The sequence below is a fragment of the Thunnus thynnus genome, chromosome 8 (genome assembly GCF_963924715.1).
Source record: "Thunnus thynnus chromosome 8, fThuThy2.1, whole genome shotgun sequence".
NCBI classification, from domain to species: domain Eukaryota; kingdom Metazoa; phylum Chordata; class Actinopteri; order Scombriformes; family Scombridae; genus Thunnus; species Thunnus thynnus.
Window position 1 is genome coordinate 15289242 of NC_089524.1, and position 72089 is coordinate 15361330.

General features: G+C 38.8%; 3 protein-coding genes and 1 long non-coding RNA gene across 7 annotated transcripts in view; 3 read left to right on the forward strand and 1 right to left on the reverse strand.

Annotated features, from left to right (window-relative positions):
• Nucleotides 1–491: 491 nt before the first annotated feature.
• On the reverse strand, nt 492–31420 carry LOC137187664 (lisH domain-containing protein ARMC9). 4 transcript variants are annotated; one of them, XM_067596729.1, is made up of 26 exons: nt 31184–31407; nt 30561–30730; nt 30153–30278; nt 29448–29618; nt 28801–28956; nt 28576–28668; nt 26293–26317; nt 25498–25655; nt 24982–25080; nt 24242–24277; nt 21754–21788; nt 21481–21592; nt 20777–20869; nt 19038–19128; nt 18196–18319; nt 16762–16901; nt 16277–16353; nt 14782–14856; nt 14171–14261; nt 13799–13851; nt 12797–12895; nt 12027–12142; nt 10979–11148; nt 9122–9227; nt 4036–4226; nt 492–1691 (listed from the first exon to the last, which is right to left on the reverse strand). In XM_067596729.1, exons 2-26 carry the CDS (start codon nt 30633–30635, stop codon nt 1669–1671), a joined length of 2535 nt encoding a protein of 844 aa, XP_067452830.1. In that variant the 5' UTR covers nt 30636–30730; nt 31184–31407; the 3' UTR covers nt 492–1668. The 4 variants fall into 4 exon arrangements, with proteins under 4 accessions (XP_067452830.1, XP_067452831.1, XP_067452832.1 ...); XM_067596730.1 differs by lacking the exon at nt 24242–24277 and having other exon boundaries at nt 31184–31401; XM_067596731.1 differs by lacking the exons at nt 492–1691; nt 4036–4226; nt 9122–9227; nt 10979–11148 and adding an exon at nt 11155–11575 and having other exon boundaries at nt 31184–31420.
• A 284-nt stretch (nt 31421–31704) lies between these two features.
• polr2h (RNA polymerase II, I and III subunit H) lies at nt 31705–35267 on the forward strand. Its single transcript, XM_067596733.1, has 6 exons — nt 31705–31897; nt 32572–32655; nt 33100–33183; nt 33605–33698; nt 33893–33976; nt 34850–35267. The coding sequence occupies exons 2-6, from the start codon at nt 32583–32585 to the stop codon at nt 34965–34967; spliced, it is 453 nt and encodes a 150-aa protein (XP_067452834.1). The 5' UTR covers nt 31705–31897; nt 32572–32582; the 3' UTR covers nt 34968–35267.
• Nucleotides 35268–37452: 2185 nt separating this feature from the next.
• mfsd8l1 (major facilitator superfamily domain containing 8-like 1) lies at nt 37453–46331 on the forward strand. The gene is made up of 12 exons (XM_067596734.1): nt 37453–37866; nt 39827–40012; nt 40217–40279; nt 40710–40829; nt 41042–41121; nt 41202–41559; nt 42067–42140; nt 42644–42857; nt 42998–43120; nt 43222–43352; nt 44500–44606; nt 44857–46331. Exons 1-11 carry the CDS (start codon nt 37791–37793, stop codon nt 44578–44580), a joined length of 1506 nt encoding a protein of 501 aa, XP_067452835.1. The 5' UTR covers nt 37453–37790; the 3' UTR covers nt 44581–44606; nt 44857–46331.
• A 16095-nt stretch (nt 46332–62426) lies between these two features.
• LOC137188435 (uncharacterized) overlaps nt 62427–72089 on the forward strand; it is a 21021-nt gene continuing 11358 nt past the window's right edge. Inside the window, exons 1-2 of the long non-coding RNA XR_010929406.1 lie at nt 62427–62572; nt 64997–65076. This is a non-coding gene — a long non-coding RNA (uncharacterized lncRNA). The remainder of the gene's footprint in view (nt 62573–64996; nt 65077–72089) is intronic.

Sequence of the window (72089 nt, forward strand, 5' to 3'; positions counted from 1 at the left end):
CTGAATAGATCAAATTCATCCAGTTCACCTGCTAGGGAATGGCAAATTAAACCTGCTGTGAATGTCCACTTGCTGTCAAAGCAGCCATTCAATTGAGTAATATAGTACAGGAGTAAATAGACTGTGATTATCACGTAGAAATGAGGAACAAGTAAAAATATAGGATATCTTAAATGTCTCAAGAGGACTTTGATAAAGACTTAAACCTGACTTTTTTAAGGGCGCAGCTGTCAGATGAGTTGGCCAGGGTGAATCTCAGTTCACAAGTTTTTTCTTTGCACATTGTAGCACATGGGTGAGGACACGGCATGATAACTACTCAGAGGCAGTAATTACTGCATGTAAGAGGAGGTGATTTATGATTCAGCACTGAGCTGCAGATCTTGGCAGCAGCCTACTGGGATGTAGCGAAGAAGCCTTCATCAAAATTTGTAAAAATAAATATTTTTACTTCAAAGGGAAAAGATATATTCTTAAAACCAGAACACAGGTGAAATTTCACACATTTATTTAAAATCACTTGAAAAATATCGAAATCAGTTACTATCAAAATACATTACAACAAAAATGTAGCAGCTAACAATTATACATCACAGCAACTGGACACTGTGCAAATGTACAATAGAAACAATGATGGATTTAAGACATTCATGCAAATTCAAGTTTTTTTTCTCAGATGTTGTATATATGGTGGTGTACATCAATAGAAATAAGCAGTTCTTAAAGTATTTAAAACCATGCACTAGCCTGACGAGTCATGTCAGGACCTGTGTCATTCTTGTAAACATCTCTGAAGTTAAACAAGAGCAGCTACTCTGATACGAGCTAATGTTTTTATATTTGATGTAAAGCTGGTACAATCATTTATTCATGTGGACGGATATTTCCCACTGTGGTCAAAAATCGATATATACAGTACATAGTGAAATTCAGAGGATTATTGATTTATGAATCAAGATGAGAACTTTGCAAAGGAGCTTGTTACTTCTTTTCAAATCATATGTACAAAAAACATCCTCGGTGCGACTCATATTAAATTAATTAAAGTTTGTGATAATCATGAAAATAATTAAATATCTTACCTCATCATATCAGGTTTCCTAAACTCTAAAACGGGTAAAACCGTACTGTGCTTAAGTCTAAATAGGGTTCATTCCCTGAAGAAGTTTTCTATGGGACTGCTGATGTAATGAAAGGAATGTGCTTAAGTCAGAAAACTGATAAGTCAGTAGGCAGATGGAGAAAAAGGTGATCACCAACTCAGAGTTACACTTTCGAGTCAGAACACCAGCATCTTGTTACACAACAATTCTGTCATAGCTGCAGGATGTTGCCCATATTTAGTTGTACCCACTATAACCTTGATGAGAGAGTGGAGAAATTCAGGGCCAAATGAGGCTACAAGGTGCACAGGGCTGGCTGGCTGGGGGCTGTGATTATTGTCTGACCTCATATTATGTTACAGAAGTCTGTGCTGAAGCCAAAGAGGGAAAAAAAATGCAGGGCCACAATCCTTCACATTGTACCAGCCCCTCTTCCTCCTCCTCCTGCTGCTGATCCTCAACCATCTTTGTTGCCCTGACCCTGATCACAACCTGGGGGGATGATGTTACAGGAAGCCCGATGCTCCGGGGGAGATAGAGCTATTCCATGGTGACAGCTCCCTCTTCACCTCCGCTTTGACTGGCTGCCTGAAGGAGGAGAGAGGAGGTGGGGGGAGGAGGGGAGGGAGGCATGTGGCGTGGGTGGGTGGGGCGATAATGGGGGTTAGTGGAGAAGAGACGGTAGAGGACAGCCAGATTTCAATTTATATATAAAATGAAAAAAGAAAAATGATACTAGCCACTGTTACAAACCACATGTTGGGACAGTTGAACATATTGGAAAAGTGTGGATCTAACACCAGGGTGCTTCTTCAGTTTTACTCAACACAAATAAAGCTTAAATTTTATTATATCCTTTGTTCAGCTTGGTATAACTTCAAAGTACCTACTTCTAAAATAGTAAGGACTCTGGTTCTGTTTATTTTCCCCTTCCTATCTGAGAAAGAAAACAGATTTCCTCATCACATTTATCATTGAGTGATTGTCCTAAGAGACACTGCTGCACTTCCACCACCTTCTCCCGTTGCATGGCAACATAAGGGGGATCTGTCATCATGTCAAGTCAGTGTTGTCGACATGACTTGGGTAGAATAATGCAGTTTTTCCATCCTCTCAACATGGCGGAGCAGCAGCAGCGGCAGCTCCCCTACTTGTTTTCGCCAGCTGAGTGGGTGGCCCAGTCAGCTACACAAACGCCTCCTCTATCTTTACTCAGCCAAAGGAGCGTCTCTGTCAGTCACAGCGGATGTGTTTACCAAAAGTAGGCCTAAAGCGGATCTTGCCTCAGCGTGTGGCTGGTGTTCTCTCCTCTGTAGCAGGACTCCACCAAGCAGCAAATGTTAGGGATAATTACACTTGACAGTTAGCAGAAGCTGCACTCAAGTGAAAATAAATTGGAAAGATAGTTAAAAAAAAAAGACAAAACTACAAGAAAAAGCTAGCAGGGACATACCAATAAAAGCTAGAAGCTCACAGTAAAACTGTGCTAATTTTGTTTGCTATGACGTTTGTGTCTGCCTATTTCCCTTTAAGCTGAGCTACGATTAACTAAAGTCCTTATGAGTACATAGATGCCTGACATATGCCAGACCTCAAGAATACAACACACACACACAGGAGGATGCAGTGGCTTTGACTTACTATTAGGCCCTATTACAGGCTTTATGGTATGGGCACCCGGCATAAAAGCCGGAGGTAATCGCTCATCAAATGCAATTAAGATGCATGAGAGCACGGAGTGATGTTATCACCCAGCTAAGAGCACCAGAGCAACTGATCAAGCCATCAACCCTGCAGTGACTCAAGTTCTATGTTTAAGATCTTAAATTGACAGCAGATAAATATGGGACCATGGTAGGGTTGGACTGATTGACTATGTCATTGCTGATCAACAAAAACAATTTGTTTTTTCCATTTTTTATATAAATATAAATGTGTCAGTGATAAGTAATGGCCATTTTGTATCAAATGCAGTAAATGCCATATGTCTCTTGAGCTGACTAAAAAATGAATATCCCTCTTTTACTTGTTTTAACAGCCATATAGGAACTGTCTATCTGTGTGCTTGTGAGAAACAGTAAACAAGCAGAAACAGTATGTCCCTGGTCTAACTTTATGGCTCTTTCGCTCTCAATAAAAATAAACCCAATCCAGTTATACTCCGCTGATTCATGGTGATCCTTTTTTGTAAGATTGCTAGAGGGAAAGTCAAAAAGACAAGGAGTGCTGTACAGATTGAAAAGGCAATGTTCAAGTCCAGCAGAAAAGTCTAAAATTTCAGCTTCAAATGCTTTAAAGGGTAACTATAAAGGACACCTGTAAGTGAATGAAAAAATAAAAGTGTGAATGAATATCGGAGTATGTCCCGGTTCATTAGGAGTTCTAACATTGGCGGGACACCGACAACACACAGTTATGGAAAAGCTTTGAATTAAAATGGCAGATTTTATTACAGACTTCCAGTTAAAACTGAAAACCTTGTGTGTAACTTTAGATATGAGCCAAAGGGAAATAGGAGAACGATTTGTCATCTTACAGTAAATTCCGCTTTTGTCTTGCTGCTATGTTATGGTAAGTCATCTTTTGTTTTCAGGACTAAACAGGTCAAATCTGGTGAAACCTGTTTGGTTAGTCAAGCCCAGTCTTACCAACACCTACTGACGGTGGACGAGTTAAAAATGCATGCTAGGAAACGAGATAAAGACTTACAGAAAGATACAAAAATGTTAAATTTATCTACTAGGCTGCTACTGCTACTATTGAATGTTTTTAAGCCAACTTGATTTTTTTCAAAAGTGGTGGACCTCCAAATCATGACTGAATATCTGCCAAAATGGCAATAAGAATAGACCAGGTAATCAGCTGGAGCCAAAATTTGCCAACACTGTCTGGCGGCTGGTGTTGATTTTGCACCCGTATAACATATGCTTACTTCCACTTTGTCGTGCCCCTCCTTCTGCGGAGCTGGCAGAGCCTGGCCGGCTGCTCTGCTGTGGCTCCGACTGGGAAAACTGGGGCGCCAGAGCCAGGCCTCGACCTCGTTGAGTGCTGCTCTGGCTGGCTGCTGCGTCAGGTGTCCGGGGAATCTTGGGCTGGCTTTCAAATGCAGGGATATAATCACCGCTGATGGCAGTCAATAGAAGGGGAGGAAGAAAAAGAAATAACCAATGAGCTTTGCTCTGTAACTGAAATTATTTGGTACATTAAAACACTAATATATACTATATACACAATACACAAAAGACACTGGCTTGAAAATCAACAGGACAAGAAAACACTTCAATTAAGAAAAGTAGACCTACATCTACATAATCTATATTAGGGCTACATATGCCCAGTCATCCTTTTGAGATACAAAAAATGCCGTTTATCGATTACTTGTTTCAAGGAAAGTTTTTAATAGAGCTACTCTTCATTTCTCACTTGGTTATGGTTAGAAGGATCCTTCAGAGAAAGCTCATCTTTGTATCTGATGAGCTGCTCAGTAGCCTTGAGACACTACAGCCATGAACAGATCTCATTTCACACGTTTCACACACAGAAGAAATCATGGATGTCCCGTGTACAACTTCAACCTTGCACAAGACTCTTGCCCTTGACACTTGATAGCAACCATTTAACTTGTGTTAACTGATTCGCCTCCATTTCTGGTGATAGTGTGGCAAGCTATTTCATTGATACTTCCGAGATACCCAGTAGGGACAGCTATCAGCAGGGTAGCAGGATCATCCATATCATATAGATTTTAAAAGACTACTTCATATGTATTGCATTTGTATAATGTTGCCATTTTATGTTTTTTGTGATTTCTAGTTATTTTTGTAGCTTGCTGATAGTATGAAACACAATAAATATCATGAATAAGATGTTTAAAAGGAGCATCAGTGTGTCTTCACAATTTTAAGGTTTGGGCTACATATTTCTGAATAATCAAAACAGGTATTAGAGACATGCTTGTACAGTGTGCTGGCAAGTAAAGAAAAATATGTTCTTCAGCCTTTAACTACCTAATTATATTGAATGAGATGCACCTGAATGCTGTTTGTACTTCATTTTACTGTAACATTGTTTAAACCAAGCTTAAGTTTTTCCTTCAAACTTCAAAATTCAGAGAGTACCTGAACTTAGATTTGGCCTGAGCAGGAGTTTGTTGCCACTATCTTTTCCACCCATACAATGTTCAGTGCAGTTTTACCTGTCTGTCATACTGTATAATATTACATAACATTAATAGGATAAAGACATTGAGGTAAAACTTTACACTGGGTCTATTCAAGTAGAGTCAAGTGCTTTTGTATTATGCACACTAATGTAATACTAGTATGTATTTCTACTTCATAGTGGGAAGACTTTCACTGGGTGATTACACAGTAATTTGTGACTAATTTACATGACCAAATCAAATAGCATTGGAAAAAAGACATCGTATTATGTTACTGAAATCACAAAGAGGGCAATCTGTAGTCATGTCTCTGTGAGTCAGAGAAACCGAATGTGACTTTGTTAATGGCCTTATCAGGCAGGAGCCTAATGACCTACACCCTGTGAAGCAATCCTATATCATAATAGATGGCAGATTTCAGTCAAACTCATTCTTCTCACAGTAGTCACACTGGCTCCAACATCCCTCATATCATCAGGTATAATTTAATGTGTAAATGAGTTATAACACTAGTTCTTTAAACACAGTTAGAGGAATATAACAGGTTCTACAGGCTTTTATACTCACAAACCTGTGGAACAGCACATTGAAATTTACCTACACAGGTTTTGCCCCCTGTTTTCACTGATTTGACTGGAGGCAGACATTTGCCATATCATGACACCAACACAACACAGGGCCATGACTTTGGGTCACATAACAATGTACGTGCTCCAGCACTGTTATCAGTAGTAAGCGAGGCCACATTGACAGAACCTGGTTAACCTCAAACAGTACTACAAACTCTAATGTCCTCCATTTGATGGTGGGAATGGAGCCTAGTAATCATCCAGCTCACACCATGCGCCATGTTAACAGCGTCCAGAAGAGACATAATCCTGGGAATGACAGGAATTGCCAATTAATCATTTGGTCATGTAGAGGCATATAACTGCTTTCTTGGCCATGGTATGTGTGAGCACATGTGAGTAGGGTATCCAATACCCAAGTTTCACATGGTAACTTTCAATGGCCGGGCAGAACGGACTGCTCTCTGCTTATTGATGCAGGTTACCAATGTCCTGTTGTTCGACATCACAAACACATCATTGTTTCTCAGTTGTAACCTGAAGGACAGGCAGCAATAAATCCATCACCATGCAAAGTGATATGGCAGCAATGATCCGGCAGTGGGGTCAGGGCACCAGGGTTTCTCTAATTGTTCAGTAGTCAGGTGGTGGTGTTTGTGACAATACCCAAGCCCAACCAATGAACAACCAATGAAGCTTCCTCATGTGCAAGGGCCCCAGTGGATCACTGGGAGAATGACAGCATACTGACCTGATAGGCGCATGATTGACAATCTTAATACCAGAAGTATGCTTAGAAAAAAGAGCTGTTATCTTAGAGATGGGCAAAACAGGATGAAAGTTATAAATGGAAATAATGGAACACACTTTTGGAGAGTATCTTCCTAAAGGTATGTGCAAATGAAAACCTGACCTGATTGAGAACGTCGACCTAATTTTGTGGTAAACAAGTGGTAAACAAGTTATATTAAACAGCTGTTTAAAAGTACATACTTGTTCCCTATTTAATGTCCAGATTTTGTATCTAGGTGATTAATTCACATGTTTCATTTCTCCACTCTGGTTTTTAACTTTGATGTCTGAATAGAGAACAGCCTGTCTGATCCCCCAGGTATTACCTGGTGTAACTGAATGAGTTTGAAGCAGGGCCTTGTAAAAACAAGACTAGGTCAAAACCTAGTATATGGCTGGACCGTGAATGAAATGTTTGAAGATATAGGCTAGATCTGTTTGTTTAAATGTAATAGAAGATGGTAATGTCTTCAAGAATTTCATTTTATGAATGAAAAATTTGGCTAAAATAATGAGCGAATAAATGACATATTGTTCATTGCTGGAGAAATTAGGATTGTTGAATATTAATAACAAATCATGTTCTTTAAATAAAATTTCCTTACCAAAATATATTTTAAGGTCCAACTGAAAAACATTGTCACATGATGAACACACTGAATAAACTCATGTTCTAGCATTTCTACCATATAATTACAAAAAGAGCATTTATCTTCTCTATTAAGAATGCACGCAATAAGCAGCATGATAAGCATATAATGCGGTTGCATTAATTAAAGTACTATGCTCACTTTGGGAGACAGGAACACTATGTTTCTCTATAGACTGCATTTATATTGCACCTTTAGTCTTTCGACCCCTAAAAGCGCTTTACCCTTAAGATCCGACCCTCAAGATCCGCAGATTTTTCTGAATAAAGTTAAAAAGCACCCCAGGCTGACGACGGCCGGTCATCCCAGGAGTAGGGCTGATGGCTGTTAGCAGCTGAGATGAGCTGCTGGCATCTGGCCAGCAGCTCCTAACATCTCCAACAACACAGGAGCAAATTTCCAAATTTGGATAAACTGACCACATATTGGGAATCTAAATGAAAAAATTACTTAATAAATAACTCCACTTAATAACTTAATAAAATGACATATTAACAGTCCTATGGCGAAATTTACAACAGTTTTTGGCCTGGCTCACAATCTCCACCATCGCCGCCATTTGGTGCAAAATGCATTCTGGGATACTTGGCTGTCCCAAGCTTTTATGGCTGTCAGCTGACCAAGCCAACCAATGGTGTGACTTCATCAGTTAGTCAGTGATTGACTCAGTGATAGACAGACAATCGGGTTTGTAGCGCTGGCCCTGCTCTTGCAGTCCAGCCAAAAAGTGTGTTCATTAACCTAAAAAAATACTGTATGAATTGCTCATCTGATTTTTGCCAAATTGCTGTGTTGCTAGGATTCTATTCACCTGAATATCAATGACTGTGTCCTGAAATCTCTTCTCACTATAAAAGTCTTGCCTCCCAAACTGGGGTGAAATGAGGTTACTGAAGTCAGACGCAGCCAGGCTGTATTGTAGAGGTGTTTTACGTTCCTGGGGGATGGGGTGGGGGGATAAATGAAGCGGTTTCCTGGGGCTCATTACTCTTGGCGGGATTCAGGAGTCAAGTTCCTCTGGGATTTCAAGGAGAGGAGAAGCAAGGGAGGTCTGACTGAATGGGTCTCTTTGTGGGCACTGCTCGTTTAAACGCATGTCACAGTCTCACAGACCAGCTTGGCAGTGCTGAGTCACCAATCGGTGTTGGAGAACACTCTTGCCAAGTCTCTCCAAATACACTGACACACATCTCAGTTTTAGAGGAACCGCTGCCGACTTATAGCTGTATTATTGTATTTACATCATTCCCAAACAGCCTAACTCTGGTTCAGTCCCTTTTATAGTAGTTGCCACCAAACAACTGACTAAATCCTCTCCTCGGTTTCATTTGAACTGTTCATTTTCATAACTTATTGCTCATCTATCACAGAATTCAGTGTTTCTCAGAGAATGACAGCCAGCACTGTATAAGGATGGCTCAGTTTGATTTCATACAGGGTTCACTCACCAACCATCTATATACAGCACTTGCCCACTCAGTTAGAACAGATGCCTTCAGGATTTGTTGTATATATGGCCATTGTACTGTAACTTTTCATCCACCATCTTTAAGCAACTGAAACAGTGACTTGACTACAATTGCTTGCAGTCAAGACAGAGTTAGTCTCCTCCTCTGAAGTGACATGATGACCATCTTTCCACAGGTTATTCATGGGAGCTTACAAGTCCATGATGGCAGCTAAGACAACATTTGTTTCTCCCTTCATGGACAGTCCAAATTAAATCAATTAAATCAAATATAGTACCTAGATAAGTCCATCAAGAGACACTTGTTTCAACCATAAAATTGCAACAACATTCATGGAAATACACAGGTGTGTGTGTGTGTGTGTGTGTGAATTTACCTGGCAGAGTGTCCATTGTGTTCCTCCTGGGAACGTCCTTTTCTGGCTCGGCTCTCATACTGTCTGTCCAACTCTGACTCCTGAGACAACCGGCCACATTCTGAGTCTGAGTGTGTGTATGTTTGTGTGTGACAGAGAGGAAATAAAAAATAAAAAGTTAAAAACAGTAATTTTACACATTTTACGTCACTAACACACATGAGCACTTGATGCCATGCCACTAGTTTAATGGAAACGTCAGAATGGACAAGGATGTCACAGTGGATCTTGTGCAGTGTTGTGTGATTTTTGCAAAAAAAAGTTGACACAAGGTAGGCGTTAGACATTTGGTGCCCATTTTACTTTACTGTTTATGCTTTCTGCATAAACTTCCAGGAGCTTCCTTGCCTCGTGGACACTGGGCATCACATCAAATAAATCAAAAATCAACCAAATAAAGAACAACAGGTGGAAGGGAAATTAAATTGTACCACAAATATGCAGCTGATTTTCACTACACACAGTATGTATTAAGACTGAGTGCAGAAATGTGATGGAAAGCCACAGCCTTTATTGTTTTAAAATTCTGATGCAATCAAACATTAAAAGTATTTGACGATTGTCAAATGTCATTTGGAAGACTAGTGCAGTGCCTGTTCAAAACGTGCCTGTTCAAAACAGGCCAATTATTTCTTGAGAACCGCATATATATGTATCAATTGACAAACATATCAATTAAAACTTAAAGGATTTAATAAATTAAATAGTTTTAATCCAGGCAGAAACTTCACCAGTGAGACTTAACAGAGGCTGAACTGTAGAAGCAGTTTACAGACTTCCATTTGTTGGTTCTACTGCCAATCAAACGAGTCTGCGCTCCTATTGGCTAGTATTATTTCCTACGCCTCTATTTTCTTCCTCCTGTGTTTGCTTGTTCTTTACTCTCGGGCAGTTTAATTGAGCAAGGCGCGTGCCTTTGTCCCGTTCAGCAAGTCAGAGCCCAGAAGTCCCATCCTGCTATGATGTGAAGGTCAGACTCGGACATGGGGCTGAGCGGCTCGCTGTTTGCTTGTTTATTCAGTTTCATTAATATTATATGTATCACATGTCTAAACAACTTCACACTTGACATTGCGCTTCACCCGCCAAGTGTGAAGTTGAGTCAGAGCCCAGAGACCCACCGTGATGTGAAGGTGTTTATATCAAACAGCCCCCACTGCACTCAGACACGGAGCTGAGCGGCTCGCTGTTTGCTTGTTTATTCAAAGTTTATTAATATGTAATGTCTTGCATGTCCAAATTGCACCCAAAGAGCGTCTGTCTCCACAGTAAATCACTTGTTGACTGTTTGATGGTTGTTTATTTGTGCTTAGAATGTAAATGCCATGAAACAATTAGTATTTCACAGGCTTTCTCTCTCTCAGAGAAAGGTTTCAAGCCTGTCTCTCTGTTGCTCACTCATGCTCTCAGCCTTCGCCCTCTCTCACCCTTTCTATCTCTTTTTCTCTCTCCCAGAACAAAGCCTAACTTTTAAAATTATCAAAAGAAGAGAGATGTCCTCTCCTCCTCTCTCTCATGGCAGGGTTGTACAGCTCTGACCATGACATGCAGTCACAGAGCCCAGAAGCCCCGCCTCACTGCTGCAGAGCGAAGCCGCTCGCTGATGACTTGTTTATCGCAAGTTTATTCATATAAAACATGTCGCATGTCCAAATTTGATTCAACACTGCACTCCTTTGTGTCCCCAGCAATACACCCGCCAAGTGTGAAGAAGATCGGATGAATGGTTCTTGAGATATGCGAAGGACAAACATACATACAGACAGACAGAGATTTGTTGCTTTATACAGAGAGCTGTAAACACACAGATCTACCCACCGATGCCGTGACGTAATGAGTCAGCAGTGCTGGGGCGACTGCCAGAGCGTGTTGGAGGTCGGGAGTTGTATCGGGAAGTAGGCAGACTTCCTTCTTCACTCTTCTGTCTGCTCAGAGGGTATTCCCTGTCCCTGCTACCATCACCTCCCTGACTGCCAGGTCTGTAATCCCTAGACATGATACATGACACATCGACAAACACACACAATACTGCTAAATGTTTCTAAGAACTCGCCTGAGGCCTACCTGTCTACCTGGCTGGTAGTAAGTATCATTTTTTAACAAATAATGAAACAGCCTTCTTCTTATTTAGACATAAAGATTTTTATTGTCATTTGTTCTAGGAAGCAAGTTATAAAACTAGTGTATCACTTACTTGATAAGAGTTCCCCTCCCTTGTCTCAGAGGCCAGGTCATGTGTAGGACACCAATCACTCATAGTTGTCATATCCATTACTCTAAAATAATACTCTTTCTTTTGTCCCTACTGTCTAGCTCGCAACCTCTATAGACAATGATCTGCCTTTCAGCACTGAGTGGTTCCAGTTCCAGTGGCGTCCTGCTGACTCACTCCTTCACATGAACAATCCCGTCAGGCTTTGGGATGATAAATGGCAAAATATATATTGGAACCCATTCTTTGTTTGACCTACTGCACCAGTTTTGGTGGCTGTAGGATGAACTTCATTATCCAAGTGTTTGAACAAACGGGGCAACACATTCATTGTCAAAATGACCTATTTGGTCTTTTTCTTATTTTTTCTTTGTCCAATCTAAAATCGCTCTATGAGCCATCTGAGTCTCTTTTTGTGCTGTTGTAAACTGATAAGCCTTGAGAGAATAGAGGCCAGACGCCAGATGTCAATATAGTATTCTCTGGTATATTACACAGCATTTGGAAGTGACTGACTAGTGTACAGTTTACAACTTACTGTAATTGCCCTTGAGCAAGAAACTGAACCTTATCCTGCGCGCTTACTGTCACTTTAACACTCATTCAGCTTAAGAGTGTACTGTCTGACATTTTCTGTGTGTGTATTTAACTTACACTGCGTTGACATTACGATGAGAACCTGGGGTCACAGGCCGTTGTAGGGGCTCATCAACACTTGGTTGTGGCAGAGGGGTCGACTTCCTTTTCACTTTTGCCATGTTGGTCATAATCTATACAACCACACACACACACACAAGATCAGTAGCATGCTGACAGTTAAAAAAATGAATATAAATGTTATAATATTGTACAAATCTGTGTTTATTTGTGAACTTGTAGCCATCTCTGAACAGCAGAGAGACAAACTGTAGTGATGATGTCATGTAGAGATAAATCCCGGGAATGTGTCAGTAGACAGCGAATAAAAGAAAAGGCTCTAGGACAGCAGTACCTATTTTCACTCTAAGCTCTCTACATGTGTCCAATGCGTGTTGTTTGCCAATGTAACAGGACTGAAACCCACCTCAAGATCATGAATTCAAATGGGGATATGCATGTGATAAGTAATTACATTAAGTAACACAGAGTCACCAATTCCCCAAGTGTAAATGCAGCATGATGGTCTGGATCAGTCTTAAAGCTCTTCCAGATTAGGGGTGTTTTCTATCTGTGTTTCCGGATTAACCTTTTAGATACCAATTGGAATTTGATTGGAACTAATTTTGTTGTACGGAATTTAAAATGTTGATCCCATTAACTGACTTTAATGTCAGGCCCTGTTTAAGTCCTTCTTTAACGTGTAGCCATCGAAAATGTATTAGCACAATGACATGAAATCCTGCAATTCACTAGGGGCTAGAGTACTGTGTGTGTTTTGTGCTTACTCCCAGATACTCAGTGGTGAGTAGACTCTCTCCAGACAGTTCCCTAGGCTGTGGCTGGAGGACTTCCTCTTTATCTAGGTCTGTCTCCATTAAATCCTCCTGTAACAAGACAAATGATTGTAAATTAGTTTAAAACATGTATATTTGGTGGTGGATATACAATGTGTTGTGTCTGCATTTTGTTATAGTATACAATCAAATAGTGAAATAACATAACATTATGACCCCTGCCATGTTTCTGTAACATTTATAAGAACTCCTCCAGTACTAACACTATTATCTAAAAGCCATTGGTGCCTGATTTGCTTGCCTGATTTACAGCAAATGAACTTGTTTCCATTAACATTGATGTGAGTCTACAAACTAGGTTAAACACTGATACAGTGCTTGGCACCAATCCACAGGTTACTAACAAGAGACCAGTGTAGTCTACACTTTTGAGACTCACTTTCAAAAGTGGGGAACATACAGTATATCTGTTCACTGTTATAGCCATGGTAAATGGATAGCAGGTACAAAAAACACCAAATCTGAGATCACAGGTGATGGAATAAGACCACATACACTCAAGTAATTCTTATGCGACCACAAGACGAATAGGGGTGCATGCTTACATATATACACACACACCTGCTTTGACTTACTACCATATACATTATCTTGATAACCCACTTTCCCACAGAACCCAATCTACCAGGCCCATCACACAAACGTGCATGCATGAAAACTCAGGTGGGAGACACCCAATATCTGTGTCACTCTGAGATTGCAATCTATAGGTTTGGGAAAGGTGTCAAATACTAAGTGTTCTTTTTTTGGTTGTGCTTTCTCTCACCCTCATTTTTCATCCATTTCTCATTTTTGTTCTTTTGATCTGTTTTCTGATAATACAAATGATTTTTTATCAATATATTCACGTGTGTGTTGAGTAACGTGTAAATGGGCATATAATATCTTGGTGGAAAGGTTATCACTGTCTAACATGCTGAGAGGAAGCCTTACATCATTGTCGTCCTCTTCCTCTTCATCATCTGACTCTGGCCCCTCTTCCTCAGCTAGGTGGAACACAGCACAAATATTAAAACAAGTAATTAATAAATGAATTCCAAAGGCACATGTAGTGTAAATGATAAAATATTTAAACTATTGTTTTTAGTTTTGATTGAGGAAATTCATCAATAAATATTACTATTATTTAACACAAACACTTTCAAAAGCCACCAAGCTTCATATTTACATGTAGCCCTATTTCACTTTAAGACTTTAGACAGTATTTTATTCTTAAATATACATGTAAAGTAGGTGTATACTGTATGCATACACATTCAGAAAGTACAATACATCCATTGTTAAAGTGAATGTGAATTTACTGACCTGAGTTCAGCTGTTTAATGATGAATTCAATCTGTCTGTTGAGATCCGGGTTCTCCTCTTTGCTGTAGCAGCGAAGAATTTCCTCGACACTCTGCACACATGTGAGGGAAATGCATATTACATTGGGGTATGGACCTAAGTTTACAGCCAACTAATTTTCTATTTCAAAATCAGTGATTAAATATTAAAAAAGGAAACATACTCTGTAATTAAGTGTACACATTTTAAGAATGCAAGAATCAGGATTGTAATGGCTGTGTTGTGACTGAGTTGAATGGTCTTTGAATAAAATTGGCATTGCTGGAGATATCAGGTGAAATATGACATTTGTTGGACAGATCCAGCTCCATCTGTATTCTCCCTCAGCTCCACAGTTTATGGGTTGAGGGATAATTATATACCCATTTCCAACCTGTATTAAACACCGACTTAGATACGACCCACTGGTTTACCAGTATCTGAGTACAGTTACTGTGTCTTATGACTGTGAACAACTGTTGTTTCCCCTCCAGACACTGGCTACGTGGTGACATAAAGGAAGACAAATGCAGAACAAAACACAAACTGCGTCTGTTTCCTCCAAGCAGGTGAAGACATTCCTGCTATCTCACCATCTCTTTGGCTTCCTGTCTCACAGAGGGAATACACAGGATACTGTACAGGGCTCCATTCACATATGGTCGAATCTGAAAAAGCAAGTGTGACACAGACACGCACGCAGGCACACACAACCTCTATCTTTATGATCTCAGGCCAAATGGTAACAGATTGTATGAACATGTGGCAGCAAGGAAACATGGATACAAAAGACGAACGAATATTTATACAATGGATTTGAATACTGGCATATTACTTCCATGACCTGCTTGCTAACATTACAATACTTACAGTATATTATAGTAAGTAAAAGAATAAAAGCAACAATGACGTGGCAAACAGCTTGACAAAAGAGCTTGTTGGCAACTTTCCATAAAAATCAATGAGGTCAGTGTTGTAATCTCTAATAGATTTCCTTGATAGTCATAGGTCATTTCTTTGAAGTTGGACAAACATTCTGGAAGACATCATAAATGTAACTTTATGGCAAACTTGGATAGGTTGTAGAGGTACTGAGAAATGCAATCAACAGATCAAAAAGGTAAAGCTAATGGTAATTAGCTAATAGATAAATGTAATTAGTGTTATCTATGTTTACCACTTTTGTGATAGATAGTTTTACATGGAACCCGGGAGGGGCCGAGGGGAAAAAGAAACTCATTTGTTTCCTTGATTTATTAACTTGTGCTCTTGATTTTACTATTTTGCCTGTTCCCCAATTCAGGTAGAGGTAGAGGACACCAATTCAGTCAGTCGGAAGTTTGAAGAAAGCACCCGAGAAGACATTTCCTCTGTAACGTCAGTTACTGATCCAAGCTGGATCCAGAGCAGCCAGGATTAGCCATACATCCTCCTTTCTCACAAGAAGGCCATGTTCTTTGTACTTATTGTGCATCCGCCTATATCCATGAAGCGCTCCAGAACACTGAAGCTGAGTTTTTATGGACTGGATGACATATGGTGCATCATGACAGTGTTTATGGCAAAAAAGTCTTATTATAAAATGATTATAAAGGATCTCAGAGATAACACAGTGTTGTGCTTACAAATTAAAACCTGAAGTATATCCATCATATCTTCGTCCAAGATCAAAATAAAACCTTATTAAATCCAAGCGATCCATAGTGAGGGTGTATGCAGGATGAGAGAATGGCATGAGGGTGAATTCTGTTAAACCGTGAGTACAAATGACTAAATCGTGAGCACAAATTATTAAATTGAGAGCATGGATTACTAAATCCAGAGCAGGGATTATTAAATTAAGAGCACAAATTACTAAATTGAGAACATCAATTACTAAATAGAGATCACAAATTATTAAACTGAGAGCATGAATTGGTTATTTTTTTCTCCATGGTCCCTCCCAGGCTCCGCAATTTTATACTGAATACAGAAGCGTCTATTTATGTGTTATGTGTGTTGTATCCATGCTTTGCATCTTCTAAGAGTGTGTCTATTATGTATAATGTGCATGTAACATCCGTGCGCAAATATAGATGTGTGCATCACCTCATGGTTCTCATGTCCGAGGAGGTCTGTTAGAACCTTTAGCACATGCTTGGCGTTCTCTGCACACTTCCTTTTTCCTGTAGACAGTCAACCATCCAACACACACACACACACACACACACACACACACACACACACACACACACACACACACACACACACACAAACAAACAATACACACAAAAGTCTTTTATGCTTATTCTTACAATCTAACTTTTTTTTTTGCTAGAGGAAATGAGTAAAAAAGCAGAGTGCACTGATAAGAATTGTGTTCAGAAAAGCTGTGAAAGCAAAAAGTTTGTATTGAATGCAGCTCCAAACAATAATCGCCTTTACTGTGTGGCTTTAATAAACTTATTTAACAAGAACAAAGTTAGAAAGAAAGCCTAAGCATATCTAAAAGAGATCAAACTGATTTACAGCAACATCATGGACTATTGATAAGTTCAGATTTTTCCTCTATATTTTTCTTGCCTTGCTTATACCTTTTGTTCGCAGACACAGGTTCATAAGCAGAGCTGCAGAATACTCCAGGGTGTAGTCACTCAGACAGTCCGAGTTGTGCAGCTCATCAACCAGCCAGCCAATAAGATCATCCGCTATCATGGCTGTCTGCTGGCTCCTCCTACCAAGACACGACAATGAATGAAGGATTCAAAGCAGCTTGAACACAGATATTTGTTTTGGTCTAAGCTGTAATATGTCTCATCATATTTTAAGAGAGACCTAATGTCTCTATGGATTTAGGTGTTCAAATTACTATCAAAGAGAACATTAGAGATTTTTAAATGCAAATTTCCATTCTCTGCACTTCAAAGTGAAAGCACCAAAGTATGATTTTAATAATCTGTTGCTTCTTCTAAGTAACACTATTACATTCCCTCTCTCTGTTACTGTAGGATGAGCCTGTATAAGAATGATTCTAGGCCACCTGCAAGTCGAAATAATGTCAACTGCCAACTTGAGATTATCACTTTTTCAATCAAAGATACCGCCATATTATGGGGAAACGGGAAAACCTGTTTTTTGATTGATTGCTCCAAATACGTATCGATTGAAAATATATTTAAAACCAGCTGAGTCAGACTTTAAAATACTTGTTGCATAAAACTCCCTCCCCAGGGGGTGATAATGAGGTGATGAATGGTTGTTCACTAACAACAGCAATAACAAAAGATCTCTCATGATCCCTTAACGCTTCCTACCTGGTGAAGGAAGCTCAACAGAGGCTTATTTTTTTTAAAAATTCAGGCCAAACTTCCCTCTCAGCTCCTTATAAACATTAACAGAAGCACCATAGAAAGTATCCTTGCCGAGAACCGGAAGGACTTGGTCCGGGTGGTAAAAACAAAACAGAAGATTGTGGGAACTATGCTCCCAAACTTGGACACAGTGTATGCTGGCTGTCTACATAAGAAGGCTAGCAACAGCAGTAAGGACCCAACCCTCCAGTCTGTTTGTCCCGTTGCCATCCGGGAAGAGATAGAAAGCCATCAATGTTTGAACAAACAGTACGAAGAACAGTTTTTTCCCCAGAACTGTAGCCTCCATCACCTCCCCACCTTCCCATAGCTGTTGTGGACTGAGGACTGTAATTATTACTGCCCACGCCCCACTCTCCAGTACTGTTAATGCATTCCAACACTTTATCACTTATGTCTACTCTAATTTGTTGCGCAATACCTTTATTATCTTGCACCATCTTTTTTTTTTTATCTCATTCCTTATTGCTATAGGTCAATGAGTTATCAAATACACTGACCTTGTATGATTACAATGACAATGAAGTGTCTCGTGTCTTCACTACTCAAACTGGGTTATAAAAAAGTTTAAAGTTCACCTGAGGCCGAGGGTGATTATGCTCTCAAGAAACTAGGAAAGGAAGGGTTTATAAATTCACTGGTCATCACAAAATTTACCTGAGGCTGAGTTTCTGCAGAGCTACTAGCACATTCTCTCTAGTCAGGGAGTCTTTTTCCTCCTTCCTGAGTGCCTCTGTCAGAAGTTTCAGGAGAATGGGGATTTGAGAGAGGTAAACCCGACCTGTAAGCATTAACACAACAACATGGAGACAAGATCAAAAGGCACTTACTGCACTTCCTGACAATTTTAAAGCCTTGCTGGGCAACATCATACTAAGTAGTGACTTCACCAATGAAAATCAATTGATTTGTAAATTAATTTGAGGTACATCTGAACACAGATAAGGACAGTACAGATTCAAAAGTGAAAAACAGAATTGTCTCCTAAACAAAAGTGAATGCTCTGATTCTCCAAATTCCTTAAGTTCCTCCACAATTTAAGGCTGCCAAAGAGTCATTCTGACAAGTTTCTATAATGTCTTTTAAATTATAAGGCTATCACAGGACGGCAGTGTTAACAGAACATGCAGCCCATAAAAATGTCTCTTGTTGCTGAGAGCAAATAATTAATTACATTCTTAGAAAAACATTTTTACCACTTGTTACATCTTAGTAAGTCCTTTGTGTCAGCAGCACAAATTACGGTAAATTTCTCTTATCAAAATCATTCAAAAAGTAAATGCCTTCCATAGTTTCTGGCATGCTGTATGTACTGAAAATATGAAAATATGTAATGAGGATCATTAACAGTCTTTATTCTCCTGAATGGAAAGTTATGATAAAAGCCACTGAGGTCTTCCATGAATCTATACATCTCCAAATGCATCCAGTCAGACTATGACTCATCTTACAATGAAATAATGATGCTTAACCGAATTTAATGGCAGCTGAGCACTTACCCTCTGCGAGGGAAGCAAATGCATTGATGAGACGAGCCATGTATTGTCGGACAATCTCGTTCTTTGACCTCATTAAATGAAGCACAGTTTTCTATGGAGACACAACAAGTAGTGCAGTTTAAAACAATGTCTTAAAGTGCTTTAAAGTACAATCAGTAACATTTGTATAAATCTAAACGCATTCATGTTTTTATATTACCTGATAAAAATGCAAATGTGAAATGATGGCCTACATGTTTGAAAAGACGAACATAAGCACAGAAACTTATCTAACAAATAAGCAAGAACATGCAATGGGCAAACATATCCTTCATGCTGTATTTTCATTATAGCCTGTGTCAGGGACTGTTTGTGTCATAACACTTCAGATCCAGGAACTGACTGGCCAGTCAACTCCCTAAAGGAAGGTTAATCTATGCCTGCTATCCATCCCATCTATCTAGCTATGCTGGACATTTTCAATCACACAACATTTCTGTCTGTGATTTGACTGAAAGAAATGGACACCCTGCCACTATATTGTGGCTCTACCTAAACCTAAACCTAACCTAGTGTCATTTAGAGGTGGCTTGGAGCACCATGGTAAGTACACAGACAAAGAATTCAGCTGTGAGGTGAGCATCATTTACTCCTCTGTAAAAGGATTTTCTCTAACATGACGCCCATGGCTAAAGACTAGGTGAATGGGAAGTGATAATGACTGGAATTACATACTTAAATACATAATACTGAAGGAACACAGCAAACAACACTACATATGACTTCATTATAGCAAACATGTCCTATAAATTTGTGCCCATCCTGAGTTCATCATGATTTTAGAAGGTGCTGATGGCAAAGACATTGCTAGCAACCAAAATATTTTAAAATGCTGAGAAACTGATGCCAAAGCAATTTGATGTCTGATTTGTTCAGTGCTCACTTCACCACAAAAAAATAATTTTGAGGGTTTATATCTCTAGTTGATAAGACATACGTCCTGGCAAATGCGTCTTTTACAGATTTTTTTATAAACCATTGGAAACAGCTTGCCCTTGCATCCAGAGGCAGCCAGCTCCAAAGTGTTCATTCCAAGCAAAAATAATAACAACCACTACATGTGGGTGTATTAATAAGGAAAAGTTTAAATCAGTCTTCTTTCTTAAGTAATTCATATCAAAAGGGATTCATATCATATTAAAAGGGATAGCGTATAATTTTTTTTAAAAATCCCAGAAGAATATGAGTGACATCTGAGATGCTATGTCCAGTTTGTCTACAGTCTATGCTCATCACCACCTTTACAGCATTAAGTCAATGGCAGGTGAGAAACACACCTGTGTGCACCCGGCAAAGGTGCCAGTTCACCAGCTCCAGCCTGCCTCAAATTAGAGCCTGGGGATTAATTAGGTGGTGTGGTCAATGGACAAGAAGTTATCTTCTAACTTTGGCTCAGGTGGCTAAATGAAATATTGGGCTTGGAGGTATGGAGTTAAAATCTAAATAACAAGAAGATCTTTCACTGGTACTGATGAATACAAAATCACTTTTCAAGTTAACAAGTTGACATTCATCGTGTTGGGTTGAATGGTAATGGAAAAACAAAATCACTATCATTTCAGTTCACATCAGGAGACATTTTGGAGGGAATGCCTTAAGCTTTGTAGTATTAATTTAGACAAAAATGTGTACTAAAATTCACAATATTAAAAACATATCACAATACAATTACATTAAACGCTGTAGTGCTAAGGCCCCACCTGTTTTGTGCAGTAGCGTTCCAGGAGATCATTGCTGATGTAGGCCTGAAGCACCGTGTCTCTCTGCTCACCAGGGAGTGAGCGAGTCAGTCTCTAAAGAACGCGAGAAACAGACCGACCAATTAGACCAACATGCAAAAATATAAATGGTACTCTTCTCTCCTACATGCTCACAAACTACTGTACTTATCAGGCACCCCAAAGTAAAACCTAAATGTTTTCATTCTTCTCCCCGCAATGTTCCAATGAAACTTCTACACAGAGGACTAAAGATATACTGCGTTACTATGAAAGGCATGACTTTGTTAGCCATCTTAAAAATATCATAAAAACCCCTTGACACTAGTCTGTCTGTAATATGCTAATGACTGCTAGTATTACTACCAAGGTTATAGTCAAAATATTCTATCATGCTAATTTAGGAAGACTAAATTTTTAGCAGCCATGAAGGGAAACTGGATCATTACAGCAGCAAACGATAACAAACAGCAAAGTCAAATAAAGTCAACATATAAGGATCAAAGTATGAAAAAAGTACAGATCACAGCCTTAGGAGATTGAGCAAAAAGAAGCAGAAGTAGATAAAAATGAATATGAATAAGTGTAGAAGTTATTATCATGAAAATATCAATTTATGAAAAATATGACACATGGTATAAGAGGAATAGAAGATTATGAATTTAAACAGTAATATGAATATTAACCCAGCGCAGCGCCTGAAGCAACAGGGACCGGTGTCGGTCTAAACCTTCAACCAAGTCTTTCTTCAGCTTCTCATAGTCCAGTGAGGGCAGCATTGGCACTTCCTTAGATCTCCTAGAGATCAGTAGAAAAGACATGTCAGTGATCTTTGACTATGGCACTACACAGCCCAAAGCTGCCACTGATTGACAACGACTATACATGACATATTAGAGGGGGTTGTAGATAAGCAGTACATTTTTGGAGCAGATAACCTGTTCAAATGTGAGACTTACTGTGGTGCAATGGAGGCTCGTAGCATTGAGGAGGCCTAAGAGAGAGAGAGAGAGCGAAATCGAGAATAGAAGACAAGGAGGAGCAGAGTCTATATCAGATTTTGATTATTTCAGACCACATTTATCACACACTTACTGTATTAGGAAACATAACACATGCCTTTGTTACAACCTTTTATCACCCCCCTACTTACCCAATAGTGTTCTTCATCTAATACAGTTAAGTTAGGTGCTGTCTACATCAGTCATTAACAGTGTATGGACATGCATACATCGTGTTTGGGGTACATGCTGAATACCCAAACATACAGTATAGTTCTGTTCGGGAACATCACCCATGCAGTCAGTCACAAGTAGGCTAAGATAATTCAATAAGTAGAAAGTACCAGAGAGGGAGGGTTAGTGTGAAACAGCCATGCCTTCATTTCTTTCACCTCAGCTCGCTTTTACTGTTGCTCGTTATGTAGTCATTTCAAAAGGAGGCTTCTGAACAGTGTAGTATAGCATTGTGGTGTTGATGTGTGTGGAGGGTAGTGTTTTTCTTTTTTACAACTGAAAGGGGATTTTGAGCTCTGAAATCCAATCTGAACCCCGGTGGTTAGGCCTATAGCCGGAGCAGTGTAAGGTCGGGGGAGTGATCCGTGTCGTCTGAGGTATCATGTGGTCTGGCCACATTTTGCTTTGGTGCGCAGCAGGTAACACGGAAGTGGAGAAGAAAATCGATACCAGAATTCCTTCCCGAATTCCTTTCTCTCTAAACATTTCAGTTCCCCTGAAGCATGCTGAAGGGCAAGGGGGACACGTTTCACTGAGAGATTTGACACTGGGGGAAACATGGACCCTGGAGGCTTTCCAGAGAGTGATACCCAACTAAGGATTAGTGCACATATATATGTCACAGGCAACAATTATTCTCCATTGCTGTGTATCAAGAGAAAAAGCCAAAAACGCTGAATGTGTAAATAGCTTGGTTCAATAACAATAGAAAGAGGATATAAGTACTACACCAAATCATTTCAAATTTTTTAATAAAATTTTGAGTTTAGTTTAAGTTTGCAAATAGTATATTATAGTTATGGTCATATCTCTAGTCTCTATTCTATTTTTAGCTATTCTTTTTATTTATTTTATATTTGAGTTAGTCTATTTAGTTTATGTATATAATTTAGCCTTTAACTGCATTTATTTCTTTACCTACCTCATTGTTTTTGTATTTTGATTTATGTCAAGTAGCTGCAGTAACACTTCAATTTCCCTTCGGGACTAATATAGTACTCTGTTTATCTATCTATCTTAATCTCAGATTTCAGCTGGCCACATACACAATGCATAGGCTTGACCTGAATTCCCTGAATACACAGTTTACATAAGTGATGCTTGTACTCTCCTCACATCTTTAATCTGTCCTCTCACCTGTTGCTCTCTTATGACTATGAGGATAACCCAAGGTCAACTTTTGTTCTCTCTCTGGTCTCTGAACCAGGTTTAATTTCTCCCTAGGGCGCTAAACCCTAGCAGAGTAGCAAAAAATAAATAAATAAATAAAATGACTCACGATGATTATGATTATCTCAATTTTAGAGCCTGATAACTATGGTCAACTATGGTGTTATCTTGCAATGTGAAGGAGAGCAGTTGCTTGTCTGTGTGAGGACAAATATGTTCATGCCTCTGTGCTGAGCTACAGCCAAGACAAATATTATATCCAGCCTAGCAGGATAGGTGACTATTGTTACGCCGCTCTTGGCAATCAAAACAGGAAATAAACATCAAAGTTGTTAAAAGCTGAATCTGCTATTGTATATTAGCAATTTCATTTTACGTGTTATATGTTTAACCTGAGTACCTGCTATTGATGGTGTTATGAACATTACAATTATATAAAACTTTCTTGTTGCCTCTTTTCAAATGACTGTAATTCAACCCACCGTGTTTGACAACCCGAGCGTGAGAAGTGCTTTTACATTAAAGTGCCTTGTGTTTGGCCATTCTTGTCCTGTCACAGTGTCTGTCTAACTCTTTCAAAAACTGCACAAGAGGGGAAAAATGAGATTGACAGCGTTTACCTTAAAAAATAGAAGACAGATAGCCAATAAAGAGTGCTGAGGGGAGGAACAATGACTCAGTCTTAGGGAACAAGTGAATTTAATGATGAGGTCTGCCCTGAAAGAGACGCTCTTGTTTGGCTTAACAAGTAGCCTGACAAAAGGGGTCATTCTTACCTCAAATGAGGTCAAACATCATTTTAAACTAGGACAATCTAATAGGAACTGGAGGAAAATGGCAGGGAACATATACTGAACACAAAGGCAGGCCAAGAAAGTTAGGCTATCTGTTGTTAAGGAAGGGGAGGCACATATAAAGAAAAGGAGAGGAGGAGGAGGAGGAGGAGGAGACATGGCGAGACACAAGCAAGATGAGGAGTGGAGAGCGACTCGGGGACCTGTGAGATGACAAGGAAGTAAAGATGAAAACATATGAAACTTACATAGCCATCATCATAGGGACTCATAGAGCAATATCCCTTTGTGGACAAAAGCATCACACACGCAACAACACAAACACACAGAAAGAAGTTGATCAGTTCAAAACAGAAAGAAACAAGATTTCACAAGCCAGAGTTCAACACCAAAATGAAGGCCACTGACAGTAAGCATGTCTGTCATGGAATCAATGTGGAAAGTTTTGTTTCAGTTTAGAGCATTTCTGTTGTATCCAGGCTTGAATTACAGCTATATGGGGGGGGGGGGGGGGGGGTATCTTTTCACAGCCACGTCACAAATATCAAACAATGGAAACAAGGATATGAACGTTTTTATCAGCCTATAGCTGCTTAAATGGAATATTTCTACTCTACAAGCTCCTTTAGCATACAATCAACCATATGGATCATTTGCATTTTGTGGTCATGTTGTGTATATTTACTTTTCTAACAAGCCTTCCACACTGATGTGTATTAATGCAATGCCGGGATCCCATCATCTGTTGTCAGAAAACTGTGGGATTACTACATTAATAAGACCAATTGACCAATATCTGTGACATTAGGCCCTGAGGGCAGTTTTCTCTGCAAGTATTTATAGGACTGGCTCCCATCAGCAGTCCCCCGCTTGACATTTTTCATGCTTGTATCATCTTAATCATCTTGCCTCGAGGCCTTGTGTTGTGTTATTCTATCAGTGAGATGTAAAGGAGAGAGAGGGAGAAAAGAGAGGCACTCTCACTCACAGTGCCAGGCCTGGTGAAGTCAGTGCTCTGCACCACGCTCTGCCTCATCTGGCTGCTGAACAGGCGAACACACACAGACTGCAGGTACTCAGGGGAAATCTGCAAAAAAAAAACACAGCAGGCTTCTTGAGCTTTGTATTGTGTGTGAGTAAGGGGAGGGAGGGCTGTGTTGCCATAATAACTATGTCACTAGTGGCATAGTGCACATGAAAGTGTGTGCATATTAAAAATAAGCAAAATATGGTATTTTATGTTACATTTTTGCATATACAAATGTGACAAACAGTCAAATTAAAGCCTTTATGTCTGTCTACTGTTTGTGTGTGTGCACCACTCATTAGCGTCAGTGTGTGTGTGTGTGTGTGTGTGTGTGTGTGTGTGTGTGTGTGTGTGTGTGTGTGTGTGTGTGTGTGTGTGTGTCTCTCTCTCTGTGTGTCTGCCTTGTTCTTGTCTCTGTGTAGCCTGTAGCTGTAGTGTTAAAATGTGTTTGTTTGCTCTACAGTCAACCTGGCATACCATTTTTCCGCTGACAGTGGCCTCCAATGAGTCAACCAGCTCAGCGGTGATTCCAATAAGGTTGTGGTAGTCGGCTTGCATCTTGTTGAACTTCCGCATGTAGCTGGTGATGCGGCGGTCCGACTCAACCAGTTGGAGCTGTAACTGCTGCATTGCCTCTGTGTCCGTCATGCAAACATGCACAGAAAAAGGTTGCACAAAACAAACACGAACGAATAAACTGCATTCATATCACCAGTAACGCTTATGTGGCTGTAACAGTCATAACATATCAAATGTTTCTTTTTGAGAATTGAAATAAAAAAATGAAAAGATGGATGTTTTTTTATTAACCTTTTACAAAGATTTTACACACTACGTCTGCAAGTCACTATGCAAGATATGAATTCTATCCTTAAATAAATATTAACCTTTATCAACCTCTATCTGAAACCAACTGCAGCACTAACAGAGCTCCAGCACAAATATTTGGCAAAGCTTCTCACTATCCCTTCTGTCCTTTCAAATCATTGTGGGCTGTCAATTACACACAAAAAAATCAAACTTTTTCACCAGAAAAATAAGTAATGAATTAACATATGAATATGACATTACTGTATGCTATTTTGTGCTGTGGAGTAGTTCAACAACAATCTGAATTTGTTGTATAATTTAAACAGCACTATTTGATTTTCTGTCTTCTTTAATGCAATTAGATAGTCTGTAGTTGGTGTCTGTATCTTCCATATGACAGATATCATATGCCAGATGGACAGACACACTCCCAAAAGTAGATTACTTGACAGGGACATTTACCTTTAGTACTTCTTCCACCCTCCTTCTGCATGATGTCTGTTAAAGAATACACACTTGCACTCAATTGAGCACCATCAAACATTTCTATTGTATTTGTTTCCTTATCCTATGCTCCCACCCAGAGTAACATTCAAATCAAAGGGTATATAAAGATGTAATGTCTTGCTTGAGTTTGACAGAGCACAAGACAAACACATGGTATATTTTACATCCTGTTTCAAGCAGGCATAATCGTCACAGACATTTGTTTAGGATTGACTTAATCTACCTCATCTATTTCCTTGTATGACCAGATACCAGTGTTGATATAGAATCAATACCAGTTTGTTTTAAAGGGAGGGACATATTAGTTTCCAAAATTCCTGTGGACCAACCCCTTTGCATGGGCAAACACAGCTGTCATTCAGTGTGTTTACATACACTTGAGTAACTGTTACAATCATCTTTCACCAACAAGATAATTTTTTAAGCGTAAACATTTGTTTTCATGTGTGAGTATGTCTCGTCAGCTGCCAAACATTCTGCCTGTCAAACTGTTTGCACAGTGAAAAATTATAGAAGCTCGATAACCTCTCTCCTTTATGTTTTACCAATGTACACACAAGACAGATTTTCTTTGGTCAGCCCTAACCCTAACCCGCTGGATTTCCAGTAAAGGCAACAATTCTTGTTATCCTTCACTTGCCCTTCTGCTCTGAAGGGGTAAGGGTGAGTTAGTGTTACTTTAGGTCATGCCATGCTCAAACCTAGCCATTTATAAATGCAAATCAGACAAGAGTTGTTTGCAGGATATGAAACAACCAGATCTGGGCAATAGTGTGACTGTTAATGAATTCTTAGGTCACCAAAAGAAAGGCTTCTTATTTAAGATTTAAATGTTGTTAGGACTCACTAGGGGACCACATGTTTCAAGACTCCAAGAAAGCTGAGCCCTGGGGGTTCACACCCAAAGTATGAAGCTCCACCTATGGATCCAGGTTATCAAAACTAGAGATTCCCCTCTTATCTTTCTCTTTTTCTCCTCCAGCTGTGGCTGGAGCAACTCCTTGCTCTTGTTCACCTCCAGCTGCTGAAGGAGCAGCTCTCAGCTCCTCTTTCTCCTCACAGCTCTCTGCTCTCTTGTGTGGCCTGCTCACAGCAGACAAACACAGAACTCTTTCTTTACGGCAGAAAACGCCAGAGCCTGCCTAAGACTCAGAAAAGTTTTCTAGTGCCAGCAGCTACCACACAAGTCTGCTGGCTGGTTTAACAAGTACAGGAGCCACAAAACAGAGTTAGCTTGCCACTAACTCTACACAAAGGACTGGACCTGGGCCCTCTGACCTGCACGACTGGCACACCAGACTTACACAGCAAATCCTGCATCCTTTCAGCTTTGGAGCCAAACTCTTCTCAGCCTGTCTCTTCCATGGATTCACCAGCTAAGAAGCAGAACACCACAAAGCATCTCTTTCTTCAGGGACTGGTACCAACTGGGCATAGCCTAGCAACATGGTGAAGCATAGCACGGCTAAGCAAGGATGTTTAACTTACTGTACATGTATTGATTTGGCTAAGGTTATTCACTGAACTATCGTTGTGATGTCCGTGTTGTTCATAGTCAGGTTATTGCATAGCTACACCGCTAGGTTAGCTAGGTTAATGTTAGCATGCGTAACACATGTTACACCCAGTGACTAGGCCTTGCAACTAACCTCTTCCTAACCTGGCACCTTGATCCTACATGAATTGGTCTTGAACAGAGAACCACACAGTTAAGAGGTTTAAAACCTAGTTTTGCAAACTTTGGTTCAAGCAGCACATGTGGTTCAAGACACCACATGGTCCGGCCTTTTATCTCAATAGTAAATTGTCGGCATGCCACCCAGTTCAATGGCAATGTAAGAAACTTAACTGAGCACTTGGTAGATATTATATAGACTTGTTTTTTTCCAACTGTACAATTATATAGCTACGGTGACTGGCAGTTGGGTCTAATTTGAAATTCAGAACATTTTAGATTTGCATAACTGATATTCATATACGCCATAGAACAACAAAGGCAGACAGCAAAAAAATATTAAGTCACCCATCTGTATACTGAAGGTTTATACAAAAAATACACAGACCTTTTAGACATATTTCATTTGTCATTGCTTGATTAAACACCTTTGTTAACTGAAAGTCCCAATTTGTCCTGTTCAAAAGCAGGCCAGTGTCAGCAGCTGAGACAGAAATATGAACTAGTTAACCTTTCACAAAGTTCTCTGCAATGACATGTGAGTCTGCCACAATAAAGGATACATATAAATTCAGCAGCCTTGGGCTGTTGGACGGCTTCAGTGTCACAGACAGAAACTGCTCAAGCTTATCCTTCAACTGTGGAATCCAGGAATCCTTAATAAACATAACGTAGGTTAGAAGAAAATATGGTTATGTTCATTCAGGAGGTGGCACTGGGTCATAATGTTGCATATGTAATAACTAGTTGGCAATTACCAACTAGGTAATGTTCTATTAGCTGAGCACCTGGAAAAGATTTTTGAAGGAGGGGTGGACAGTGGGGTTGGGAACAAAAGGCAAGGCATAGTAAGGCAGAAACTCTGTGGTCTGGCTCAGTGCTGCTCCCTGAGTCTCCAGGTACTGTTTGAAGTGGGAAATCCTCTCCTCAAACTCTGCCTGGTCCTGGAAACAGATTAAGGGATCTACTGTTAATTGGTTTATTTAAAGTCCTTTGGCAAAATTTCAAAAGACTCATTACATCATTTAAAGCACTTCTTCTGTTGCATACACACATTCTCTTCAATATATTTTCTCTTGAGCCGCTACCACCACAGAAAACAGGAAGAAGAAACCATTTTATATAACATCTCTATAAATGCATGAATTTAAACTTTAATGACCTGCTCAGTGAAAATTGCACCACGGAGGTTATAAATTATATAATTAGTGTTTGAGTAGTACAACAATAATATCATAGATTGTCCACTGTGTTAAGAGAGCATGCTTGACCTGTAGCACAGCCTACTGGACAGTTTGAAAAACAACACATAGTTATAATCAACTACAGGGTTGCACAGCATAATGGGATTTTGTTTGAATGCTATTGTTAAATGAATATTTAAACAAAACAAACAAACAAACAAACAAACAAACAAAAACATGGATCCACATACGTGTCTACCAGGATGCCCTTTCAGTGGGTAGATGGTGAAGTGGATGTGAAGGTGGAACTCCAGGCTCTGGGCCTCAGCGTCAGTGTCTTTTATTTCAGAGGGAATATTCTCTGTCCACAGTTCAAAGAACACCTTGTTGTCTCCATCATCAAAAGCGCTAAGGAGGTCTTTCTGTGTGGATAGACAGAATAAAAGAGAAGTGAGTAATTAGGAAAAAACAAGAATTATGCAAAGATGTCATTTACCACCACCAACAAGAACAATTTGCTAGTTTTTTGACCATTTTACTTACATATGACACAATTATAACTGATAAACGACAGCATGAGCAAGACTTTTAAAAAGACCAGCCAATGCTTACAGATAGGATCGATAAAAAAGAAACTACAAGAATGGCTTTAGAAAAATATGTTTTAAAACACATGAGTTTGCAAAGTCTTAACTCTATCTTCTTCAAAATCTGAGCTGCTTAGGGACTATACCATATAGAAAACTGTTGTGTTACATAATATAAAGATTCATCAAAAACACAGGTTAATATTTCTAAGGCTGCAATAACTGCATGTTAATAATAAGCCATGTCTCGGAGTAAGTCCTTCCCACTTTTCTCCAACCTTGTCAAATCCTGCTCTTCACAACTGGCATCCTACAAAAATAATCAGCCAACCTGGTGGAACAACTGCTTATAAGAATGTTATCACTTACCTGAATGGCACAAGTCTTTGAGTCTCTGAGAGTACTTCCTTGAGGCTTTGAGACGAGCTTGCCTTTGCTTTTGCACTCCTTGTCGAAACTGCGAACAGTCTCTTCAAATTCCTCAAACTTAAGGTACTACCAAAGACACAAAACAAACACAAATGCTGTCAGTTCCAGCTTAATCAGTGCAGAACAAAGCTGCATTTCAAGTATCATTTTGTTGATGTCCTTTATCATTATAAAACCATTGAAATTAAACAAGCTGGACAAACCCTTCTTTTATGTGAATCCAATATCATGGTTTTATATATGGTTTGGCATATTGGAGAGGACATGGGCAGCTTGTTTAATATGATGGACTTGTTATGATGCTCACACTGGTCTGGATACTGAACAATGCATTCTCAAAATGTTTACCTCCTTGATCATTCCAAGAAGATTGGCTTCAGTAGCCAAGATGTCCCCCATCTTGGCTGACTCCCTGGAACTCATGTGAGTGCCCAAGACTTTCTAAAACACCTAAAAACAGCAAAGACTCCTGCTCCCATTAAATAACTTTAGTAATCCCGGCATGTATTCTGCAGAGCCTGCAAAGACATGACACACAGTAATTTACATGTTAATTCTACAAGTGAACATTAACAGGAGAAACCCAAAGAATATTACAGAGCGCCTTTGTTTTTCTCAGGTGCAGCATTTTTTTGAGTACTTGTGTTTTAGAGACCAAAATTCAGGTAATACTGCGATACAAATGTTTTGATATAACGTAATAGTAATGTTCTTAACTAAAAAACACAGACATCTCACTTTTTACTGGCATTTAAAGCTGTACTAGTGCCCACAGAATTGTGGACACACGTTAATTTTTGAGACATGTTTAGTCAGTTTTTTCTGCTTTTTTAATTTTAAAATACATAACTTTAGTCTTCAACAGTAAAGTTTAACATCGACGTTACCGAAAATGTGGCAAACTAGTAGCTAGGCAAGCTAGTTAGTTAGCATTATCTGACGTTTAGAGAGGACATCAACATCATTCTCACCTTATTCGCACATCGTGCAGTTGGTGAATATACGATTATAACGCTTTAAATGTTTTTATCCGCAACTGAAACGTATACAATCCATATTCAGCAGGGCTTGTGGGATTCACCTACAATGATATTAGCCACCTAGCCATTAGCTAGCAACGGTACACAGATGGGACGCTAAAACACCTAGCAACCAATGCCTGGGGAATGCAGGCTGGAAAGTAGAAACAAATGTCGTAAATAACGATACGCTTTGTGAAAGCATCCCGTTTGTTAACTATTTATTTCTTAGAGAAATTAGTAAGAGACTGTTTAAGATATATATATATATATATAAAATGTGGAAAATGTGCTTTATTTACTTTAGTTTTGAACACTACAGTGACGACAGCTAGATAGTTATACGATAAGGTTAATTTTTTTCACAATTTTGTTTGTATTCGTGTTTTTCAGTCATATTTAATAATAATATTTCGCCCACCTATTTCAAAATCAACAAACGAAGCAGCAACGAGGATTTTTACCCAACCGGAAGTAGTTTACGTGTCAAAGGTCGAGCACATTGTTCCTGCGCGGTTCAGTCTGTTTCATATAGTAATGAATGAAGTTTTTACTTAAATAGGAACTGTTGTTACACACGTTGGCACAGAGAGAAACAGAGTGACTGCGACGTTAGTTTCTGCGCAATATAATATAATATAACGTAACCACTTCATCTTATTTGAGGTAAGCATCGGGAATTTGGTGCACAACATGCTAAAGCTAACAGCTAGCCTCAATAGGAGACACTTGAAGTTTATTTATGACAAGAACTGTTTGGCGAGTTCAGACTTCTGCCTGTCGTTGCAGTAACGTTGATGAAAAGTTTTCTCGTAACACATGGATGTTAGATTTGAAATACGTTTGCTATAGTTGCTCTCTATGTTGCAAATGGGCTCGATTGAATGAGATTTAGCTGCTCATCAGTGGGAGATAGTGTTTTGAAGTAGCATTTTAATTCATCATAGGAAGCATAATAAACTTATCTACACACTGGCAATATTTTAACATTCAAATAAGGATCGTAACAGATGTGTCACATATAGTTTAATTATTATCTGACATTTCTTAGACCAATAGATGAATTGATTAATCGACAAAATGAACGGCAGACTAATCAATAATGAAGATAGGAGTTAGTTTCAGTCCTTGTCTTTTCTCATTCTACCTGGCATCAGAAATGCATCATAACATTGCTTGTAACATCATATTTTTCCCATCAAAAGATTAAATATGAGCACCTGGTGATAAAATCAGAGCTTCCCAAGCATGTCAGTTGTCTTTATTTAAACTTTTTTTTATTTTTTAAAAAGACTGCCTAATTGATGCCCTTTTTCTCTTGTCATTTCCATGTTCCTAAGCTGAGTGAAAGATGGCTGGAATTCTGTTTGAAGATATCTTTGATGTAAAAGACATCGATCCAGATGGCAAGAAGTTTGACAGAGGTGTGTGAAATGTCTTTATCAAGCAAGGTTAAACTAGGTGGGGAATCAAAACCAGCCTCCAGCCAAATGCTTGTATATTGTCATAGTGATTTTGTCTACTACTGTAGTGGCCAGCTCTGCAGGTAATCAGCCATCAGGCTCCTTACTATTCTATAAACCATCTAAGTGTTGGAGTTATGAAAATTATCATGTGACTTTGGAGTCCATTAGCTAATTCATTAATGGAATTAGTCAATAAATTAGACAATAAATTCAAATGATCTACATATTTGTTTGTTACTAATTTTAATTATTTTGTTTTGAATTATGTGCAAGGGATTTTACTGTATCAGCTTAAAATGGTAGCATTTATCAGTTTATTTCTGTTATAATCATGTATCATCTTCCATTTAATAGTGCAAATAACTTAATCCAAACTCTGCTTTTACTGCTTATTCACCACAGTGTCTCGTCTACATTGTGAAAGTGAGTCTTTCAAGATGGACCTCATCTTAGATGTGAACATTCAGATCTATCCTGTGGATCTCGGTAAGGAAGCAACCTTTTTGTCCTTGTGTTTATTTATTTCAAGATAAAGGTTGGAAGTCATTTAATGATTGTTTTTGGCTAACAGTCATGATTTCCAGCTTGCACACAGTATGGCCAGAACAAAACAGTTATTTTTCTATATGTAATCGGAGTAAATTTGCATTACTTGACAAGTGTTCACAAAACTGTTTGGGTACACTCACTTGCACCCTCACTGTTTGACTTCTGTTTAAAAATTGGTTCATGTAAGTGAGCAGCGTGAAGCTAAATGTAATACAAAAAATATTCCTCTGACTTCTATATGTGCAACTTTTACATAAAGGCACAAAGCAACACACCTCAACAAATCATCACTAACTCAAAATGTGTCTTCAAGGCACAATATAAACCCAGTGTGTACTCATGTACCCATCTTATTTAGGCGACAAGTTCAGACTGGTCATTGCCAGCACGTTATATGAAGATGGAACACCAGATGACGGGGAGTACAATCCTCAGGATGACAGGCCGTCCAGGTACAACGTTTGCTCTTCTGCTTATTAAGTCATGTACTTTTACTATCAAATGTTTCTAGACGACATTTTTATTAACAGAATATCCCAGTGCCATTATTCTATACACTCTTAGAGGGACTTTCCCCTGTGGTATAGAGTATTTTATTGTTGGTTTGGATTTGTGCTCTCATTACACTTTGTTCCATTTTTTTCAGAGCGGACCAATTTGACTATGTGATGTACGGGAAGGTTTACAAGATTGAGGGTGATGAGACTTCAACAGAAGCAGCCACACGCCTGTAAGTGATGTTACTTTTTTTATTTAGGCCGTATTCAGACCAAATCAAGCGGTGCGGCATTCAGCCGCAGGGTCTAGCGGAGGTGTGGGGGGGTTGTGGGCGTGTTTATTTGTGCTCTAGAACATAACCGCTGTGAAACAATCAGAAAATAACATTTTATTGATCTGATTCACCGGCTTTCTCGCTACCAGTGCTCCCTCTCTTCATTCACTCTCTAGCTCGCTCGACCACAGCTGCGCTCTCTCTCTCGCTCTCTTTTTCTCTCGTCTTTTTTAAAATGAGTCGAGAAGCTGACAGCAAAGTCTAACTTTACTGTCAACGTTATCATGTGAAGAGAAATGTCCTCCCCTCATCCTAGTAATGTCTTTGTGCTCCCTCATGGCAGAGTTTACAACGCACTCTGTCACTTTTAGTCACTCAGCCTCAGCTTATATATATGTATGTTAAAATGCGTTAATAAATTTGCCAAATAAACCATTTGCATAATAACAAGTAGCATTGCAATAGTTATTAATACATTATTAGTGCAGTAGTTGTCACAGTAATATACTGAAATTGCCAAAGAAACATAAATTCATTTAAAGTTTGTACAATGTTTTTACATTTTCAGCATTTTAATAGTATCAATGTAAAAATGTTCACATTTGCAGCCTTCATTTTCATATAATAAATCCAATAATGTAATTTTTATTATGTTACCCGAATAAAACACTATAGGTAGTTTGTAAGTGAATTATTGTTAGTGCTCTATTGTTATATGTTGTATATTACAATAACAGAAAGTCATTAATTTTTCCAACAAAAGTCTCTGTGTGAAGTTTCTCTCTTTTTAGCTTTAATCCAGTAGTATGAATGTTTTCTCCCTTCTTTCAGCTCTGCCTATGTGTCTTATGGTGGCCTCCTCATGAGGCTGCAGGGAGATGCCAACAACCTTCACGGCTTTGAGGTGGACTCCAGGGTTTACCTCCTCATGAAGAAACTGGCCTTCTAAAACCCAACTCTGCTCGCCCAATTACCTCGGTTCTTCCACTGCCACAGTCAACCTTAAGGTCTTACTGAACTGCATACTGAAAACATCGATATTCTCACGTCTGGAGTACATGACCATTTCTAAGAACTACTCACAGACAGAATACATGGAGGTTGTAGAAAACATATTTTAATTTTTATTTTCATAGCACAAATTGTTTCCTCCAAGGAGATGGACAATAGACTGAAGACTGTGACACTTAAGAACCGTTGCAACCTCCATCTACTGGCAAACTGTAAATAAAGATTTTTTTATACATTATTCTCTTATCTTGGATCATCCTTTTTTTATCTTGACATGTTTTTTTTTCTTTTAGGTTGTCTTCCAACCATACCGCTCAACTGTTTAGCTGCTCTTTCAAGTATATTGAATTAGGTTTTATTTGTTCTGTAATCAACACTGGGGCTCCATTTGTAACACTGTTTTAATTTTAAGGACAGAAGACGAGCTGTAGGTCACTGGGCAGGTGTCTAAAACATTACATGGCCTTTGGAAAAAGCTATATACATTATACATATTAAATTTATATTTATTAATGACGTACTGATATGTTTTTTGCAGATATCCAACAACGCTACGCATTAAAAAATATTTTTATATACTTCCTGCTTTGTACTCAGATGGATTTAGAAGAACTACAATTCTCAGGCCACAGGATTGGGAAATAAGATGTCAAGGCAGGGTCAGTACCATATTTCCTCGGTGTGCCCTTTGTGTCTTTGCCGTACAAAAGATGACAGGTAACAAGATAAGAGAGAATAAACGTTAAAAGAACAATTAACATGAATGACATGGCATAACATGAATTAACACTGTTAGCGTGAAGACTAGACATAGAAACAGTCTCTGAATCAGTCTCAGCTTAAGGTCCATTTACTAGTCTTTCCACAGGTTTCACTATATCTCAAGGTCTAACTAGAGCAGGAGGAGTCAGTAGAGCTAAAGGAGGAACAAGCTCTACTCATTTCCTTTATGTTTAATTTCTTGAAATGTATCTCGTGGATGGAGTTTGCTCAGTTGTTGCAGTGAGCACTGGGAAAAAGTATTTAAGAATCGGTCCAGCCAAATCAAGAAAAATATTTTTCTATATTTACTTTTGGTGTATCTCACCATACAGATATTTGTAGTAGATGATTTATTTTTGCCCAAGTTTTGAGATACACTACTCTGAGATTTTTGCTATGACTCTTATACAGTAGAGATGAATGGAGTGTCATGCTCACAGCATTGTGAGAAATTACATTTAAAACAATGGAACAGTCGGCAACATCTCTTTCCAGAAACAGGGTTCCGGTTAACGGACTAATTACACTTAATTACACTTGGACTCTGAGAGAAGGGTTCTCCATCACCTTAAATCAAAAGTTCCAAAAGAGCTTGCAATTAAAAGCAGCTTTGAAGCCAATTTTCTGAGGCATTTATCTTTATGTGTGTAGCTCTCAGAGTTTTTTTAGTGCCATGAACAACATCAAAGTAGCTGCTATACCTCATTCGGCCTTTAGCTTTTTCTTTTAATCATCTAAACCTGTTTTTCACTGTTTGTATGAACAGTCCAAATTAAACTGCCTGAGTATTTAATAAAACATTTAAAGTTGAAATGTTGACTGTGTGCTCTGGCAAGTATTTTAGAAAATTAAAATATTTTGCTCCCAGACAAGAGTTTATTACCCAGCATGCCACAGGCAACTGCTCTACATTTGCTTTGATGGCAGCAAACTAAAATGTGGACTCTGAGACAAAATTGAATTAAGGGTAAGGCTGAAAGAGGCAGCTTTTGTGTGGAATACAAGCTTCTCAATGTCAGTGGTAATGGATGTCACAGGATGGAGGGTAATACTGCCAATGACTCACACAGGCTCCTGATATATACATGGAAAGACCCTTAACCCTTAAACATTTGAATGTTGGGATGTTGTAAAATGAGCTTGTATGGGGGGGGGGGGGGTTAAAGCTAAAAAGAGAGAAACTTCAAACAATTCTAATTGTGACAATGTGGGTTTAGCGTGGACTACAGAAGTGACAAAGTGCAACCTGCACTCAAACTGAGACCATATGACATGCTGCTAGTAGTCTCCTGGAGTAGGATTGTTTAACCTTGCATATTAGGCATTTTTGAGTATTTGAGTAACAACCTTGTGCAGTTTAAAATAAGATTGTCAAAGGTCTTTTTTGTTGAGATTTACATGTCCAACTACTACAGTTTAGGTTTACTTTCCAACACTACAGACCATTTTCCAAATAGTTTTTTAGATTTTGCAGTTCAATCTCTGCCTTATAGTCATTTTTTTGGGTCAAAATTACATTATTTTTATAAGTGCATGCATCTGAACACAGAAACTGTGTGCATTCTGTCTGGATGGTGTCAGGATTCAGTGTTTGGGATTGGCCCAGAGTACACCAAAGTGCATGTTGCCCACCGGAAGTGATGTATGTCGGATTAAAGTGCGCAGGAGCATCCCGGGTCTGTTTGGTTGCGCAATCTTGCAGGTCGAGTCTGGTTACCTGCGAGTTTGCTACGCTTTACAGATCCAAACTGTTGCCGTGCACCTTCACTGTTGACATACGCGGAACAATTCGCATTTCTACAGCATTTTAAGTATTTCTCACGCTGGTTGCAGACAGGCTTGGTAACATGTCTCTGCATTCAGCTCTAATTGGAAGCACTGCACTCGGGATTATGTCCACTGTGGTGTTTTGCAGAGAGACTAGAATGGAAACGTATCTTGAAGAATAATGAAGGTGACCAATCGAAGTATAGAAAGAACATTATAGCAGCAACACACGATGGATACTCGACGGAAAAAGAAGTTAACATTTTTCACCATTGGACTCATCTTTCTTCTAAGCGGTATAGAATATGGTGAGATCTGTTTGGTGGCTTTATTCATGTTGTGTCGCAGCACTGACACTGACAGTCTGTGTTAGAATGGGACTCATTTTCATTAATGTAATTATGTTATATATTGTGTTGCAGCTAATCACTAATTGAGAAATTGTATATAGGGACAATGCTTATCAAATATCATTGTCACAACAGTTTTGGGGACATATTGTACTGGAACTTGGTGGTTTGTCAAGTAATCAATGTTGGAGCTTCTTATTATCTTGCATTTCACAGTTTTACACAGTCCTTACATGAGCTTGTCTTGGACAGAATTGGCCAGAACTGTAAGCAGGATATACTGTATATACTGATGTGAGGAGTGAGCCTTTAGCCTCATGCTTCTGAGGTACTCATTTAACTGTTCAAATGTATTTTTAGTTAATTTCATCTGCCTACATGCTTTAACTACATTATGTATTTGTTTTTTGTCTAAAAAGTGAGCCCTGTGAAATTTGTGTATAACTGTAGAATAGAAACTCTTCCTTGGGTTGTTAAAACCCCAGAATACTCCAAAACAATATTGAGGATAGGAGCTTGTTCTCACCTGAACGAGACTGTAGAGCAGTTAATTTTAACTGAAACCTGGGTCATGTCAGGAAGTTGTTGAGGCCTTTCACACTAACGCAGCTTGATCCATGATTGCATCAATACCTTTAAGACACATTCACTGATGACATCTGTGTGTTGACTCAATTGTGTGGTAAGTTCAGTCTGTATTTTCATGAAAAGAATTTCTGTGGTTTTCCAGGCCTTAAATATATCAACACCTCTTTTACACCGTCAATAAGACTCGACTAAAGACTATGGTATTAGATTACATTACAGTGTGCAAGGGGATTCTGTTTTCTGTGACAAAGAAGCAAGATTTGATTTTACAACAAATAGTTTTGTCACTCCCACATACAGATGTCTTTGTCAGGGTCAAGAAACTATGGAATTTCGCAACAGACAAGACATATTTACTCTGGAATTTTCTGAGAGCACGCGTCATTGTGTCTTCTGACCCAGGAATTAGATTTGAATTGTATTGGGTCAGCACTATCCTTTGTCTATGTGAGGCATTGGTGGGGGAAACTACCACTGCAGCCAAAGTTGCAGGTCTCTCAGCATTACCAGCATGAACACAAAGAAGGTTTGAAGTTGTAAGTAAGGACTACAACATCCAGTTGTCGTCTTACATTGGTTGTAGATCTTCATTTGAAGCAAGTCTAACTTATTTAATCAAATCTTTCCAAAGACTATTAGAGACTTGTGGTTGTCAGGAAGCTCTAATGTTAGGTAAAATATACATTTTCAGTTCACTGTGAGTTTATTTCTATAAAGGTAAATCTATGTATGTATGTGTGTAGCTCTGCCCAAACACAGCATCTGATAAATGTCTCTGTAGGGCTCAGGGGAGTCACAGGGTTGCAATAAAGATTGCTCAGAAGCCATGGGGATGCAGCCTTGGTGATTCTGCTTACGTACAGGCAGCCCAGCAGAGCTACAGTATGGTTGATTTATTTCCAAAAGGTTACTGCTTACTTCCACAAAGGGCCAATGACACAGATGACTGAGCATAACGGGGTTAAATAGTGTACGTACCACAGATTTACAGTTGACAAGGTTTACATCATATGTGACGTAATGTATTCCAGTTATAGTCCAAGACCCACAATGTTTTTTGAATCTAGCTTTATAGTATTAACATTAATATCTAATACTATTTATACACGTATAGCTTATACATATGAACATTACCTGTTCCCCAGCAGATAAGGTGACAATAACTGCTATTAGCTAGACATGAAGTTACTAGCTTTAATATTTAATGTATTTGATTAAAGTGTGTTTTTTTGTTTTTGGGGGGTTTTTTGCCTTGAATTTATTTTGGAATTTTGAAAATTAACTTCCAGAGTCAGATAGAAACTAATTCCCCTCGCTTCTTTCTCCCCAGCTGTGATATTGCCAACAATATGGAGGTACTTGCAGACTTTAAATGCAGCACCTTACTTCTTGGGTTTGGCTCTATCAGCATTCAGCCTGAGTGGTCTCCTCACGGGACCGCTGTTTGGTCACTGGTCTGACAGAACACGAACCACCAAGAAGATCATCTTGTTTGCCAACGTTTTTGAGATAGTTGGTGAGTCCACACTCCTCTTGCACTCATATATTTTTTATAGCCACTACTGTTGCCTAGGATTCAAGTTTAACCACTTGAACCCCAATCATATCATGTACTCAGTCTCTCATTTCAAAAGCACAAACTCCATTTGTTGTTCTATTTGAGGTTTATTACTGTATGGGACCTTTACTCTATTTTCCCCCTTCTTTTAATTTTTTTCAGGTAATTTCATGTACTTCATGGGCTACTCCAAGTGGCTCTTACTGTCAAGCAGACTGGTGGCAGGTGAGTTTGTACAAAGTGACACTACGACTTATGATTTTGTAAAATCATTCCAATCCAATAACTCTGCCCTGGTTGTCTGCTGTTAAGTTTTTTTTTTTTTAAACATAAAATGATGAATAATTATATTAGAATGTATAAGTAACCCATTTCACATTATCAATAGCTATTAAACACTGGGATACATTATTACCTTAAAGACCATATGTAACTCAATAGCATCCACAAATCCCCACATTTCAGCTCAGTGGTGATGTTTCCAAACTCATTTTGACCTGTTTTGATAACTTTAACTCTGGCCTCATGTATTTTAAGAAATATGATGATATGAAATAACCGATGATGATCCTCTCGAACCAGGACCCAGAGCTCCAAGTTTCACCCTCAATGTTTCATTGCTGTAATTTATTCATGAAATATGTGTTTTCCTCAGGCATCGGCACAGGTGCTGGCTCATCCATCTTTGGCTTCCTGACCAGAAGCACAGCCCCAGAAGATCGCGCCACTGTATTTGCCGCTGTCATGGCATGTCGACAGGCTGGCCTTCTGATTGGTCAGTCTGCTCCTCTGCTGTTTGATGACCATGATGATAATAGGCTGCTAATCATTTGACTTTAATTATTTTGAATCTGGGGATGGACTTGTTTTCTTTACACTTAAAATACCACTAGCTTACTTGGGATTTCCAGATTTGAGTGGACTGACAAAATAAATTGAGCAGATTAACATGGATGACCACATGTTTTATTTTTGCCTTTGGTGCAGGTCCAGCATTTAACATCTTCCTGAGGCTGTGTGATTTCCACCTTGGTCCTTTTGTGGTCAATAAATATACTGCACCAGGGGTAGGGAACAAAATATTTGTATAGCAAGAAGATGTGTAAACTTTGTGACACATTTTTACACTCCTCTTCTTCCCCCACAGTTGTTCATGTGTCTGCTGTGGATTCTCCTTCAACTGGCTGTGGTCTTCATGTACTGGGACCTACCACCTATGGAGAGAGGGAAGGCCAAGGAGAGTTCGACAAGCAAGAGCAAGGAGATGGAGAACAAGCAAGGACTTATGGAAGATGAGGAAGAGGGTGATGATGAGGGAAAGCCACTAATGGCGTCCCAGGAGCTGGCGGGTTCCTATGGCTCAGTGGTGACACCCAACCCAACCAGGAACCACACCTCTGCTGCCCCCCATGCGATACTGAATGATGTCTCGATGCCTTCTTCTCCCGTGCCACCAGAGTCCCACGAGCCCCCCAGCCACTTTAAGAATTTCAGCGTAACCCGAGGTAGGTGGTTGGGAGTAGTTGTGAAGCTTTTGGTTTTGATATCATATTTTGGGGTTAGTAAAAAGCTTGAAAATTTAAATCTAAGGTCTTAATAGTAATTGAAACAATTCACATTCATTTGTTAGAGGCTGGATTTCTTATTATCTAATGTGCATGTCCTTACTAACATTAATAATATATTAATCATATCTACTGAACATAACTGGACTTGATTCTCTTGTCTACTTCTTGCCCATTTTCCATTTTTCTGGCCCAGTTTCACGGTTTTTATCTGCTAAATACACCCGTTTTGTTAGCTTTGATTCTTCATTTCCCCTATTAAATTGGACATTGCCACCCAAGGCAGCACTGAGAGGAATACGCCTCAAATGTGGTTTTCTGAAATGTGCTTAATTTGTCTTTCTGTCATTTCTCTCTTTCGTTTGTCCCTGTGCTCTGACCTTGCTGTTGGTCTCCTACTCTTCCTTCTCTGTCCGCTCGCCTCTGACTTGCACTTTGTGTCTGTAGAGTTCCTGAGAGAAGAGGTGGTTGTGCTGCTGGCTGCTCAGTTCATCACCCTCTTCAATCAGACAGCACTGGAGGTGCAGTAAATAACACACAGACAGAAACACACATAAATATTGTGCAATTTTTTTAAAGATTATTTTTTTGGCACTTTCTGAATTTATTTGACAGTTGAAAGTGCAGAGGTATGACACAGGAGTAGAGAGAGGGCTATGACATGCAACAAAGGTCTATTGACGCTGCAGTCATAACCAGTAGGCTAGGGGGGAATCCAAATGTGATTTAATAAGACTTTCTTTAATAAGGTTCTTTTTGTATTTCTTTAGTATGGTTTCACTTTTTTTTTTAAAGAATCTATTGGCATACTTTTTTTTAATAATAATAATAATAATCTTTTTTTTTTCTAAATATTGACTCATAGAAAGTCCTGAAACACATGAAACCACACTAGGAATGGAATTATCACACACCATTGGCAAACATTATTACACAATCACGCAAATGTGTGACTAAGATAAAAACGACCTGTTAAGTATTTATGCATTGTTCCAACATCTACTGTACACCATTCCCTCCTCAGACCATGGTGACTCCACTGACTCAGAAGTACTTCAACTATGGGGAGCTGGAAAACAGCGTTATGTATTGTCTCTGCGGTGTGGAGGTGATCGCTGGCTTCGTGTTTGTGCGCTGGCTGAGTCAACGTGTTGCTGAGCGGGTGGTTCTGGCCATCGGCCTCGTCATCTGCAACATCTCCTGTATCTGGTGCCTCATCTTCCTGGCTAACCCACTGGGTCAGTCTACACAGCACTTAAGAAAATCCCCGCCTTTGTTATTGCACAAGCACACTCGTATCTTGACCCGTATGTATATATCATAAATATTAACTCTGTTGTGTTTTTCTGTTTTCTCCTCTGCTACACCTTTTCTGTAGGTGGTTTTCCATGGCAGCTGACAGAGTTCATCATTGGGGTGTTTTTGCAGGTTTTGGGGTTGCCATTTGTAGCTGTGGCCCAGGTTTCCCTCTTCTCCAAAGTCACTGCAGAGAGAACACAAGGTGAGAAACAGCACCATCTAGTGTCCAGTGTTAGTCACATGTACCTAACATGTTTTGTGTGTTGAGCTCTTATGTTTCTTCATGTCTTTCTGGTTTTACAGGTTTCAGTCAGGGAGTACGTCGCTCAGTTGGCGGTCTAGCTACCATCCTGGGCCCTCTGTGGGCTGGTGGCCTTACTGGGAACATGTATATCATGATGGGAGTAATGATGGCACTCCTGGCATTGCTAACAGTAAGCAAAAGGAAAAAAGCATGAGGAAGAGAAAAAGAAACAGGATCTGTGTCTATTTTCACCTTGTGTGACCAGACATTTCCACAAATGAAAATTCAATGTATAGAGATTATTTGCTTCTGACTCCATATTTGTGATGCATTGTATGAAAGTAATGTCAGTAATGTCACTGGCAGAGAGAATAATGATTAATTGCCACATCCTTTTTAATGCAACCTTCGTGCCATGTGCTAATATAAATAAAAATAGTAAGCATGTGCCAATGTGCACAATGACTGTGACTGATTAAAATTGGACTTCAAAATTTATGTAAATCATGTTTCTGTTCCAAAAATTTTAGTGAGAGTTTTTTAGCAGTGAGAATCTAATCAGAACTAATGAGAAACAAACAAGCCACACAAAAGGGTTTAAAGCTATGATCAGGAAATGCAAGTTGACATCTATAGCCAGCAGCTCCTCTTGCATTAGCGAACAAACAAGCAAAACAAAATGCTTGTAATGAAGCGTGGCAAACCACAGCCCAACAACTAAATGTTTCCGCTATCATTGAGAAAGAGGAAAACAAAAACTTGTGTGTGCCTACTGAGAGAAGGACTCAGCATGCGCACTTCCAAATAGAGGTGAAGTGGCTCCAACTTGCAGTTCTTTGTTCCAAATTGTGTCCACTATGCTCATTTCTTTTTCTCATTATTCTCAATACGAAGGACATGCTGCAGTACATTGTTGACAGTTCTGAAGCAGGTTTTATTGTAGCATCAAACTTTAAAAGTTAAGACTTTGAGCCAGATCACTGCACTTCTGCATCTTTGGTTTTTAGGAGCTTTCAGGATTTACTCAGCAACTAAGTGAAGAAAAGTTTATGAGATTAAAGCTGCTGGAATGTATTTAAGAGAAAAAAGAGGTTGCCAAAGATCGACAATAGCATGTGATCTCATTCATTTAAAATGCATTTTATGGGTTTTTTTAAAATTAAGATTTCTTCTTGGATTGATATTGCCTTTCACGGACACATCACATCTTTTCTTCAGTTATCTTCAACCTTGAATCTAATCATAGAAAAAGAAAATAATTAACAAACAGAATTTAAAAGGAATGTACACGAGCATTACATTTTCTTTTAACATTGGTCTAATATTGTTTAATACAGATGATGCTGGCTTTCTCATATGACCGGCTGGTTGAACCTGCTGCAGAGGAGGAAGAAGAAAGCCCAGAGAACTCCGGTTAATCCAGCTGGAGAAGTGGATATGAAAGGTAGCTATAAAAAAATTAAACATAATGCACACAGACCTGAACTAGTAACATTCAAAATTTGAATTTTGTTTCACTCAATGATAAATTATATATTCATGTGTATTATTACGTTGTTTTTAATTTGAGTGTGGAAATGTTTTTTTGGTAGGTAATATTTAGTGTAATAGCTTTTGGAAGGTAGGTCAGAAAGTAAATATACTTATATTAGCAATATTTCTACCATCCAATATTTTTTCTTCTCTTTTGCCAGAGTAAAGTGGGAGGTTCCTGTCCTGCGCCTCACAGACCCTCCACAGTCCCACTCCGTGCTTTGGGACCAACGTGCAGGGTGATAATACACACCAACAGCACACACCTCACGAGTGCTTCCCTAAAGCTTGGACTCGTCAGTTTTGTACACAGAGGCTGATGAAAGTACTGATTTGGTGTATTTGTATATTTCCCATGGAAATATGGAATCGTGCTGACACTGCATGTGTCCAAGCGTTGGATGAAAATTGTTTCCATCCATTTGTGTTTTGCACTAAGTACCAGCGAGGTGCATCACACATTCTGCGTGTGTTTCAGCACATGCAATATAACACTTATTGTTAAATTAACATGCCAAATGGTTTATTAAATGGTTTATTAAAGGTTTAGCTGACTTATGTCCTTGTGCTGTAGGACAATTGGCCTTGAAGAAATATGATTTCAGTCATATTCACATTTATATTCACATCCATTTTATTTACATCTGATATAACAAAGGTTCTCCCTGAACACAGCTAAACAATTGCAATAACTTTATTTTCATTGCAAATTGCAAAAATTAATTTAAATGCTGAACTATATATTTTGTGAATTAATTCAGGGTGGCTGCTACCATTCAATCAGTGTGTTGAGTGTCTAAAAGAACTGCTAACTCTAAGAACTGAATTAATCTGGGTTTTAAGTGAGAGTTTTTCATCCCGTGGTGATAAAAATGCTGTTTCAAAGGTTTCACAGGGCTTATCCCAACCATACAAGCAATGCAATTCTCAGGGAAATGCTCAGTACCTGTAGTTTTTCATGTGAAAATGGTCCTAGGTTAGATGGTTAGATATTAAATTTCACAATATCACCTGAAAGTATAACTTAAAAAACTTTTTGATGAAAGTGGCTATTTAAACTTTTAAACTTCTGGGCGTAGAGGAGATTAAATAATAAAATGTGTCTTGCTTTGCTTTGCTTTGAAAAGAGCAGAGCGATTAAAAAAAAAAAAAAAAAATTCTGTTTGATGCTGGTGTAGTACATATTTTCAACACTGGTGGGCACTCTTAGTCTTTCTTCTGAAGTATATCATTGCCATTACTGAGCCTAATGTTTAGTATGTAATCTCAGTCATCCAGAAAACTCCATAAGGTCAAGTGCAGTGTTACAAAAATATTTAAAAAATCTGCTTTATTGGAAACTTTAGTGCTTTCAAAGTCTTGTAGGTGTTTTAGGTTCACAGTATGATAGAACATGCACATCAACCAGTCTCAGAACAGTTATTTCGAAAGGCTTTAACTTATGTCTTATATCTCTTGAAGAATCTGTTCAGGTTTTATTCTCACAAATTAAAATTATGTTGTGAACTGAGACTATTTATTTCCTATTTATTATGCATTTATTTATTAGATATTTTGTGGGCACCTAACATGTACATTAACTTTTTTTGTATTCCTTGTCTCTATACGGAAAAGATAAATCTTCCACTATGCTTCATTGACTTGTGTTTCATTATTCTCTCAGGAAACAGTGAGTGTGTGTTTGTGAACAGTTATTATGAGAGCTGAGCAATAACGTTGCTGTTACAATACTTATTGCAAGTTTAATTTTCATGTATTTCTTTAATTGTAATTTTTAGCAGGTTACATGTCATCAACTCAAAGGCCAATACATTGAAACATTGTCACAAGGTTTTTGATACATTATCAGATTAAACCTAATGTAAATGACAGTATCACAGAGTGGTATGTGTGGAGGATAAATATCCTGCTATGGCACTTTTAATTAAAAAGAACATAAAAAAAAAATTAAATCAATACATGTAAAACATAATTTTATTATGGTTAAATAATTGGATCATTAATATTAATGGTGTTTATGTAATAAAAAAAGCACAATTTTGAAAAGCATTTTTTTAAAAATAGTGATTAAATATAAATTATATATATAATATAAATTATTACAAATAGTGATAAAAAACATAAGAGACTTGTTTCAGTCCTTTTCAAAAACATTTCAGTTATGTGATTTATCTAATACAATACACATTCATCTAATATTTATTTTTTTAAGTTCATCTACCTTATTTTTATCATATCATTTAAAAAATATTTTTAGTATATTTATTTATTGATTTATTTTTTGCGAGCACGGAATTAAACATTACATTAGTGCACTGTATCCGGGTTAATGGAGCTAATACTTATCTGTGGTCTTCATTTACAAAAATGTTTATTTTCCCTTTTGATTTTTTCAGAAAATACTCACTATTTATAATAATCTATCATTAGTAAAATATCACTGATAATATAATAGTCAGTATTCAATTATAATTTCACATGGTATGAAAAGAAGAGAAATAGAAACAACCACAGTCAGATTAACACGGTCAGTTCTTACAAAGTATTTTCCCGCACTTAAAGCATATGTTGCTCAAAAGTTTCAAAGTCTCAAAATTTCCCCCAAACACGCCCTTAAATGTAACACAATATTTGATGCACAATCGAGTAAAATAATTTTACCAGTGTAGATACATTGAAGTTATTTGATATGGTTATAAAATACATAAAATATATAAATTTAGAACTGTAAATAAAATCAAAATATATAAAATTGTCTAAAAAGTTAAGGTTCATTTTAGAAACTTTTTAAAAATAGCTTATTGGACATTATTTGAATCAACAACGTCCACCCTGGGTTCACTTCCCACTTCGTCACGTTTCAAGTGATTTAGGTCCAAAACTCTAAAATACTGTAAAAATATAAACATTTGTGGTTCAAAAGAGAAAATTAAAAAATAATTTTGATGAAAGAGTATACATAAATACTAAATCTATGAAAAGTTAAATGCATAAAAAATGTGAAAAGGCAGTGTTAAAAAATATTTTTGACATTTACCCTTTGTTTTTCAGATTTCCCCCCCCTTTATTATGATACAGTAACACAGAATCTGAATTATTCTGAATTAAATGTTAATTAGTCACGTTTTTGCAATGCTATTTCAATAGCATGGCATACTGCATTTCCTTCTAAAAAAAATAAAAATAAAACAAAACATTTTATTCAATATTTTGTTGCAGGTAAATTGATAATGAATCATATATAGAAAAAAATATTGTCAGCTAATAAGGAATTTAATTAAATAAATAGACAAGAGGCCTTCTGATTTTGCAGATATATTTTAGACTAAAGCATATTTTTACAAGTTACACAGAAACCAGCCCATTTCTGACATTGCAGTTCATAACATGTGTGTTGACCATTAAAGTGGATGAGGCCCCGCTTGGGGTCGCTGTCACTTTGCTGAGAAAACCAAGAATGAGGGCGAAGTTGAGGTGTTTTCTGCTCATGACGACACGTCGTCTGCCTGATGACATGGTGGCGAGGGGGTGTGGCTTCGTACGTGAACTCTAGTTGAACCCATTTTGCTGTTGGGTGGTGCAGGCTCGAAAATGTTATGACACAGGGCCAGTAACAGAGATATTTTGGGATTTTACTTTCCTTTTTTCTTAACTGGTCCCCCCACCCCCACTCCCAACACACACACACACTCAAATCCCAAACACACTTGGCCTGCAGCAGCAGTCTGACCGAACAGTGACCCTGCGTATCAGGGTCAGAAGTGTAGAACACGTCGTGTGTCATATCAACAGTAGTTGTCGGGATAAGTTTGGTAAGCTTGCCGCTCCTCGTTCCTAGCCAATCACAGGGTTTGGTTACGAGGCATGTACGGCCAAATTCGACGATGATAATGGACATGTGAACTTTTGGTGAACTGTGTTTTTCCTCGACTAGATATGGCAACGAGGGCAGGTCGAGTTCAGTAGGACGTAAAGCGTTTTTTTGTTTTTTTTTTCAATCTCATTCCCCAGGCTTGATTACTGATTGACCCTCACAAACTAGGTTGGGATAGTGTAGAGATGAATTTGTACGATGCACTGCGACACTGGGACTTATGGGACATTGCAGCTTAGCCTATAACATACATATTTTACACATGGGAGTATAGACAAAGCCACACTGCAGCATCGGCAACCGCTTTTTCCGCACATCTCCTTTTTCTTGCCCTTTCACGTGCACTTTACAAGACCCTTTCCCTGTTCATCGGACAACTTGGCAGCTCAAGAATAATACCCTCAACTTCATCATTATAAGACTTTCATGAAGCTAGTTGAGATGGGTAATAAGTGGATAGAAGTGCTCTCAAGCCTGAACTTGTGAGCTTTTGAGCTACCAATGTATGAAATATTTAGTTGTGCACTGGTGTCACAGATTCTTAATGTTTTTTTGCAAAAACTGCTCTAGCTACAGTCAAATCAAAATGGTGGCACCGACAGAAACCTGTGAAAGTCTGTGAGTGTCCCTGCATGGATAGCACTTGAATCCTTTGTTAATAATACATGTGTCACTCCGAGGAGGTGCGACATCTCAAAAGCAAGTCGGTAACGGAGAAAAGAGAGAAGCAGAGTGCTTGAGTTGTGGTGTGGTATAACGCGAAAAAAGGGATGCACCGTGACATAAAGTGTACCATAAGAAAGGGTAAGACCCAGACAATCTTACGCCAAAGTTCGACTTCAGCCTAGTTTCTTTAGTTTAAAAGGTCATCTGGAGAGCGTAGTTTTGTTTGGTTGCTAAAAAAATTGAACTCCTACAGAAAATTGAGCTCCATTTCTGTCACCTAAGGCTGTGTGACATGCAGAGGATTTTTTTCTTCTTCTTTCCTTTCAGTAAGGCACGGTTGTGTAATGCTTCTTCTGACTGAATGAATAATTACGTCTGCGTAGCCAATAGCCGGGGCACCCAGGGCTGTGTTGTGCAAGCTAGCCAGCTGCTATTGCACGCAGAGATTTCTGTTTTGCCTAAATGGGTCATGCTTCAGTCATCCTCAGCACTGGAAGTTTTCTTCTAACAACCACCTTCCCCCTCTCTTTGATCTTAAAACATCACACTCTCACTCTGGATTTGTAATTCTGAGAGTCTTTTTGACCCACTGACATCCCGCTAGTTCTGACCTGTTTGGTCAATCAGAGATCAGAGTGGCACATAAGGGATTAAGGACACTTGTGTCACATTTGACACCTTTTCAAACTCTTTAATTTGGTCAGTTTTCAAACTCTATGAAAAGAATACTGATTTCTGCTTGTCAGTACAGCACTGTTCTCCCTTCTCCTATTCTCCTCTCCGTCTGATGCGTCTCAGTGAAGTCTCAAGTCCTCATTTCTGCACATGAACATTTTTGTTGGGTATCTTTTGCAGAGAGATCTGCTCTGTTGTTACATAATGAGAGTTTTTATTGATGTAAACTTTGGTGGATGAAGCCAAAAAGCTGTTTTTCTGGCAAAGCTCCTAATTTCAGTGATCAGTTGATCAGCATCGTCATATATTACGTCTGGAGTTCCTTTTTTTGTTATTCAAGTTCAGCTAACTAGCCGACAGTTATCATATATTCAACTTTAACTCCATTACTTTGTCTCAACAGCAGCTCTGCTTTCAGCAATTATCATTATTTTTTTGTCTTGGTCCTGTGTCACAGTTTTAATTGAGTTCTGACCACCACCATACACCCACAATGTACATCCACCCTCATCCGTCCCCTCTGCTCCCAGAACAGAGATTACTAGCCCATCTGTATCACCAGAGCCAGGCCACGCTAAGCCGATGGGAGCCCTGCTCAGCAAGGCACAGCCGCGATTGTTAACCCTGATTAACTTGATGTGGCGTTCAGTAGAGGGAACAGTGTGAAAATCAAGCCAGTGCCGTGACCCAGTGCCCTGCCGCTGAACCGAAGGGGAAATGGGCAAACTTGGGGAGGGAGGATGAGAACGGGAGCCAGAAAAAAAAGAGAGAGAGAGAGAGGAGTGAACACATCAGAATAAAAGAGAGATGCAGTGATGGTAGAGAGATTAAGACAGCTTGAGGCCTCAACCAAAGATTGCGCAGCAGGAACAGTAAACATCCTTCAGAGTGCAGTGAAAACAGGGTGTCAGTGGCAATATGGATTCCAGCAGTAAAACATAAACTGCTATGACTTTAAGTGCCCCGGTTATGGGCTTGTGAAGAGCCATTGTGTGCAACAGAGAACATTAAAGATTCAGTTTTAATTATTATGGTGATTATCATTACACAGAAAAGACATTGTAGATGTTTGCTGCGTAGTATGAACTGGAGCATAGTTTAAAGATGTTAACATACGGAAATGCATACACAGTAGTACTCACTTTACCTCATGAATTAAGATTTCATTCATGCGTTGTCCCCAAGGCGCAGCAGAGCTATGCTTGTTACTGCTTTTGCTTTGACTTTTAACATGGTAGGAAATTCAGATGCAGTTTTTTCCTTGTAAAATGTCATCATGACCATCCCTCACTTAGTCTAGCATATTTGTTTATGGAGCATTAAATAATTGAATACGATGAAATCCCTTGTCAGATAACATTTGAACTTTAATTAGCATGGACTTGATATAACATATTGAATGAAATTATCACTGTACCATGGATAATGCTCCGCAATGCGCTTCTCAGTCTGATGGGTTTGTACGATTCTTCACAGATGAGCCTCACTGATTTCCATATGTTTTTCAAATAAAGAAACATTTGCAAATCTAGTTTTGTACCTAGAAATGCCTCACTGCCAATGTCTCAGCTTGAAAGGTCAAGTGAAACCATTATGTCAACAGTAATGCCAGCTTTTATATGTTGGCTGTGACATTTTGTTGGACCCAGCTGGCAGGAAACCATCAAGCATGTTGCGTGGCAGGATTTCATGTTCAGCGTTTGAATTCCAGCTTAATGTAAAAAAAAAAAAAATACTAAAAATAGAATGTTGGCCAGTGCGTCTTTACATAATGATGTGTAATTTACAAGCAGCTCTGTTACACTCATGTGCAGGAATGTTTCAGTGCTGATTATTTTAACATACACGGTTGAGAGACCACAATAATTTCTTACTCCTAAATCAAATATAGGTGTAAAGAAGAGATTTATGAAATATGTACATTTCATAAATGTACACATTTCATAAACCTGAATGAATAAATAAATAGATATTCATAATGGATACAAATGTGGTGCTGAACGTCATGTGTGCCGCCGCGTCCATGAGTCAGATGAAGTCAGGCAACATTTTCTCCCTGATTAACCCATTGGTTCTCTGTGCGGCTATGTTTGTCAGAAGTGTGAACAAATGTGACGTGAAAAAATGTAACCGCAGACTGCGGTGTGTCTTTCTCCATCTCTACATGTTGTTGTATATGAAATATTTGAAGACGGGTAGGACAAATGGTTCAAACTCAAACAAATTGTTGAGTTAATTGAGGAAGGTAAATTATTTATGGAAAATGATTGGAGGTGACATGACTACCAGTCTCATAAAATAACACCAATGCATTTAGGCAATATGTTAATGAATAAGATACACATTACTGTATCTTAAAATTAAAGGCCCAATTTTAAGAAATACAGTTAAGAGTTTTCAATTAAACCCAAATGAAATTGAAGTTTTATTTTTCACCCTCAATTTGTTTGGCATAGACTATAATGACATTGACAGAGTACAAGTTTCCAATTTGAAACTGTATTGGATTTAATCATGTGACACTTGCATTGATTTTGAAATATTTTTAATTATCAAAAAATTTGTGAGAAATGTTTACATCTGTATGTACTAGAATATTTAACATCTATAGATTATGCATGCCAAAAAATAAACAACAATACACTATTATTATTATATTATTTACTTATACTTAAATGGATTTTATAGTATTATTTGTAAAACTAGAGGTGTAAAGAATTATATTGCAGCTGTCTATGTGGCAGGGAGGGGATGTTGTTATGGATTAGAAGAATAATGCCTCACAATGACACCCCCAAACAAATGGAGAGATAATAACATGTTGACCCTTGTAACGACCCCATCAAGCCCCTCCCTCTCTCAGCTCCTGGCTCTTTCTCCTTTGACCTAATAATTAAGCTGCTTTTAGTATTATAAGTTGAGAAGCAGCTTTGCCAACCTGCAGTGACAAATCTCTCTCAACTGAACCACCGCTTTGTGGAGGCCGCCACTATCTTCCTTGTAATGCATGGATGCTTTCTAGCTCCCTCATTTAACTCCAAAATCTTTTATCATTCCACTGAGAAAGTAATCCTACATTTGGAATCTGGGAATCCAGAAAATATTTTAAACAGCTCAGCGCTGAGCATATTTCATATACTGACCTTTTTGATTTGGTGTCATATTTGTGAGGAATTTAATGAGAAAAAACTGCAGCGCTGGCCACATGTATTGGTGACTAGTTGCGCCGTATCAGGGGCTTGCATCAATTGAAAATCATTAAAATACAGTAAAGTATAAAGTATGGAGGCCATGGCAACATATAGATGATCTAGTAGTTAGATGGTATGTGTTGTTAGAAAGTATTTACAATTTTGGACTTCACAACATCCAGTGTGTAAAAACCCATGTGTGCTTAAAAAACATTATTTTTGCCAATTTACTTAAGATTACATCTTTTATACTACAAATAACCATTTTGCAGAGCTTGCTGTAGTGTTTCAGATTTTTTTTTATGTATTTGTTTTTCCTTCTGGCCATCCATTGGATTTAATTTATTGCCATATTGCATGAAAACCAGTTTTACTTGCTTGACTTGTGTAATCCATCACAGTAAAAAAAAAACAGTCTACTGTGATTCTTTATTCACAGTTCCTTTTTTCATTGCATGCTAATGCAATTCAAGTGCAGATTGATTTGAAAAGTCTGTACTGTTACCCTAAAACAATAATGTAACTTCTGAAACTCTAGACGGTTTTCAAAATGGTCCACAATAATATAAAGTATTCATAATTTGTAGTTAAGGAGATAAAACTCAAAAAATCATTATGGTCCCTTGAGCTATAACCTGAATGAGTGCTTGTCATGATAAATTGACTGGAATAGCTATTGGCTGAAATATAAAATTTTAAAACTACTAATATCTTGTGATGGATACATTTGGACAGATTTATCCAAATCCAATCCAAGTGTTAATTTCATCCACTTTGTTAACTAGTTCAGCTTAGTCAGGTGAGGACACTGCTGGCACTGTTGTCCTCTTCAAACTGGCATTGTGTTTATTAAGGAGTGCGAAAGTTATCTGAACCAGCTACACGAAACAACCCCCACCTTGGTGTTTGGTGCCACAAGTTGGCATCTTTTAGGCAGCAATTGCTCACCCTCGGAAAGCCTTGTATAGCACAATAAACCAACAAAGACATTGCATTATCAGTTGTATGAAGCAATCTCTTAGTTTTTTATGAACATAATAAATAAAATGAAGATACAGAAAAGATCACAGACTCTCCAACATGCCGCGCTGAAGTTGAAGGCCGGGCATATTCCTTTTGACCTGTAGGTGTCACACCCTGGTAATCACACCTTGAACTCAACAACAAACAGTCAAGGGCATCCTTCTCTAGATTCAACTAGTCCTGCGAGAACATTTCTAAATATATTGTTGCAATTTTTGGACAGGGGGTTTCTCAGCCTGTTCTGGGTTAGACAAGGCAGATGGTGAGAGAAACAGACAGGAGGGTGAGGGAGGAGGGAGAGAATGTGTGAGGAAGGAGGCAGCAAGGAGGCTTGAGGAGTCTTGCAGAAAGGAGGGTCCCGGGACATGCTAGCATTACAAAGCAGTGACCCAGGATTAAGCATGGTGGACAGTAGCAGTTTGATTTGATCGGGCAGTGCTGTGTTGTTAAATCGCTCATTAAATCCAATTAGGGGGAGGTAGTTGGAGACAGAGTGGAGGGTTGCGTAGGGGGGCGATAGAGCTTTAGTCCTGCAACTCCTGAGGAAGATTGCGTGCCAAGCGAGCATGACAAACTCCCAACCCTGAACTCCTGACCTAGCCATGGGACTCCCCAGTTCTTCACCCCTCTCCTCCACTTGTTCTTTCTCAGCTATACCCACTCACAGCTTTCACCTGCGACCTCTCTGTCTTGCACTGCTACAGTGAGGTGTGAGGGTGCTGGGCATTCTGTGACGCAGCTGACATGTCAAAGAGCAATCAGTCTGACTAGCTGTACATGCAAATACACTGTCAAGCCAATTAATGTCTGATCAAATTAAATAAAACTACAGCTTAAGTGTTGCTCTCATGTGGCGCCGTGGCATTTCAGTCACACCAGAGCAGTGCCAAAACAAATGGCACACAATTACACAGCATAACACCACCCTGCTGTGGCCTCTCAATAACCTCTTTCTAAACTTTCACAAAAAATAAATCACCACGGACAAATGCCCTAACCCTCCTGGATTTAATAATCCATCCACAGTTTCTCCCTCTCTCAATTTCACTTTCTTCACAACTTAATCTTTTTTCTCCAGTTTTCATGGTTTATTATGTTTTTGTCTCAGAAATGGAGTGCAATGGTTTGAGGCACAAACAAACAAGGACGGATTACGAGAGACTTTGACAACTTAGTCATTCTTCTCATGAAGTCTCATTTGGTTTAGTGATCTGAGTTGCCTCTTGTTTACTTCCCAAACTGTCACAACATTGTTGCTCTAATGGACATTATTTTGTAACCCCTGTTCCTGTCCCTTATCTGTGGTTCATGCGTCACGTCTCTGTGTTGCCTGTCCTTTCTAAACCAAATCCCCTGTCCTTATGTGAAAGGGTTTTTACCCTCTTCAACCTTAACTTAAAAAATGTTTCTTTTTTCTGATTTGACTTGCCTGATTATGTTAATTAACAATGGTGAAAATGTTTAAATTGTCTCAGAAAACTCTTGCATACTCGTGATGTAGTACAGCTGTACACTGGTGAGTAAAAGGACATCAAAGTGACACTTGTGACATATCCAGGGAAATTTACCTTATGCATTTGCCGGCGGATGTAATCAACATACAGAGGGAGCAATCTGGTTAAATAACAATGTACTGTCAATGTCTGGAAATATATAGATACCATCAGCCATACGTAGACATGTCATAAGTCGAAGCAACTCCTACACCCCCAGATCATTTTGAAGATATGTTCTCATGTTTAAATAATTAAATTGTTCAATTACAAATTTGACATATGTATGCATCTTCTTTTATCATTTTATCATTCTTTTATTATCTTCTTTTTAAAAACAATTATGTCCCAAAGTTACTCTTTATGATGATGTGAAAGCTAATTTTATTACTTCCTACTAAATTGAAAAATTATAAATGGCTGAATTTATCAACTGTGTATTTCTTATATTTTCTTGGCCTAAAAATTTGTCAAATTTTAGGACAATGCTTCTGAAACATGTTTTATCCACCCTGAGGACATGGCCTGCATGTCCTAAATGGTAGCTGGCGGTACAACCCTCTTGCACAAAAAAGTTACATTAAGTTAAAAAGTTATTATAGTTCATCATTATATACTTGCAGTGAAGCATGCAATTGTCTTGGCATTCATATTTTTTTAAAAATTCAGATAGCTAATTTATGAATCACTAAACCAATAAAATACATTACATGTATAGTTACTGGAGTTATTGTTAAATAAATATAGTGCAGCTTTAACTGTCAAATGCCTAATATTTACTAAGAAAAAAAAAGCTTTCTAGCACCTTCACAATTATGTTTAGTTGTATAACTGCCAGATTGATTTAGTTAGTTAGTTACAGACTCAATGAAACTTGTGAGAGCTTTCAGTAAGTCAGACAACAGGCTGATGTTGAAAATTTAAAAAAAAATTGGAACTCTTCTCCCTGATTAACTGAATGATCAGCTCTGTGTCTTTGCTTGCTGTTTGTCAAAATTGTTAATAAAGTTGACCTGTCAACTATGGACTGTAGAGTCTCTCTCTCTGTTTCTCCCCCATACATTTGAGCTGGGTTGATGTTGTCATGGTCACAGTCATGATAGAGATAATTGAGGGGGACAAATGTTTAACATGAAATGATTGGGGGTGACATGTCTCCCTCTCCCCATAAAATGAGACCTATGTGTGTAACTACCAAACTACTAACTACTAAAGTCTACTTCATGTTGGCAAGGATTATATATCTTGTGTATATATCTTGTGTTTTTGTAGCTTGTTCTAAAAATAAAAGCCATGCATCAAGCCAAATAATCAGAAGTTTTGATTCCAAAAATAAATACATACAAAAATATATATTTTTGCAATTGAAAAGGGCCAGGAATGGGGCCTTGAGGAACACCTCTAATTCTACTGTCCTGAGCTATATGTGGTATTCTCAGAAGAGCCATAGGTCCATGTAGCCTATAATATCCCTGGTACACTCAGGCTCCTGGGAAAGTCTATCACCATCTGAGACCAATACCTCTAAATATTTAATGGTGAATTTTGTCCGATTTTATTTTTTTTGTTTTTGGCAGTTAAATGGAGTGGAACCAGGATAAAACACAAATTGAGGCTGAGATGAGATGAACTGCGGTGTGGTCAGGTGACTAATTACTGGTCATTAAGTTTCTGGGTTCACAACCAGTTCACAACCAGAGTAAGTCCGTTCTATTTTGTAGGAAAATTAAGAGGCAAACGCACATCAAATGTCATAAAACTCACTAAGCTTACTATTATCTTTGTCTCGGAAATCAAATTCAAGCTGTAGGTTAATTATAAATCACTATAAATTAACAGATTCTTCCTTATAACTGTGATGTTTATTAACTTTTTTACTGTAATTCAACAGGTATTTATGCTTAAAAATGTATACATTTTATTTATTAATATGACATTTTCCCCCACTGAAATACAGCACTGAATGTGGTAGGTAAACTAATTTACATATCATTAGCACAACATTAGTCTGACATAGTAAGTCTGAAATGTACATTAACTTGGAATGCAGACCACTTTGAGTCTGGTTTTCATCCAACAAAGCCTTTATTTGCTTTCCTATCTTTACGGTTAATTCTATCATCTGCATTCCAATCTTGGCGTACTCTTATAATGTCCATTTTACATCTGTTGCCAAGTCTGTTTATCACGGACTATAAAACATTCACCCATCTATCTTCTTGTCCTTACTATGTGTAGACATTTACTGGTTTCTTCTGGGTCTGTATGCAGATTTTGGGGGGCTCTTATATCTTTAAAATCCTTGGTTGAAATGTTTTTTTATGGCCTCAAGAGCTGCTTTGGTTATCTGTCCCTAAGGCCAGACTGAATTACTGCTGGCAGAAAGACTTTTAAGTTCTCTTGTCCTCCTCTTATAGGAGCCACAACAAAATGATTTAAAACTCAAAGTCCTGGTCTCCATTGATGGATTTAAACTGACCATAAAATAACTAAATGGCAGACTATATTTTGAGATGAATCTAGATTTGGCCTACGAGCCTGCTGACTTAATGGCAATATTTGTTTTCTGACTGAGGCACCTATATAGAACAATTTATTTTCTTATGACTTGAATTAACTGTATATTTATTTTATGTTTTTTTTTAATTTCACAAGTTTTATTTTTGCCATATTAAAATATTATAATTTTGTCATTGTCTGCAGTTATTAAGCTTGTTATGCACTATTGTGCAACTTTTCTGTGTGTCATCATGCTGCTTACTGTCATCTGATTGTGATTTTCTAATCAAGTGAAGGAGAAATAAAATTAAAATAAAACAGTAATGTAGGAGAATCATACTCTCTCATCAAATCCTTATTAATACTGTGACTTTAGAATCCACATATAATAACATACTGTAACACACTATTAAATGTGCTTGAGTTTTTTATTAAATATACTATATTGAAATATTAATATTATTCATAACTAGTAATATTTGTGAGTACTGTGTATGCTTATTATTTTTTTAAAAATTACTGCACAACAAAAAAAATAATTAAAAAAGTGAATCAATACATAAAATAATACTCAAATAAATTAAATAGATAAGATTTATTTCAAATTAATTTAATGAAAAATATTATGTGAGAATGTGTATGGCTATATGCTAGGAGACGTTTAATATTCACGAGTATTTTGTACTGTATTACACACAAATCAGTTTCCAAAACAGAACAGCATCTTGTTGATGCCTTACCAACCCAGTCATATTCAGTATCCCAATAGCAGCAGTGAATGTATTATATGTAATTACCTGCCTTGCTTTACATATGCTAATTTGTTGTGAAGGCATACTGTATGTCTTTATTGTAACAGTATTTGTTGCTCAAATAGCTTATAGCTAAAAAAAAACCTAAATTTTTTCCTACCAATCATACTGTAATTCTGTAACACGTGTCAGACATTATGAAGCACATGACCACTTAACTGTTAAGTTTTGAAAACTAAGTCCTGCAGCCAGAAAGTCAAGTGTTCCCACCCTGAGACCAATAGCCCTGAACAGGACAGTCTGTCTCCACTATGATCTTACTGGGTGGCTGGAACGTATTTAGGCAGCTCTTCACAGATTTCTCTCCCTATGCGCTCTCGTTTTCGTTTGAAATACAACATGAAAAGCTGTTCTTTAGCGTTTACAGGGTGTTTCCTTGTCCAAGAGTTCAAATTTACCTTAGCCGAGAAGGAGAAGAGAATTTATACCACCAATGCTGCCTGCCTTCACTAAGTGCTATAAACACAGGGAGGCAAGACCTCAAGTGCCACACACCGACTGAACTTTTTACCCTGCCCTTTTGCCGACAGCCGTTAGGCCATCCTCTGTAAAGGGCCACCAGCATTTAAAACAGAGACAAAGGCAGCCTGCAGAGGTCTGGGATCAGTGGGCAGCAGGGTCAAGGTGAAAGTGGTGACTTACAGTATGTGCACAAGGAATAGAGGCTTTGCTTGCTCTGCCTTTAATGGATGACTTGGTGCCCTAGTTACATTGGGATATCCGTCTTTGTGCGCCTGCTGAGGAAGTCCTCCAGGCCTTCAGAGTCACAATAAAAGTCAACAGAGCCTTTGTAACCTTTTCTTGACCTCTGTTATTCTCTGCTCCGTTTACTGGGCTCTTGATCTTCAGCCCTGCTGTCTCTGACTTTTTCCAACCCAGAAAACAGACAGACATAACATTTGACAAACTCCTCTTTGTGTGTAACATCACAAACGACCCAGGGAGTGGCTCAGCGGGGTTTCACGGCATATTCACTGTACTGTCTTGCCTTCTTTTTCTGAATATGTATCATCATGGCTGAGGGGGACAGTTATTCCAAATCTCTTTGTCAATCCCTCAAGAAAAGTAGAAAGATTTTTCCTAACAGGCTCTTATGCCCAGAATAGATGACAACTTTGACACTGATGTATCATGTCTCACTAGTTCAGACATTGGCCTGCCTAGGCTTGATGCAGCACAGGCAGTGAGCCAACAGAGGTACATGAGGAACGTGGGGGCAAAGGGGGGGGCGCCTATTTAAAAACAATCCTATCTGTGGATCCACTGTGGGCTAAACAAAGGATTGGACCTCATTAAGATAAGAGTGTCCACGAAAGCAGACCAGTTGTTATGTGAACGTGCTGTCATAGGGGCCGCAGAGAGGCAATGGCCCATTTTTTTTCTCTCTCCTTAAATAGCTGTTTGCCTTTCCAGTGCATCATATGTGTTTGCTAGTACCGAGCATGCTCATCAGCGTCTCCCCTCCATTCCCCTTCATCACGTCCATGTTGCTGCCGGTCATGTGTATATGTCATGAGTGGGAAAACAATGACAAACATTGACAAATAGCCTCGGCTGTTTTCCTGTGCCACAGAGCAGAAGTAATACTGAGAAGCTGGATAAAGCAAAGTACTTCAAAAAAACACTTGTTCTTGCAAATTCAAAAATAAAATCTTAATTTTTTGTTTTCTGCGTCAGTTCAGGCATGATAACAAGATTAGACCAAATATTCCAACTAATTTGTAAACATCAGCATATTCTTATTCGCTTGTTATTTGACTATTTTTACTATCAGTATTAGAATATCTAGCTTTAATAATCATCTTCTAATTTGTCTCCAGTACTTTCTCCTTTTACCATCAAAATACAAATAATTTTATCAAATGTTATCAGATTTAAATAAAGATTACAAAAACACAATCAGCTCCCATCCAGAAATGAACCGGGCATGATAATATAAATAATATATGTAGCATTAATAATACATATATTATAAATTAGTATTATTTTAATAAATTATTTTGAAGAGGTTTTTCTGTGACTAAGAATATATATAAAACTTATATATAAAACTTTGAGGAGGTTCATGTACATTTAAATCTTGGTTATTGATTATTCTCTTTGTGTGCTACAACCTCATGATCTGTGTTAATAAAGCTGTATTTTACTGTTTAATTTTTATTTGATACTACGTCATTTTTTCTCTAAAATTAATGAACATTTGAATGAGGTACAATTTTTGGTTTTTACTCCATGCACAACAAAATGCTTAGACGTGAGGAAAATATGTCAAGGCCTTTTGTAATGGCCCTATTTTTCCATGTTACGATTATTAAACTTACTTCTACAGTTTTTACAATTTAGGATTTCAAATAGTAATAAATAAAGAACAAGTGCTGCCTCAAAACAAAGTTTCTTTCTTATAGTTTATAGCCGACTCTACAGTATATTCAGTAACAGAAACAACATAAAGACCAATGAGAAACTTCAAAATTTCTAAATCTTCAAAATTTGCATCAGATAAAACTGAGGCTGTGGCTTAAATCACGCTATGGCTTTCAGTATACACTGTACGTTCTTCCATTAAACCTGATCATTTTTAAGACTTCTGTCACTTAGAGTCTTAACTCAAAAATCTGATGTCTAGATTTACTAATTAAAGCTGCCTAAAGGAATTTAGAGGGGAAAGGCACTCTTCAATACATGAAAAAAATGATGCACAACTTTCAGTATGTGCTTTCTAAAAATGTAAAAAGATCGGTTGAGGTACATTTTTTAAGAGCAGCTAAACCTTGACACAATTAGTCTTTGAAGAGTTAACAGTCAACTTTTCCTCCTGAATTGTAAACTCTGAGTGACTAAAATAAAATCATTGTTTTAGTTATTATTATTATTATTGGTCTTTACTGTCCCAAAGGGATATCCACTAATAGGGGTCATATGTTCTTTTAGGAACAAATGATCACATTTTATTCTAATTTTGAACAAACATCATTTTTATTTGCTTATATGATAAGCAAATAAAAATGATTATGTGCTTTTTGGGAACATTTAAAAATACATGGAATGACCAGAAAGGTTAAAAGATAGATTTTGGAGCCATTTCTTTAGAAAACTACATATTGAGTGCTCTCTTTTATTTCTCTGAGCTGCACATGTATTTGATGCAGCGGACTAACCTGCAGTTGCAGTTGAGCCAGCCTGAAAACGCTGTCTTGGGACATCAACAGATAACAGTGCTTCAAACTAACAAACAACGTCCGACAAATCATGTAGTGTATCAGACATGTGTCTAAGCTTTATTATTAGAGAATGAAAAAGAAGCTTAGCTGTTAACTCAGACACTATGAACTCTGAATGACACAGGGTTCACACAGAGGTTATGGGTTCAAATTAGCTAAAAGATCTGCAGGGCCAACTGAGGCTATTTGTTATGTCACAGATATGCTCCACTAGGGGGCAGTGTATCATCTTGATTTTGGGTGATGCTGCTGTTAAGGGCAGAGTAATGAATGAATAGGGAGAGCAGTGAGAGAGATATGACCCTCTGATGAACTGTAAGTCTGCTGGGAGCTCAGCAGGGCATTGCTGACTGGTTAAAAAAAAAAAATGCCAGCCCTCCACCTGCAAGAGGAGAACAGTGACAATGATGCGTCTGTATGCCTGTGAGTTTTTGTCCATGTGTTCGTATTTGTGTTTGTCTCTTAGCTCTTACATGGGCATTTGGTGAGTTTTTGGGTGTGGTTAATCATGCTAACATGTGGCCAGCATTGGATAAAACACACATCCCACATTTCAGGTTTGTCCACTTTCTGTTATATCCCTACTCACTCCTACAGATGAAGCTGGGCAGAATTTTTCCTCACAGATGAAATTAAGACTATTTAAGCCTTTTGCTGCCAGATCACTTCTCTAAACAATCCCTTGGCCCCTCTTTTCTCACTCTACTTTCTGGACTTTTTCTACCCCCCCTTTTTTGGCTCACCTTCTTTCTTTTCTCCATGTCTTTATTTCGTTTCCTAACAAAAGCCAGGACCGGGAGGCACATGATTAGGCCGCCACTAATTGGTATCAGATTCACAGGTTTGGATCAGCACTGTGCTGGCGCTGGAGCCAAAGTATTGCTCACATCTGCATGGAGAGTGGGTCTCTGAGAACCCGAGTGTGTCGAGCCGTTTGGCCCACCATCAGTTTCCCCTCAGAGTCGAAGGCCTGCCATCACGCACAGTGCTCCGGGGCCAGACGAGCTCCAAGCACACACATGTATGACAGCTTTCATGTGAAAGCCAAACTCTGATCAGAGGACCTCGGTATTGACACCTTTCATGGTTTGTTAGCACCTTGACAGTGAAGAACATGACAGCTGAGATGTCTGCAATGTGACAGAAAGAACCGTCCGGGTCCACATAGAGAGAAGGCTGAAGTTAATGGAGGCAGGATGGACATGGGGATTTGGGAGCAGGGTCTGCCTGCAATATTTTCGTTTCATGACCCCCAGAAACTCACACGCACAGACTAAGGTGAAAAATATAAACATAAAATGCAGACACACACTTGCACTTGTCACTGCAAATACACTCTGTCAGTGAACAGTATGTTTTCTGTGGGTTTTTGTTAAATGAAGAGGGAATTTTATGATTGGCCACGCCACAGAATTTGTTTTGTTGAGGCACCCTGGTTTGTTTCGACTTTATCGCAGTGACATGAGTTGGCAGACTGCTGGGGGGCAGAGGGTGGGGGTTAGGTGGTCTGCAATGCTATGCAGAGATGATGGTAACGAGAAACAGAATGAAAAAATGAAACCAAGAACAGAACAAAATAAGTGTGGGGCACCTGCATACTTACATACCATGTCCTCCTTCCCCAAGGGACATCCCTGACCCAGGAAACAAGGACCTAGCAAGTTGTCAGTGGTTAAAGGATGGTTTGTGGCCATTAAGCTAGTGAAGTGATAGCATGCCCACCACAGTACACAGTCTTCACCAGCAGCAAACACTTGGGAGAGTGCCATTGGATATGAGACAGCAGCCAGGCAGCCACAAGAGGATTCCTGCCAATAGTCCAACAGTGCTCCAACGTCAAACACTTGGCAGGTTCAGCACCACCCGTCTTTCGGTTAACCCCTTATTTAACCCGACAAGTTCCCTAAGAACACGTGTTTGTTTACAACAAGGGCCTTTGGGAGGTGATTGCAAAGGGAGGGCTGGAAACACAACTGCCCTCTCCTACCTGTGACGTTTACAGTACCACTAAATCTTGTAAACATCTAATCACTGAGCAATAGCAGGAGATCCTGTGTCTTTATGCAAGTTTCTCTATGTCCATAATGCATTTACCATACAGATTATAAGGCTGATTAATAAAATCAATACTAATGATTGACCAGACAATGTAATTTGTGGTTTAATAAAAGCCACAAGAATAACCTGATTTTGACTGTTATGGTCAAAAGTATTTTTCTCAATCTAAAAATACAAATTAGTTATTTTAGGAAATTTCTGAAATATTACTCAGAGCTCCATCAAATCTCCCATATAATTAACTTGCACATGACTCTGTATTGTTAAACTACAAGTCTTTCGTGTTGATGATTCAAAATAGTCTAAAACTATAATTAATAATAGTCTATAACTATTACTAATAATAGTCTAAAACGATTATCTTAAGGGAAAAAGAAGCTGTCAGAGCTGTGTGCAGGTCATGAAAAGTTCTACCACTGTTGCAATTCATACTGGTTGATAACGGTCATAAATAACTTAATATTCATTCATGAGAGCGGATTACATTACTTATTCATTCTGCAGATCTTTTACGTTGGTTGGATGAATAGAACTGACAACTTTCCAGTTAGGAAGCCACTATCTCTAAACTCATCTCAGACTTCTCTCGTTACACCTCCTGCTGGTGATCTCCTGGTGGCTTCCCACCAATCTGAAGTCTTCTTACTGTTTCTCTACCTCTTCATTGCTCCTTCCCTATGCCACTGTCTACATCACCCTCCTGCTGCTCCTCTACCAGCGTCTTGACACATTTTTCAACCAGCTTCCTGTTGCTCCTCTGCCATCTACTTACTGCTGCTCCGTCAGCAGCTAACAGCAACCACCACCTCGAGGAGTCTAAGCTGAGAGTGTGAAGTTGGGATGGGAGAGGACTTGGAATTAACTTTCAGGTGAGTTGAAGAGGTGGAGAACTATGAATCACGTTCCTGATTTGAATTATTTCATTCAGTTTAGTTCAGTTCAAAGATTCGTCATTGACTGTATGTTCATTTTTCTCAAAACCACGTGATGGCGTCACCATTAATAAAGGTAACGTTTGGCACTGCTTGTGACTGTCTTCAGTCCTGTAGTCGTGCACCCAATTATCTACCTACCTAGAGTTATCACATCATGACAGTTTATGCGGCTTTTGCAGTCTTTCAGGAAGCTCCAAAGCAAAATGCAACTGATTTGGTCAGTGACAATAATGATTCAGCCTGATGACTCTGTGTTTAAGATTCAGTCATACATGTACTGAATATCTCTAGTGAGTTGCGGATACAGGTTCTGAAGGGTTTAGATGGACTTGCATGGTTACAGTGTGTTAATAAATGTTGGTACCAGATCAAAAAACTCAAACTGAAGGCAGAAATCAGACAGGTCAAGTCAAGTAAAAGCCAGACAAAGACTCTGTGAAATCAAAATGTTGCTTTATTAAATTCAATGGAGCAATGACTGTTTGGGTCTTATGTCTGATTTTTACTTTCAGAAATACTCTTTTATCACTGCACACATTTTTAATAGTAAAAATGGTGACTCTTGGTTTAACCAGCCTTGTGAGAATATGAGGTGCTGTGCTACAGACATTTTGTTCTCTTGACCAGTTGATATTGAATCACTGAACATGCCTAAAGACTGCATAAGAAAAGCAACTTAATTTGTTTTTCATATTTCATCTCCATCCTCATATTTGGCAAGCTAACAGTCTAACATAGCGCCATCATGTACAGATATGAGGCATATGGTTACTTCCAACAGGGACTCACCCCAGACTGGTATTTGCCAGCTATTTGCGGGCAGCCTTTCATTCTGACCCACCATCAGATAACAGAACAATACAAATCAGCAACTTTGATTGAAAGGGACAATTTCCCTGTTGCCTTTCACGTGACACCACTAGGCTGGAGAGAGGGGAAAAAGTGACTTTCAAAACGTATCATTTCCATTTGTTTTGACTGACATTCATCTCGCTTACTTTCTAATTAAACCCCAGTGAGGTCAGAAAGATTGTTATGCCACTTTTTAAAAAGCTTTTTGTGGAAATACAATCCTGTGACCATTTCACTAAGCCGGAGTCACCTTATCCTTGCTCTGTGCCCCATGGCAGCCCTCTCACACTCTGAACTCCATCCAAACACAACAAGCAGGGACTGTACACAGCACGAAGAAAAACAGTTATAATGTGATCCCTCGTTTTTTTCTTGTCCCTTCTCTTTCATTGTCAGTCTCCCCCTCTGCCCTTCTGGCACATCCAATCAAATTAAAACTGGAGGGAGGGGAAGGGAATTGCCGTTGTGGGGCCCTGTGTCCCTAGATTCATAGAAGAGAGAGACCAGAGACGGGAGTTTATAGCTACCCCTTCACCCCCTTTACTTCATGTAATCCCAGCAAGAAACCAAAGAGAGGAAGAAAGGGCAGCATCTGCCGCCAAAAGACGTTACAATAACAGAAAGAAAACCAACCATCCTGAAACACCAAAACCCCTCCATAATCTAGGATATGGTGGGAGGCTTTGGAACAAGTGACAAAACTGGTGTGTGTATGCATCTGTGTGCGTGGACAGCCCACCAGTTCCACTCATGGGTAACAGATGGTGCCTTATCATTGGCCAGGATCGGCCGCGCAGCACACATTCCTAGACATGCCGGTAATGCCTTTTGTGATGTTCAGTTAATACTAACTTCACGTAGAATTACACACCAAATTACCGTTGGAGCGTGCTCATTACTCTACGTGTTATCAGTGTCAAACTCGTCAGACAGAGCACGCTGGGGGACATTCATTGAGATAATTGTTGTCTAATGATTGGACAAGCTATTACACCTTTCTGTGTGCTTTCTTTTTAATTATACACCAACACATACATGCCAGCGTATGTTACCACCAGCATGACCCATTTGCACCCGCTTACGAGTTGCCCATCATACAAACACGCTTCCTCACCTGGCCACCCTAAAAGCTGGCCTTTTAGCAGCCTCCCTCCTGCTTCACCCTTTTAATAATGCCCTTTTATTCTTGAACACATTATTAAACACTGTCACTCAGGCTAAATACCAGGAATAGTTGGATAAGAGCCCAAACAAGGATGGGGCAGCAGAAAGGGGGGAGGGGGTACATGGAGTACTCTAAGTGATAGATCTGTTTGAGTCCATAAATGCCGGTGTTGTGAATAGCGAGAGAAAGGTAAAAGGTGGGAGGCTGAAGGAAGGCTGGAGGGAGGCCAAGTGCATTATGGTTGGGGTGAGGAGTTCACTCTGGAGTGCAGCGGGGGGGTGATGTTCACTCTGGCTGCATGCCGTGATGGCTGGTCAGTGAGGATGATGATTGACACCTGGTCTAACTGACTGGGTGATTGACAAATGCAGTGGGCATGTTAAAGTCTGTGGGTGGAATGATGATGGTGGTGATGGTGTTCTGGCATTTGTGTTGAGTGCAACAGTGTGTACCAGAACAGATGTCTATGTGTGCTGTTCGGGGTATGAACATGTGTTTGAGTCCATGTATTTGTCTGGGTGCGTTCATGAATATATGCCTCCATGTGGTTCAGATTCTCTTATACACATCTGGAATTATTTTAACAATAGAGTACTTTCAGGTAATATAACACATCCTGTGCTAGACGTAATACTGATAATGAATGTTGGATGACCATCTTAACAGAATGGAGCAGGGTTAATTTCTATTGGCTTTATTAAAGGAATAATTTGACATTTGGGAAAATATGCTTATTCATTTTCTTGCCAAGAGTGAGTCACATGAGAAGATTGATACCACTCTTGCATGTGTGTGCTAAATAGAAAGCTAGAGCCAGGAGAGGGTTAGCTTAGCTTAACATAGAGATTGGCAGCAAGAAGAATTAACTAGCCTCACTCTGTCCAAAGGTAAAAATCTTACCTACCAGCACCAGTAAACTTCACTTGTTAACATGTTATCTTGTTTGCTTAATCAAATCGATGTCAGCTTGCTAGCTTGCTACCTTGAGGGGGCATTCATATCAAAAATAGTAATGCTTTCAAAAATCACAAGGGGCTTTATTGGTGTGGGTGTGTTGCTACAGTGTGATCTAGAAAATCCAGTTTGAGTAATATATCCAGGAGTTTCAAGGCTTATCATGCCAAAACACTGCACTGCGGTTTATAATACCATCAGGAAGGATTTTGCAACTCTGTAAAGTCATCACAGCGACAATCAATTTATCCTCTCTCTCGACAATTATGTAGTAAACTGTATCATTCGGGCTACAGAGTATCCACCACAAATGTCTATTCGCATGTATTTGATTAGTCAACCCAGTTCATTGGATGGATGATGCTGTGAGGGTGATGTGGTAAAAGTTTAGCCAGGTTCGACTTTTTATGGGGCGGAATGGTTCAGGAGGTAGAGCGGTCATCTAGTAATCGGAAGGTTCCAGTTCGATCCCTGGCTCCTCCTTAGAGAGTGTTGAAGTGTCCTTGAGCAAGACACTGAACACCTAACTGCTCCCAATGAGCAGGTTGGCACCTTGCATGGCAGCCTCTGCCATCAGTGTATGAATGTGTGTGTGAATTGGTGAATGTTGGCATGTGTTGTAAAGCACTTTGAGTGGTTGGTAGACTAGTGCTATATAAATGGAGTCTGTTTATCATTTTGGTGTTGCATCATGGACCCTACTGTGCCAATGCAGTAAACTCACCTAAACTAATGAGGAGAGTTTTTTTTGCTATTGTCAGTCTGAACACTTCTCACATTAGATGTGACAATTCTAAATTGTTGCTTTGCAAAATTTATCAGCCAGCTCTCATATATCTGTAATACCAAAGCTAACTGTTGGTTTAAGGTAACTGAGCTATAACTGAACAGTTTGATCATATATGGAAATATCACTTTATGAATTTAGGTACTGCTAAAACTAGGCAGTCACAGTTTATAAGAGATTTGTAATGGCCCTGTAAAGCCTCTATATAGTAATGTTACACTAGTAATACACTAGTAGCTGACACATTGACTGATGGCAGTTCCAAAGTGGCCTTGTTTTGATATCTAATAGCCCTAGTACCCCCAAGTGAGAGACAAAGCACATGATAAGGCTTAACCGGGGCTATGACAGGCTTAGCCTACTGGTTACTGCGAGGAGTGACAGGCTGATGAGAAAATGAGTTTCCAAAGCATTGTGAGAATGGCCACATATTGCTGATGTCACCAGAGCGGAGCTTGGCACAAAGACACACACAGACACACACACACACACACACACACACATACACAAACACACACACAAACACACACAAGGATCACCTGCCTGGAGACAGGGTAGATTATGGGGAATTAGGGGGTACTGTGTGACTTGGCACCGAAACTGGGGGTCCTGTTGTTGTCGGCGCAGGATCTGATCTTCTGCCAAAACACATTGACACACACTTACAATAGAGAGCACACAGATGACTGAGAACACACCAATATGAACACGCGCAGAAGGTAGAGACAGACACACTTGTGCCCATATGCCTGCGTTGACACAGGCATATTGTACACACTGTATGATGCACTTCCATGAGCACATGTCCACTCAAACACACACAATTTAGTTCAACCTGTAACACATTAAGCCACCACACATAGCACATATACATTCTCTCATACACACACACACACACACACACACACACACACACAAGCTCCCAGCACTGAAAGTGTGCCCCCCATCCAACAGTAGCAACTGTAACAATGACAAGGCTTAGCGGTGCAACAGTAGCCCCCTGTAGATTGACATACGAGACCGCTGTTCATACAGTGCAACCATTCACAGCCTCAGAGCTTGATAACTCACTTTTAGCCAACACTAACCTGCAGCTGTGCACTGTTATAATTAACAGTGAGGTCTTTACATGAAATGTCAGGCTTTATTCAGGCTTTTAGTGACAGGCATATCCAGCTAATGTAAACTGGGATGTGGTAGGGTGGATGGTGCGCATAATTTGATATAAATTGGTTTGAATATGGCATGTAACAGCCATGCCTAAAGATCAATCTTACACTTTAACTCACCATAGTTGGTAAGGTATTTTTAAAAAATAAAAGAATCTAAAACAGCGAATTAAGTTACTGTATGTTACAGCAAAATAAAATACTAGTAATTTAAAATAGGATACACCGCTTTGATATAATAATATTAACTCAAAGTTCACTTACTGTTTTTTTCAAGAGCTTTCAAACACATCTCTCGGTTTGCAGATGAAGTTTGCTTTATTGTCATGGAGATACCTCAGTTGCCATCACATGACCTACAGTATGTGTTGCGAAGAGCGTGAAAGCATTAACCTTGACCTGCAGGTGAAGGAGGGGCCTGTTATTGGAAGATTGATAAAAGGATTATCACTGTTCAAACCTTACAGGAAATCTGTCAACCAGATAAATTCATCTCCTGTGCTCTTTAAAACTATAGTGTTTATCCTTACCTGGACACCAGTGCAATCCATTATCAGTCCCACAATATTTTACACTTTTGGTGGGAGATCGGAACCCTTTTTGCATTTTTTGTTTTTTTGCATTGGATGTGTCTGTGAAAGCTCCAGAAAGTGGACAAACTACTTTTCCTGTGGTCAAAAATGAATTTGCATACACCAACCCTAACTTTAACTCGACAAACAGAATACTGGCATTTTGTTAATTGTTATTATATTAGAGATATTGAATTATGAATTTGACGTTATCACTTTTTTCCCTAACCATTCTAAATGAAGCATTAACATTTAACACTGTGTAAAAACAGTACATTTATGTGAGTTGGATTGCCTCTCTCTTGCAACACACATACCATTCAGTTTTAAAACACGCATGGCATTGGCAAGGGGGAACTTGCACTGCTGCTCAATGTCAAACACACACATACCAAACACGTGCACATTTAACCCACATGCATGTTGAATTCATGCTCGCACATTCAGTTCAAATACACAAACAAAAAATGGCACAAAAAACAGACACTAAATCAGGTAGTGTTTAGAACAACACACACACTGTGACACACACATTTGTGGAATATGTATATGCAGGCAGCAACACACACGCATACACACACATTCACTTACAGTACACCGAGTCATGCATATCTCTCACACCCCCCTACCAGTTGTCAGTCACTGCCTTTGAGCACAAGGCCTGAGGGACTAGATTAAATCCTTCTGGAGACAGGATGACGGGCACAGAGGCCTGCACAGAACACACACACACACACACACACACACACATGCGTGTGCACAAAGTGAATGACAGCATGTCCTGTGCTAACTATCTCTACATGATGAAACTCAGTGTTCTTTGCTGAGATCAAAGATTTGAGATTTTCAGGGAGACACAACTTTTTCTCAGAAAATGAATTATCTGTCATTCCATTATTTCAGCTCATAATATACCAGAACATTGTGCATCTCTGCGAACAGAAATAATAGTATAATAGCACAGCCTGATTAATTCCTTGAGCCGTAACACGCATCAAACAAAGTGGAAACTTTGTTAAAACTGGTTTAAACTTTTAGTCGACTGTTGCTGAAACCAGGCCGGAAATTAAAAGCCCACCAGTAAATATTTTGTGGTGATTGCCTGCAAATAATGAGAGACAAAATAATGTGTGCTCGTAAATGTTTCATTGCCGGGGGTAATATAACCAAATGCCTGATTTAGTCTTTATCTGTGTAATATAACAAATCACAAATTAGTGGTTCAGTGTTGTGCTGTGCCATGCTTGACAGACCCCTGCTATTCCCCAGTTAATGATATATCGGCAATAGCTGAAGCAATTTCTGCTTATTTTTTTCAACCTCTTAAATTGCATTAAACCTACATGTGGTGAAAACAATTTGAAAGATTGAAAGCTATGGGCCAATGTGGTGGAGGTACTGTCAGGTGATTTGGGTGGCTGAATACTTGAAATCACCCAGTTGCTGTG

Coding starts and splice junctions, on each gene's coding strand:
- mfsd8l1 (XM_067596734.1), top strand. CDS start 37,791: ATGGATACTCGACGGAAAAAGAAGTTAACATTTTTCACCATTGGACTC. Junction 41,122..41,201: donor ATAAATATACTGCACCAGGG/GTAGGGAACAAA, acceptor CTTCCCCCACAG/TTGTTCATGTGTCTGCTGTG. Junction 43,353..44,499: donor CACTCCTGGCATTGCTAACA/GTAAGCAAAAGG, acceptor TGTTTAATACAG/ATGATGCTGGCTTTCTCATA.
- polr2h (XM_067596733.1), top strand. CDS start 32,583: ATGGCTGGAATTCTGTTTGAAGATATCTTTGATGTAAAAGACATCGAT. Junction 32,656..33,099: donor TGGCAAGAAGTTTGACAGAG/GTGTGTGAAATG, acceptor TATTCACCACAG/TGTCTCGTCTACATTGTGAA. Junction 33,699..33,892: donor CAGGATGACAGGCCGTCCAG/GTACAACGTTTG, acceptor CATTTTTTTCAG/AGCGGACCAATTTGACTATG.
- LOC137187664 (XM_067596729.1), bottom strand. CDS start 30,635: ATGAGTTCCAGGGAGTCAGCCAAGATGGGGGACATCTTGGCTACTGAA. Junction 28,669..28,800: donor CCTTCAAAAATCTTTTCCAG/GTGCTCAGCTAA, acceptor ATGTTTATTAAG/GATTCCTGGATTCCACAGTT. Junction 12,896..13,798: donor AGGAAGAGGACGACAATGAT/GTAAGGCTTCCT, acceptor GTCTTGTTACAG/GAGGATTTAATGGAGACAGA.